This window comes from Zingiber officinale, chromosome 4B (genome assembly GCF_018446385.1).
Source record: "Zingiber officinale cultivar Zhangliang chromosome 4B, Zo_v1.1, whole genome shotgun sequence".
NCBI lineage: Eukaryota > Viridiplantae > Streptophyta > Magnoliopsida > Zingiberales > Zingiberaceae > Zingiber > Zingiber officinale.
The window spans coordinates 129,089,274-129,160,583 of record NC_055993.1 but is presented as its reverse complement, the minus strand read 5'-3'; the positions used below and the strand labels follow the sequence as shown (position 1 = coordinate 129,160,583).

Here is a 71,310-nt window from a genome sequence, read left to right as displayed (position 1 = left end):
ATCTATTTGAAATTCTTTGGCCTTCAGTTTTTCTTGTCGTTGCAATAATAAAAAGTCCTTGCCGGCCAACTTCGGAGTCAATCTAGGGGACTCAGATGAATGGGAAAGTTCTACCCTTTCTAACAGAGAAGTTTTAAGAGCTAAGTCGACAAGGACTTTATCTTTCAAAGCTCTTTCCAACTGAAGCATGGATTCACTGCCTTGTAACATCAGCTCTAGTTTCTGACTCTCAGAGCATTGAGACTCTACCAATTGTCGACATTCTTATAATGCACTTCCTGTACTTGAGAGAAGTGGGGCTTGTTCCTCCATTTTTCTTCTCAAGTCATTTGTAGTGGTAGAGGTGGACTCTAATTCCTTTACATGATCCTTCAAAATCTTGTTAGACTGCGCCAAATCTACTATCAATTGACTTATGTGCATGCTTGAAAAATGAAACTAGAAGAGATAAAAAGGAGGTTATGGTTTAGTTGGATAATTTATGAGAAAATGGATCAAAAAGTTTACCTCAGGGGCTTTATGAGCATGTTCATCAACATACCTTGATGTTGTGGCCCCTTTTATCTGCCTATAGTATTTCATCTAAGACTCTATTAAGGAGCCTTTTATTCGTAATATCTCGTATGTAGGTAAAGTCTCCTGTCCTTGTTCAGATGGTATTGTATATGCTTGCTTAAAGTGATAGTGGGAACCATGAGGAAAAGCAAGCTTTGGCCCCTGAGTGTTTGGACGTTCAGTAATTACTTGGGATGGCTTAAAGACTCGTACAGAATCAATAGAAGTTGTGGTAGTAATAACCAGTGCCTTCTAAGTGGGTAGGGCGTGAGAACGTGGGTGCTTGGCAGGTTGAGGTTGAATTCCGGAGGCCAAAGGTGCTATGAGTGTGCCAAAGGAAGCTGAAGCAGACGGGGGGAGCATAGGTAAATCCGTAACTGAAGTTTTTGGAGACGAAGGTCCAAGAATCCCCGTAATTGGTTCTAAAGAGGTCCTGGACATCTTTATATCCGGCTTAGTCAGTTCAGAAGCCTGCATTATCTTGCAAGAGGCAGAGATCACAATCTAGCTAGTTGCATCATACCAAGCTTGAGATTGTATTGACAACGTATTGGAAGTGCGAGTTCTTTCCGCTTGGCAAAAATATCCTCCGATGTACCAGGGAAGGTTTGCCCGATTGAAGGGCATATTGATAATGCTAAAGTAGAAGACTGAGGCCTTTGGTGTCTAGTGATGAGAGGAACATCTGACTTAGAAGAGCTAGAGGCGGGCTTTGGAGCAGGGGGAAGTAATCCGCTAGAGGAGGAAGCTTGTTCACATTGATGATTCCTTAGTAAATTCTCACCTATTTGATTTAGAGCTTCTCTCATTATCTTGGGGTTTTTGAAGAGGAAGGCTACGCTAATAACCTCGGCTACAAAAAATTTTATAACGGGCAAGTTAAGAGAAAGTGGAAGATTTCTTCTTACTAAACGAGGCGCTTAGCTCAAGGTCGACTGGAGTAAATCCAAAAATATACAATAGGCCCTCTATAGTTAACTTGGGTAGGCTAAATTTTAGGCTCCTCATATATTCTATGGTTGGACTTAAATTTGGGTCTATATAAAGGTTCCTTAAAGTAAGGACAGGAGGAAAGTCTTGTTGCTAAGTATTGGAGTAAGAAGAAAGAGATGGGAGACGGATAAAGAAATACTTATCTCTCAATTCCTCCTGAGCTAGCACATGGTTGAATAAAATCGCATTATGGTGAGATTGAGATTTAAACAGGTCTTTTGTTACCGGACGTAGAAGAAAGTAATAGTGAAATAGAAGGGGAGATAAAGGAATATTAAGCAAATGATAAACGATGACAAAGCCATTTAAGATCTTAAAAGATTGGGGGATAAACTAATTCAAAAGAATATTGAAATAGTGAGTGACGGTGATGAAGAAAGGAGGCAAAAGGAAGTGAAGCCCTGACTCGACTTGTTTTGTAAAAATGGTGATGCTACCCGAAGGAGGGCAGTGAGAATGGTCCGCAGGGGTAGGGATTACCACATCGAGAGGAAGACCATAGTTGACATGAAGATGATAAGTATCTTCGAGAGTGATGTGGAAAGAACATTATGTGTACCACTTGTTATTCTCTGCCCTTCTGGGAAAAAAAGATTACTCGAATTGAAGAAGAGAAGTAGTAGAAAGTCGGGAAGGAAGCGAGAAGGAAGATGATGAAAAGAAAGACTTAGGGTTTATCCGTGGAGCATTTATAAGGACTCCTTGAAAAAGGGTTCGTAATTGAGAATCGTCTAATCGTAATAGTCAGAAAAAGAGGGATCAAGTGTGAGTCGTAGGATGGGGAAGGTAAGACGGTGGAGAAAGAAAAAGTTATATACCTTTAATGAGGTATACACGTGTGTCACCAATAAAAAACCTGTAGTGGTAATCGATTGGACATGTAGTAATCTCGAAGCATTACTATTTTTACCAAGGTGGGTTTGGTTTTCTGTGTAATTTTTTAGTTATAAGTTTGAATGAACTTTACAGTTTAGACATAAAATGACCATACTCGAGCGAGAGTAGTTCTACATCCCAAACGGATTCAATAGACTGGTCTCAAATAGTTTCATTTAGGATAAAGCCGAGTCAATTTTGGTCGAGCAGATAAAATTCTGGGTACCCTAGTAAGCTTGACCGGATTAATACCGAATGAGTTTTGATCGAGTTGATAAATTGTGCGTCATAATTCACTCGGCCAACTTAAGGTTGAATGAGTTCTGATTGAATCGAAGACTTTGTGCGCTTTGTTTTGCTCAGTCGATTTAATGCTTAAGTAATCTTTGTAACCTCAACCAAAGGAGGGGGGGGGGGGGGGGAAGGAAACTTTAGTAAAATAAAAATACTCATTAAAATTAATAAAAGTTCAGTACATATCAAGTAACTGTTGGTCCCTTGGTGGTCGACAATAGGGGAGGGGTGAATTGCCCTACAAAAATAAATCAACCCTTTCTCAACTTAAAGTTTGAATAAGAACACTTGTAATTAAAAATAAAGAGACTAATAAAAAAGGAAATAGACACAAGAAGAAGGACACTTAAAAGATGACTGCCCATAACTCAAAAAGGATAAAGTCAAGATACCCAAGAAGTACAAGACTTTAAAAGCTACTTGGGACGACATCTCATCATCTGAATCCGAAATACAAGAATATGTTGGTCTAGCACTGATGGTAAACCATGAAGAGAAAAGCACATCAGAAGCCAGCATCGATGAAGGGGGAGTGACTTCAGATGAATGCAGCGAAGTAGGGGGAGAGTCAGACTTCAAGTCTGATAGGTAAGTAATGTTGGTTAGTCCTAGGAAAATGTACTGGTTCTACTGTACAAATTTTTTTTGTACAAGTGTCGAACCTTTCCTTAAATAACCTATTGTGTTCTTTAGAAGTTAAATTAGGAATCGCAGATGGAACTTAACATCATTGATTCCAAATTTAACTTATCTGTTCTTAATTGTTTAGATTTGAATCACAAGCGGAACTTAACACTATTGATTCAAATCTACCTAAGTTATTAATTTCATTAAATATTAATTTCATTAAATATTAATTTCCAAAATTGACTTCCAGGACTGCATAACGAGGCACATGGCCTTCTTGGATATGGGAGCAACCACCACCGTCTAGGCAAAGCCTTTTTAGGAAAGCTAATATTTAATTTCCTTAAATAACTCTAGGTTAACCAAAAGGAACAATCGAATCACAAATTCGAAAAAGAAGAAAACACAAACTCGAAAAATAAATTCGAAAAACTAGATCTAATTGCCTCTTGTATTTAGAATTCTTACAAAGAAAATAACTAGTATGATGTGGAAGAAAACTACTAGTTATACCTTCTCTTTGTAAGCTAATGACCTCGAGATCTTCTGCCGTATTCCTCGCCTCGCCTTGGACGTCGTGTGGGCGACGATCCTCCAAGATGAACACCACCCAAAAGCTTCCTCCTCTTCTTCTAAAATCCGGTCACCACCACAACCAAGGAGAAGAGAGCAAAGGGAAAGGGAGAAGGGAGAGGGTCGGCCACCAAGAGATCTCCAAGCAAGAGAATAAGAGTTGTGTCTCATGAAGCCCCCTCACCCCTTCTTTTATATTACTTGCCCAAGGCAAATAAGAAAAAACTTTTTACAAAAAAATAAAATCATCCAAGAGTTTTTCCTTTTTCCTTTTTATTTTTCCTTTTCTTTCCTCTTGATTGAATCAATCACCAATTTTAATTTTGTGATGATTTTAAATAATTTAATATGGCCGGCCACTTGCTTGGGCACCAAGCAAGGTGGCCGACCACCTCATCAAGGGGAAAAAGGAAATCTTTTTTTATAAAATTTTACAAGAAAAACTCTTATAAAATTTTACAAGCTCTCTTTCCTAAAATAGGAGTTAAAAAAGGAAAGTTCTAAAAAATTAAAACCATGTTTTAAAATTTAAAACTTCTTTTACAAAATTTCCTTTTTTAACATGATGATAGAAATTTTAAATTTTAAAACTTATCTCCCTTTTTTTTCTAAACCATGAGGATGGTTAAAAAAGGAAAGTTTTAAAACTTTTAAAACTCTCTATTAAAACATGTGGCCAAATTCAAATAAGGAAAGTTTTAAAAATTAAAATCTCTCTTTTAAAGCTTATAGTTTTCTACAAAGAGAAGATTTTAAAAATTCAAAACACTCATTTTATTTGAATTGATCTTGGTCGACCCCTACATGCTTGGTCACCAAGCAATAGGGTCGGCCCCTATAAAGAGGATGTGGTCGGCCCTTGCTTGGTCACCAAGCATTGGACCGGCCTACTTCTTGGACACCAAGAAGAGCCTTACATTTGGATAGACTTGAGGCAATAATGAGGATACGATAAGGACCTAGAGGAGAAATTGGTTTTGACCTTCCGATGAGCTTGAGTATCCCGTGCTCACCCCAAACATACAACTCAAGTTCATCGATAATAACTCATTCCACTAGAGAGTTATTACCGCACTACCGCATCAATCCCAAATTACATTATGGGCTCCTTCTTATTATGAGTGTGTTAGTCTCCCTGTGTTTAAGATTACGAATGTCCACTAATTAAGTAAGTTACTGACAACTCACTTAATTAATATCTAGCTCCAAGAGTAATACCACTCAACTTTATTGTCATGTCGGACTAAGTCCACCTGCAGAGTTTAACATGACAATCCTTATGAGCTTCTCTTGGGGACATTGTCAACCTAGATAACTAGAACACAGATTCCTTCTATAATCAACAACACACACTATAAGTAATATCATTTCCCAACTTATCTGGCATATTATTTATCGAGCTAAACCTCACCCTTTGATAAGTCAAAGAAATAAATATTAAATATATGTGCTTGTTATTATATTAGGATTAAGAGCACATACTTCCATAATAACTAAGGTCTAGTTCTTTTACTAAGTCAGTACAAAAAGAACTTACCTAAATGGTCATACTCAATACACTTAAAGTGTATCAGTGTAATTTATTAGTTAAGATAAACTAATACTTAATTACACTACGACTATTCTGATGGTTTGTTCCTTTCCATCTTAGTCGTGAGCAACTTGTTTATAATTTATAGATAACCGACAACATGATCTTCTAAGTGTGACACCACACTTCATGTTGTCTACTATATAAATTAATTGAATAATTATATTTAACAAATAAATACAGATATTGACCAATGTGATTCTTTTATTTCAACAAATAAATGTTTACATAAGCTAGGCTTTTAGTATACACTTCAACAAGTAAGATATGCCTCTTACCTCCTGATCAACTTTATTATGGTATTAAGTCTATGGAAAAATCTATGTACAAATTAAAAAGTAAAAAATAATAAATTAAAAAATAAAAATTTAGTAATAAAAAGAATTTTAGCAAAATCATGTTTGATAGAAGATTTTGATAAAGTAAGACTTGAAAATGATAAATTAAAAGAAGAAATAGAAAACTTAAAAAATTATGCTTGTTCAAATATTTTTGCTTTTAGAAACTATAGAGGATTAAACTGGTACTATAGGTTTCACAAAAGTCATATTAGAAAAATATCAAAAGCTTATATTCCTAGAAAATACCTGATTAACCCTATTGGAAGGAACCTGTATTGGGTTCCAAAAACTTATTTAAATTAAAAATGAAATTAGACTTAGGGCTTTCAGGTAGAAAATTGAATATTTGAATTCATTAAAAGATTTTGTCTAAAAGTGATTGATGATCCAATAACCAAGAAGGTGCCTCGCCACAGCTAGAAATCAATTTCTGAATTAATTATTTAATTGACAAACTGATAAGCATAAAACTTAATTGCCTTCAATATTTGCTAAAATTTCTTCTAAAAATTTATATATATATATATACTTCACTTAGAATATCTTTTTCAGCAATTTTTTATAGCAGACTTTATTTAAATTACTTCTGTTAATTTTTTTTTATCCGTTGCACAAAAAATTTATTTTTAACTTAGAAAATTTTTCTTGTTGAAACTTTTCTCATTTATTTTTTTTAATTTATTACAATTTTTTAAATTAACCTTATACTTATTAAGGAACCTCATTTTTTATGTGATCAAATAGGGAGAAGGATATTAAGTTCAGGGGGAGGTATAATCTAATTTTTAAATTGAAAAATCTTTTGCACTTATTTGCAAAATTAATTGTCTTTACAATGCATTTTTTTTCATTTGTTTACCCTAACTTAACTTGGGTTGCTCACATTAAAAAGTGGGAGATTGTTGGAACCCTAAGATTGTTTTGATGTGATCAAACAAGTTAAGTTAGGTCTTATTTGGTTTAACCCTTGTGTCTAAGTGTGCAGGAGCTTAGGAGCACAAGAAGTCGAGCAAAAGGCGCGGCTAGTGAGAAGGACGACACGGGGAGAGAGCTGACGGACTCGGTGCGTCCGAGGGACGAGGTGCCGCAAAAGAGTACACCGGTGGACGAAAAGAACATACACGATGTTCGAGGGACGAGAAACCGAGGAGGAAGGTTGTTCGAGGAGAATGCCGGAATTTGAGTTCGGGTGAGCCCTATTCCGGATGGCCGAGATCACCTAAGCTAGTGGAGCCGGAGAGGAAGACCCGGACCGAGACGAGCACAACCGGAGTAGAGGAACCAGACCGCAAAAAGTCAATCCTGTTGACTTTTGTGGTCCGGGCGCCCGAAACCCAAATCTTATCGGCGATGATGTGGGTGTTGACTGACGCATCGGGAATAGAATTCTATCCCACTCCAGGCGCCCGAAACAGTGCTATAAATATAGCGCTGATTTTCACAATTTATTCAACAACTTGTAATTCCATTTCTTCTGTTTTACTTTTGTTTGTGAGTTGTCAACATTGTAAAAGGCTACTCCGCCCGAAGGAGATCTTCAGAAAAGTACGCTGCATTCTCCTTGGATTAGCAATCTTTTGATTGCAAACCAAGCAATTCTTTTTGTGTCTATTTCATTTTTTATTAGTCTCTTTATTTTTAATTACAAGTGTTCTTATTCAAGTTTTAAGTCGAGAAAGGATTGATTTATTTTTGTAGGGCAATTCACCCCTTCCCTCTTACCGGCCACCAAGGGACCAATAGTAACAATACTTGTCTCAGAACATCCCTAAATTAACATATAATCTAACACATAGCAAATCATGAAAATTTAGGAAATAGATCGGGCAGAACATTGTTAGTTATCCTGTCATAATTCAAAGAGCTGGCAAGGGGGTCAGAGGTTAAATAGTCACCCTCCTTCAGTTGCTCCATTGCACCTTGTTCTCCCAATATAATCGCCTGGATAATGGAGTGAGCAATAGGCATATTGAATTCTTGAGTTGTGAAGAGTTCATTTTTCTTTGTGTTAAACCGCTCTTCTTCTCCCGCTCGATAAGTTTCTAATTCTGTCCAGAGGGTTACCAATTCCACTTGGGTTGACACCAGATCAATCTAGGCGGTTGCCAGCTCCGACGCCAAAGACTCTCGTTCAGCCTTTTGGGTCGGCATTTCTGGTGTTTTGGTGGCTAGCTCTGTAGTGTCGGCAACTTCTTGTGTTTGTAATTGACTGGACAATTGTGCATTCTTTTCAATCTGCTGCGCCAACTTTGATTGTGCTTCTGCTCGAAGACTTACCTCTGTTTGAAGTTGAGTCTCCACAGAGTTCAAGGTAGTCTTCAGTTGAGTTGCTCTTTCGAGCTCATTTTTGGCTAGCTCTTGAGCTTCCTGAAGTTGAGCTGATAATTCTTTTGTTTGACTGGAAGAACTGGCACCCATCACTGCAAAACTTTATTACTTTAACAACTCATTTTCTTGGGCTAGATCGTGGAAACGTTGAGCGACATTCATGCTAACTGCCCAGCATTGGATGACATGCATAAATATAAACAAATAAGAGAGATGAAGATTGACCAATTAAGGTTATGGTACCTTAGTTTGCTCATACGCGAATTCATTTGGCAACACTTTGGGAGGAAGTTCACCCACCATTTTTTGGGCCTCTGCCCAAGCATTTACCAAATGCCCTCCTAACAAAAGGGGAAAGGTAACAGGAGGAAGATAGTCAGGGGGAATTAAACTTGGAGTAGAGGGTAAATAGAAGAGCATAGAGGATGGGTCGAACTCTTCTGGCATGGTGTTACTAGACTTTCCTTGAGGAGAAGGTAAAGGCTGGAGACTAGAGGATCATTGGGCAATAAGGGGCCTTCCCTAGTTTGCATGGGACTAGGTAGTGGAAGGGTCGGATAAAGAGCAAACAAGGTGAGTTCTAGAGGTTGTTCTCGCCCTTCTTCAAGAGCATGATCCTCCGGGATAGCTGTTGTCTTTTAGGAGAACAAGCGAGAGTGAGTTTTCACCCCTTACGTTTCCTCTTCAGGGGCACCTCTGGTTCTGGGAAAGCATCCTCCGATGAAGGTGGTGAAGTAGGGGCAAACTCTCCTGAGGTAGTAGCGGCACTGGTTTTGGCCGCTTGACTGGAACTAGTGGTTGGGGGTAATCCCCGCTCGGTCAATAGTTCTTGTTCCTTAGCACGAAGCTCCTCCTTAGAAAGGCCAATCTTTTTAGTAACTAGAGCCCTTAAAATGGTGTCCACTGCACAAAACAGAAAATATTTCAATTAGTGATAACATAAAGATTAAATTATCAAAACTTACCAAAAGAATAGGGTAGCTTCTTTTGGACAAGACTTAAGCAAAAAAGATACAAAAAGTCATCCTGTAGCCATTGATTAATCTTTAATCGTTGGCCACTTAATTTAGAGAGATAAGAAACAAAGATGGGATCATGTTTAAGTCAGGTAGCATCTGGGAAAGGAGAAAAGGAAGACTGCCAAGTGGTGGACCAAGTGGCGGAATTGAGCATTTTCATAAAGAAAAAAAAAAGGGATTTCTAGCTTTTAATGGAAGAGGGCATGCCCTCAAAGAAGACTTCCTTTGGGCAAGATTGGAAAAGGAAGGTTTCGGGTTCTAATTTTTTGGGATAGGTGAACAGATATAGGTTATGGAGAGTAGTAGGAATGCCAAACAAGCAGAATAACATGTACATCCCGCACATATATCGGAAAGCATTCAGGATGAATTGTTGCAGAGGAATGCAAAAGTATAGGCTTACTTCGGAGAAAAATGGGTGGATAGGGAAGCGCAAGCCCGCTATCACTTGGTCAGAAAAGAATATGAGGTGATCATCAGGAGGAAGATGGAGACGTTTATCCAGAGAACGGAGGTGAATCTGACAGCTATGAGGTATGCCATATTTGGAATGGAGGGGTGAGCTCGGTCGGAAGCATCAAAGCTAGAGGCAGTATAGGCATACCACGGAGTAAAGGATTCTTGATCCATGATAGGAAACAATCCAAAAGAAAAGCAACTTGCTACTGCAGGGTGCACTAACGGTTTAACTCGAGTTTTGATGAATGACAAATAAGTTAAGTTAGGTATAATTGTGATATAACCATTTTACCAAGTGTGCAGATAGGTCGACGGGTCGATCGGATATCTGGTGAAAAGTACAGATTGGTCGACGGGCCGACCAGATATTTGGCGGGAAGTCCAGATAGGTCAATGGACCGATCGGATATCTGGCAAGAAGTCCAAATAGATCAACTGATCGACCGGATATCTGGCAAGAAGTCCAGATAAGTCGACGGACTGACCGAATATCTGGAAAGAAGTCTAGATAGGTCGACAAGCTGACCAGATATCTAGCAAACTGGTAAGTAAAGGTAATTCACTGGAGGAGAGTGACTAAGTGAGGACGCGTCCTGGTTGAGGGGACAGTAGACGTTGGTCCAATTTAGGTCTATTTCGGATCCCTAGTTTGAGATCTTGACTAGTTCCGGATCCTGAGTAGATAGGAACTAATTACTACTGCTTATTATTGTGCTAACACTTGCCTTGCAGGTCATTATTTGATTTATTGGATTAACGTTGTTTTGCAGGACAAAGGAGCAAATTTGCCTTTGGATAAACAGTGTCCAAAGGCGCCTTCAAGCAGATGAAGGCGCCTTCCATAGCCATGAAGTTTGGCGATCGATGCAGATAAGGTACAATATTTGCGGGATAAACTTTATCCCATTGGAGGCGCCTTCAATGCCTATGTAAGGCGCCTTCCATGCTCTATTTAAGGTTGCTTGCCTAAGGCTTCTATAACAACACATATACAAGCTTCTATGCGTCCGATTGAGGTTCTGATTGCTCTAGCCTATTGCTGTAACTCTGCTACAATACTGTTACATCCGACTACTGCCGAGGAATCAACCGACACTGAGCCTAAGCTAACAATCTGTGAAGGTGTTAGGTAATAAACTGTAATTTACGCACTTAATTACTTGCAATAGGACAAGTGCAGGGTGTTGTACTTGTTCCTTCTTTCTATGTACTCAATTCCCTTTTTCGGAGGTATCGGAAAAGGTATTTTACCCATTGATAAATCCGCGGCACCTGAGTCTTGTAGTAGGAGTCGCCAAAGACTTCGAACCAAGTAAAATCAAACGTGTGTTTTTTACTTGCTTTTCTATTTCAGTCTTTTCTCATAGTTTCCCGCCGCGTACTGAGTTCCTAAAAATGAAAAAGACAAGTTTTTTTTTAAACCATGTGATTCCCCCCCCCCCCCCCCTCCCCTCTCACATGCGACTCGATCCGACAAGTGGTATCAAAGCAGGTTCTGCTTTGAATTGGTGCAACCACCAATCAAGCTAGGGGGATTTATTTATTTTTAATTTCAATTTTTTTCTACTCAGATAATATTTTCTCGTTCGATTTTAACTTGAAGCTGGTGCAACACCACTCAAGTTTTTCGAAATTTTTTTTCTTCTCAAACTCTGCTAATCCATGATCAAGTCTTGGTATCTCTCTTTAGTTTTGTTTTACAGATGTAAAATGGCACAAAACAAAGGATACAACCCTGTTTGTCCCCCACTCTTCAACGGGGATGACTTCTCATACTGGAAGAAGCGTATAGAGATGTACCTGAAGACCGATTTCAACCAATGGTTCAACGTCACCAAAGGATACATGACGTCCGTCGACAACTTTGGAATTCCAATGGACCCAGAAAATTGGAATCCAGAAATGAAGAAGAAGGTCCAAATTGACTTCAAAGCTCTCAACACAATTAGTGTGGGCTAATAAAGGAAGAGCTGAACCACGTTAGCACACACAAAAACGTAAAGGAACTATGAGACAAGTTTATAGAACTGCACGAGGGAACTAATAACGCAAAGGTAATGAAGAGGGATTTGTTTTTAAATAAATTATTTAATGTTAAGATGCAGGAAGGTGAGACTGTCAGTCAGCTGCACGCGAGGATAAAGGATATCTCCTCAACGAGCTTCACACAATCAGCCATCAGATAGAAAATCGAGACTTGATCAGGTATGCCTTAAATGTCTTTCCTCAAAATGCATCGTGGGCATCCATCGTGGATGCCTATAAATTTCAAGGAATTTATCTAAATCGAAACTAGATGAACTTTTCTATGAATTAGAGTTACACGAGTAGACTAACGCCAAAATCGAGAAAGATATTGCTCTTGTTGTAGAACATCAAAAGGAAAATTCAAAACTAAATCGAAACCAGAAGTCAAGTCCGACCTAGACTCAGATGATGAAGAATACCTGATAAACATGGTAAGAAAATGTTCACCAAGAGACAGAAGAACTTTACCAACAAGGACTTGTAGATGCAACTCTACCTCCAACTCTAACAACAAGAATGTGACATGCTTTAGATGCAACAAGAAGGAGCACTACAAGAACGACTACCCGAGTCTGAAGAAGAAGAAAGCCCTTAAGGCGACTTAGGACGAATCGTCCGCGGAGGAATCAGACGGCGAAGAACCAAAGCACACCAACTACCTCACATTGATGGCTTACGGACTAGAATCGGAGAGCGAATCAAAAGATGGGTCCGAACTCGAGTCGAGCCACGAGTCCGCACTCGTTTCCGAAGGTTCTAATGAGGTACATTTTAATTTGAGGAAAAAGTTGTTTAAGATCATTACATGCTTAAATAGGAAATTAACTAACTCTGAAAATAAAATAAATGAATTAACAAAAAAAATAAAATGATTAATGAACTATTAAAATTAAATTCAACAATTGAGTCGATTCAACATGAAATCCCGACTCAAGTTGCAAAACTTGAGGGGGGCAATTTTAGATTGAAAGCCGAAAAAGTCGAACTAAAATAATTACTAGAGAAATTCACAACTAGATCCAAGTTCCTTGACATGATACTTGGATCACAAAGAGCTATGTACAACAAGTCCGGACTTGGATACAAGTTCAATTCAACTAACAAAACATTTATATCCTTAGTTAACCAAAGTAAAAATCAAATTAAACCTTGGGTTCCAAAAGCGTGTCTAACCACGCAAGTAGGACTTAATCAATACTACGTACATAAAGATAAATACATTATCTAAAACCGAATAAACCAAATAACTTAAATTTAACTACTCCCTCTAAAATAAATCTAATAAAGCCACATAAAATAAATCGAACTAAGCCTAGATCAAGTAAAAACAAAATTAATCCAAACTGGAACTATAATCAAGTCTATTATAACTATAAAACAAAACGACACAACCCAAAACTTAAAATCTAAACCCAATCATTCAGGGGGAGACTCCAAAATAGTTGGCACCTCCAAAAGTAACAATTTTCCTAGATGGTAATTAGGACTAGTCTAAAAAAGGGACAAAAGTTTAACTTGACCTACAGTGCTGGTAAAGTTTTGGATGATTGTAAGTTAGGAAAACTCTGTCTATGCATGTTTAGGAAGATATGGTTTCGACCTGGTGCATTTGGCTTAGTGGAACTAACCGAAACTATCCCTTATAGATCCTAACTAGTTTGACCAAGATTTTGTACTAAGTTCAGTGGATAGGACTATTTGGAAAATCTCAAAGGCATGGTTACTCTAATGATGTCCAGACGACTCACCATAACTCAGAAGTTTATCTAAAGAATGTCTATTTGTTGAGCCCAAAACTAAACTTAAATCTAGCACAAAGTTAAACTCAACCCTGAAATTGAACTTAATTCATCTCACAAAATCATAGATTCCTTGATTGAAAATATAAATCGGGTGAGATGACTAAGACATATTAAATTAAATTAAAATTAAAATTAAAATTAAATTAAATTAAATTAAAATTAATATTAATATTAAATTTAAATTTAAATTTAAATTAATATTAAAGTTAAATTAATTTAAAATTAAATTAAAATTAAGTTAACTTAAGATAACTTAAACAATAAGTTAAAACTTAAAATTAAAATCTAAACATTAAAACTCAAATTTAACTTAATCTACCCAATTTCTACCTTTTTGTAAGAAATAAAGTGGATATTAGACAATGGATATTCTAGACACATGACTGGAGATCACACCAAATTCACTCAACTAACATACAAAAGCCTAGGAACAGTTGTCTTAGGGAACAATGGCAAACTCAAGCTAATTAGAATAGGTAATATCGAACTGAAGACTGATTTTATTATTAAAAAAATATTATTAGTTGATAACTTCAAATATAATCTATTTAGCATTAGTCAACTGTGTGATTCTGGATATAAGGTTAGGTTCTTATCGTCTGAATGCTTAATCAAGCACTTAGATAACCTTAAGATAAACCTAAAAGAGTTTAGGAAGGACAACATCTATGTAATCAATCTGACTATTTCTTCACTCAAGTGTCACCTGATACAAAAAGAAGAAACTTGGTTATAGTATAGAAGAATGCCCCACACAAATTTTAGAAACTTAATAACATTAAATGGTATAGTTAGAGGCTTATCAAAGCTACTCAACTTAGATGCAACAATCTGTAATGCTTGTCAACAAGGAAAGCAAACTAAATCTACCCACAAATCAACTAATCAAGCTCAAACTAACTCAATACTAGAATTATTGCACTTAGACCTATTTGACTCCCATGGAATCAAATCCATAAATGGGAGTCTATACTGTCTAGTAATAATAAATGATTACTCAAGATTTACATGGGTAAAATTTCTAAAAAGTAAAGATGAAACATTGGAAGTATTTAGTAAATTCTGCAAACAAATCGAAATGAAAAAGATCAAAAAAATTGAAAGCAATGATGGAGGTGAATTTAAAAATCATAACTTTAGTCAAATTTATCTTGAAAATGGTTATCACCATGAATTTTCATGTCCTAAAACACCCCAACAAAATGGAATAGTAGAAAGAAAGAATAGAACTCTCCTTGAAGCTTCTAGAACAATGTTAAATGAATATAAGTTTTCAAAATATTTTTGGGCAGAAGTTGTTAGCACAACCTCCTATATACAAAATAGAACCACAATAAATAAAACTTATAATAAAACCTTATTTGAAATCTATTATAATAAACAACCTAATATTAAATACTTTAAAATATTTGGATGCCCAACCTACATACTAAACACTAGAGAATACTTAGGAAAATTTACCTCAAAAGTAGAAGATGGAATCTTTGTAGGCTACTAATTAAACAGTAGAGGTTACAGAGTATATAATAAAATTACACTAAGAATTGAAGAAACCACTAATGTAAAGTTTGAAGAATCTACCTTAAACTTAGAGCCAACTTAGATTCAACCAATTAACTTTATAAGAGGTAGTACAAGTCAAGAAGGAGAAAGTTAAAAACTAAATCAAGAATATGCAGAGGAACATCAACCACAAGAAAATGAACCTAGTAGAACAATGAGGGTTACTCCAAATCATCCACTTGAACAAATAATTGGTGACACAAACCAAAGAGTTCAAACTAGATCAGCCTTCAGAAACCAAAGTCAAATATCTCTAATCCCTAAAATTGAATCCAAAACAATAGAAGAATCCCTACTCGACCCAGACTGGATCATAGCCATGCAGGAAGAATTGGCCCAATTTAAGAGAAATGAAGTCTAGGACTTAGTACCACTATCTGAAAATAAAAAGGTAATAAAAACAAAATGGTATTCAGAAATAAACTGAGTGAAACTGAGAAAATTGTTAGAAACAAGGCTAGACTAGTGGCTAAAGAGTTCAGTCAAGTAGAGAGACTTAACTATGATGAAACATATGCCCCAGTAGCCAGACTTGAGTCCATTAGAATGCTACTTAGCTATGCAACCCATAAAGGATTTAAGCTTTATCAAATGGATGTTAAATCCGCCTTCTTAAATGGGCTAATAAAAGAAGATGTTTATGTAGGTCAATCATCCGGGTTTAAGAGTCTAGATCATCCTGGTCATGTCTTTAAACTTAAGAAAGCTTTGTATGATCTTAAACAAACACCTAGGGCCTGATATGAGAAGTTGACCTCCTACCTAATTTCCAAAGGATTCAACCAAGGAAAAATTGATCCAACACTATTTGTAAAATCAATCAAACAAGATATCTTTATAGCCCAAGTATATGTAGATGATATAATCTTTGGTTCAACAATTCAAAATTTTTACAAGAATTTATAACCCTAATGGAACAAGAATTTGAAATGAGCCTAGTAGATAAATTAACTTACTTTTTAGGGCTACAGATTAAACAAGCTAGTGAAGGAAATTATGTTTATCAACAAAAATATATCAAAGAATTACTTAAAAAATTTAGAATGAAAAATGTCAAAGAAATAAAAACACCAATGGTAATTAACACAACCTTAGATAATGATCCAAATGGAAAACTAGTAGACCTAAAAGACTATAGGAGTGTCATAGGCAGCCTCATATACGTAACTGTAAGTCAACCTGATATTTTATTTATAGTTAGTATGTGTACTAGATACCAAACCTGTGTTAAGGAATCCCACTTAACTAATGTAAAAAAAGAATTAGATATCTAAAAGGAACACCAAATGTAGGAATTTGGTATCCAAGAACAACTAATTTTGAACTAACAGGCTACTCTGACTCAAACTATGATGGCTACAAACTAGATAAAAAGAGTACAAGTGGTGGATGTCAATTACTTAGCCCACCACTTGTCAGCTGATTTAGTAGAAGCAACACTGTGTTACTATATCTACTACTGAGGCAGAGTATATAACAATAGGAGAATGTGTTGCACAATTGTTATGGATGATACACACCCTAAAAGATTTTAACTTAAACTTTAAAAATACAAAAGTACTAATTGACAATATTAGCTCAATTAATTTAACAAAAAATCCAGTGCATCATTCAAGAACCAAACACATTGAAATTAGATACCACTTTATCAGGGATCATGTAGCTAAAGGCGACATTAAACTCAATTACATTGAGTCCAAGTCCAATTTAGCTGACATATTTACCAAACCTCTCCCTGAAAGTGAATTTAGTAATTTACGTTGATAACTAGGAATGTGTTCTATAGAATAGGACTATTGTCTTCAAAAATAGTTCTCAAATGATTTACAAATTCTAAGGAAAAATCCTTACCTATATTTTTCTAAAAAATTTTATTTTCTTAGCATTTCAAAATCAATTTTAGCCTTAGTCTAGATCAGATCCATAGAAAGCATGCTCCTATATATTTAGGACTTGAGCATCTTACAAACACAATAGGTCTACCTTGATTATGTATTTCTAAACTTAGAATGGCGTGAGATGCGTAGGCCCTTTGCATGGACTTAAGATGCTTATATTAGTGTATCATCATAAGTCTGGGCGTAAAATACCAAACCGAACAGTGATCAGGTTAAGTAATCCACTTTTAGTCAAATACTAACTGGATACAATCACTTAACTTGATTAACCAAGTAAACACTACTAATTTGAGAATTGGTAGATCTTAAAAATTAGTTTAGAAGTTTTTAACAGCCAGTTGAAGTTAATTTCAAAATCTAGTATAAAACTTTTAAAAACTTTCATTGAAAATTCTAATAATTTTTTAAATAAGTGTTTTCTAAATTTTTTTAAATTCCCCTGATAATTTTGAAATATTTTTTATTGCCAAAATTTCACTAATGCCTCTCATTACTTTACTTGGCATTGTTTTACTTACTTGGCATTTGGGTACTTACTTTGCATATTTTTTTTAACTTAACTCAGGTTGTCATTGCATCAAAAAGGGGGGAGATTGTTGGTGCAGGTTGCACTAGTGACCTAACTCATATTTTGATGAATGACAAATAAGTTAAGTTATGTATAATTATGATCTAACCATTTTACAAGTGTGCAGAGAGGTCGACGGGCTGACCGAATATCTGGTGAGAAGTCCAGATAGGTCGACGGGCAGACTGGAAATCTGGCAGGAAGTCCAGATAGGTCTACGGGCTGACCGGATATCTGGCGAAAAGTCCAGATAACTTGACGGGCTGACCAGATATCTGGCAGGAAGTCCAGATAGGTCAACATGCTGACTGAATATTTGGCAAACTAGTAAGTAAAGGTAAGTCACTAGAGGAGAGTGACTAAGTGGGGATGCATCCCGGTTGAGGGGACAATAGGCGTCGGTCCAGTTTATGTCCATTTCGAATTCCTAATCTGAGACCTTGACTAGTTTCGGGTCCTGAGTGGATAGGAACTAATTACTACTGCTTATTATTATGCTAACACTTGTCTTGCAGGTCATTATTTGGTTTATTAGATTAACATTATTTTGCAGAACAAATGAGCAAATTTGCCTTCGGATAAACAGTGCCCAAAGGCGCCTTCAAGCAGATGAAGGCACCTTCATACTGTTCATGAAAGGTGCCTTCCATAGCCATGAAGTTTGGCGATCGAAGCAGATAAGGCACAACATTTGCGAGATAAACTTTATCCCATTGGAGGTGCCTTCAATGCTTATAGAAGGCGCCTTCCATGCTCTATTTAAGGTTGCTCACTCAAGGATTCTATAACAACACATATACAAGCTTCTGTGCGTTTGATTGAGGTTCTGACTACTCCGGCCTACTGCTGTGACTCTGCTACGATACTGTTGCGCCCGACTACTGCCGAGGAATCAACCGACACCGAGACTAAGTTGACAATCTTCAAAGGTGTTGGGTAACGAACTATAATTTGAACACTTAATTACTTGCAATAGGACAAGTGCAGGATGTTGCACTTGTTCCTTCTTTCTGTGTACTCGATTTCCTTTTTTAGAGGTACCGAAAAAGGTATTTTAGTGGATTGCCCATCGATAGATCCGCGTGACCTGGGTCTTGGAGTAGGAGTCGCCAAAGGCTCTGAACCAAGTAAAATCGAATGAGTGTTCTTTTACTTGTTTTTCTATTTCAGTCTTTTCTCGAAGTTTTCCGTTGTGTACTGAGTTCTTAAAAATGAAAAAGATAAGTTTTTTTTAAACCACATGATTCACTCCCCCCCTTCTCACGTACGACTCAATCCAACACAACTTACTAGGTCCGCTGGACGTCAGGAAAGAGGAAGTGTAAAGGAAGAGAGGTCGCCGGAAAGAACAGATGGAAGAGGATGAGAAGCGATAGGTGAAGAGTCGGTGTTTTTTAAGGTTTTATAAGGGGTATTTTAAGCATCACTGTTAGATTGAATGGGTACCTATAAGGAGGGTTGTTGATTTGCAAGGTTAAACGAATGTGTTATTGTTCTTTACAAGGAGGGAGATGTCAGCATGCGTCATAAAGAATAAGTGAAAGGGACACGTGGCAATCAATCAAAAATAGACATTTATGAAGGATGTGACAAGTGAGACCTTTTAGCAGCTAAAAATACCTTTTTGCACATTCTTGGTACTCAACCTAGCAAAATGAAGACTGTTTTTCGAAAAAGTCACTAAGTGCCTAAGGCACAAATTGCTAGGTGCCTAATGTACGATCGAGAACATGAATCGTAAAAGAACCCTAAGATCAAGGAAAAATAGGTAAGTGGGAATCAAACAGGAAAGCGGTTAAATTTGAAATTCAATGATTAACTCACTGAAGTACAGTTGATTGTCCCTCAAAATTTTTCCTCATCTATGATTAGGAGAAATATAAAAGTTTTGGGGATGAGTGAGCTTCTTTTCTAATTCCCGCCATAAGCTCGACACTTAGGACAAAGATGTTCTACATGCTTCATTTTTTCCTTTTCTTTCGTAATCGTGATCCGAGCTTGCGCCAATTCATCTTAGATTAACTTCGGGTTTCGTTGTTGTTGCACGATCAACTGATCCCTAGTTTTTGCTTCTTCGATTACGAGGGATAGGGAAGATTCATATTTTCCTTTTAAAAAAAGATCATTGCTTGGGTTTGACTCTCTAGATCCAAATAGGTTTTTATTCTCAATGATGTCTCAGCGCGGACCCGAGACTTAGCGGTCAACCAATGTTCTTCAATTTTCCTTCGAAAAGAACATTGAAAGTCCTTTTCCTGTAGCTCCTCTGCATGGACTACGTCCTTTTAAGTAAGCAGTCGAGCCATATGATCCAACTGCTAACGAGGTTGTTATAGCTCATCAACCTTAAAATTGGGTCATCCTCTTTGAAAGAGAGAATGGAAAGTTAGCTCTTATAAAATAATTAAGTCATAAATGAGGAGTAAATGAGACTAGAACTTGAGTCTAGTTAGTCGGCTACACCTCCTTCGACTAGACTTGAGGGGAAGGCTAGTGATACGGTTATGACGAGCGGATTTAGGAAATGACAGGGATATTAAAGTCAAGGTGAGACGACGATCAAGGTTGGTACATGGTGATGTTTGTTACCTGATTCTGTTGATCACCTTGCATCAAAGCCCCAAAAGTGTGCCTAAGCATTTCTTGAGCAGGATGCTCAAATAGGGTCGACCGGTTATAAACTCGATCTAACATAAGATTACTTGTGTGCGCTCAACCGAGCGAAGCCTGAGCGAGCTTAAAGGTACTCAACCTTATAATGCTCTTAAGCATATGATCGTTCGAGCAAAGGCCGAACAAACATAAGGTTGTTGGAGGATCGGTGGCCGGCTTGAAGGGGGGTTGGATAGCTAGGCCACCCCCAAATCGATTTCTTCTCTACAGTACGTTAGTTTGCGCAAGCGGAAATATAGAAACTAAAACAATGAACCACAAACGAGAATACAAACGCTAACACGCTCGATGTAACGTGGTTCGGAGATTGCTTGCTCCTACTCCACGACGTGTCCTTGAGGTGGACGAGCCCTTGATCCTTTGGTGGATCAGTCCCCGGCAATCTCCGGCTAAAGCTTCTCCTTCTCGGTGGAGCAAACCTCTCACAAAGTTCTCTTCCTCTTTACAAGATGAAACTTAGGGTTAGAAGGAAGAGAGTTGGCTTGGAAGCTTTGGGCAAGATTCAGAAGGTTTACAATGAGTATCAGTAACCCCTTCAATGCCCCAAAGCTCCCCTTAAATAAGAGGAAAGAGTTGATCACCAATCAACTCAAACCCTGACACCAGTCGACTGGTCCATGCACCAGTCGACTGGTGCTAGCCGTTAGGCAACGCCAACGGCTCTCTTTAGAGCCCGTTTTCTGCCAACGGTCATGTACCAGTCGACTGGTCTTAGGACCAGTCGACTGGTCCCCTTAGTCGACAAGCACAGAATGCTTCTGTGCATTCTGTGAAGCTGGATCAGTCGACTGGTCCCAGTACATTTACTCCTCTCATCCTTTCCGGAGTCGCCTTTGAAGTCCTCTTCCTCGGCCTTCGTCCCTCAGATGCACCCGAGCCCGCGGCTCCTCTCCGTGCCATCCTTTACGCTGCCTTGAAGTCCACTTCCCTCGGCTCCACTCCATTACTCCTCGTCTTGCGGTCCTTCGGATGTCTTCCACACCACCCTTCACCGACTCAACGATCCGAGCCCTTGGATGAGCTTCCCACACTTGGCCGCACCAAGTTCTCATGTGTTCCACAAAGTCCTGCAAGACTCAAACACATATCAAATACATATGAAAGCCTAACTTAAACTCTTTGACACACACATCAAAACCTAGGTCGATTGCACCAACAATCTCCCCCTTTTTGATGTGTGGCAATATGTTTAAGTTAGGCATAAATAACAACTTTGAAAATTTTGAAGCAATATGTAAACATGAAGCATAAAACCCAAGCTCCCCCTTAACACATGCTCTCAACCTTAATTTTCAAAGATTTGTACACAAGTAAACCAAGTAGGTTACTAACTTAACTTAACCTTCCCTTTTCTCCCCCTTTGACACCATCAAAAATATTGTACCAGACACGTACACATACTATGGTATCAATTCTAATCAATGTTGGACCAAAAACTTAATTTCAGAAACCCTCAGAGTGCTGTAAGGCTGGTACCAGTCGACTGGTACCTGTCACAGTCGACTGATACATGCTGAATTCGAATTTCAGCCTTTTGAGGCCAACTTCAGAAATGCATAAAAAATTCCAGAAAATTCAAAAAATCATGAAATTTTGAAAACATATTTCTTGACATGTTCTTCAACAAGGAAAAATATGTTTTCATGAAAAGTCAAAGCATTTTTGAAATTTTGACCAAATCTCAAAAATCTCAAAACCATGCAAGTTTGTATCAATTTAAAACCCAGTTTTGAACTCATATGTTTCAATATAGCTATACCATAGTAAATAAAACATAGGATTGTTTTCAAAAACATTTAAAATATCCAACTATGATCTATGGGCAAGATGTCCATTAATTAAACATTTGCTTTCCCCATAGTTGGCCTATGATCACTAAACATTGATACACTTCATAACTCATCAAAATGCCATAAGCATAAGTGAATTATTTGTATCATCCTAATATCTCACATTCATGGTTAGAAAATAATAAAAATCATTGTGAGATAAAGGTAATCTCTACTTAGCCCTCTTGATCATAAATCTCTATCAAGGCTAAGCCCTCCCCCTTAAGGTCTCAAGTCAACCATATAGGAAAAATTTGAATTATTGACTTCCATGGTTGACTTGCCATAAAATCCTCTAACCCTTGAGGATTGATTTTGGTACCCAATAGAAATTCTTTCTAATTGGGTTGACCAAGTACTCTTTGGGGATCCATTTCCTATCTATGGTCTTTGTTTTGGATTGCCCCCTAGCAAGTAGACAATGATAGGTCTTTTCATTATTTTGTTCATTGTATCATATCCCATTTTTCTTAAAACTTGCCCTTTGGCTCCCAATGATCATATTTAGGGTTTTAGAGCCAATTTCAAATTTCCTAAGGGCATTGGTAAGGTATTCTATCTTTTCCCTTAATTCCCTATTTTCTTCTTCTAAACATGATACATTTGAACTTGAGGAAGAAAAAACATGCTTATTGTAGTCCTTAGAGCACATGGATTCTAATTTTTCTTCAAGCATGCTAATATCATGTTTCAAAGACTTGTTTTTCCTTTTTACCTTGAACAAGTCATCATTTGTGCTTGAAATAATTTTAATTAAAATATGAGGAGGAAGATTATGTACCTCACTTACCAAGAAGTCCGAATCCGATGATTGACCTCCCCCTTCACTTGAGCTCCCCTCTTCATCTTCACTTGAGCTCCTTCCTTCTTCTTGTTCGGATGAGGTGGAGGCTACATCATCAATCCCCATGAGAGCAAAATTGACTATGTGATGTTCTTCTTCCTCTGATGATGATGAAGGATCATCCCATGTTGCTTTTAGGTTTTGAGCCTTCTTCCCCTTTTCTTTTGTCTTCTCCTTCTTCTTCTTCCCTTCCTTCTTTTTCAAGAGAGGACAATCATCTCTTATGTGTCATTCTCTTTGGCAATTGTAGCAAATTATCTTCCTTGTCCTACTTTTGCTTCTTGAGCTTTTCCTAGCATGAGATTTGTTAGATGAAAATTTTCTAAAAGCTCTTCTCATTTTCCTTACCATATACGCCTCTTGATCACTATCCATTGAGGCGCATGATTCTTCGGAGTCGGAGGATGGTGGGGATGAAGACTTCTTCTTCTTACCCTTTCCCTTGTTTGCCACAAGGGCTACTCCTCTTGATCTATTTGCTTCTCCCTCTAATCCTTCAACCCTTGTTTCGTGAAGCTCCATGGTTGAGAAGAATTCATCTAGAGAGCTCTTTTCAAGATCCTTTGAGATATAGAATGAATCTACAATGGAGCTCCATGTTGAGGATCTTGGGAAGGCATTGATAGCCTTCATTATGATGTCCCGGTTGGAGAGTTTCTCACCTACACTTGTTAGTCCACTTAAAATTTCTTTAATTTTAGCATGAAGTGTAGATACCTTATCTCCCTTCTCAAGCTTTACATTGTTTAGTTGAGTTCGAAGGAGGTCCCTTCTTGCCAATTTAGCCTCCGATGTGCCTTCATGAAGCTCCACTAGCTTCTCCCATAACTCCTTGGCACTTGAGTAGGTTCCAACTCTTGTTACTTCTTGTTGGGGAAGAACATGTAGTAGATGATGGATGGCTTTCGAATTTGCTAGATGTTCTTCCCTTTGTTTCTTGCTCCACCTTGTTTTCTCAAGTATCTTGTTGTCCCGGTTGGAGAGTTTCTCACCTACACTTGTTAGTCCACTTAAAATTTCTTTAATTTTAGCATGAAGTGTAGATACCTTATCTCCCTTCTCAAGCTTTACATTGTTTAGTTGAGTTCGAAGGAGGTCCCTTCTTGCCAATTTAGCCTCCGATGTGCCTTCATGAAGCTCCACTAGCTTCTCCCATAACTCCTTGGCACTTGAGTAGGTTCCAACTCTTGTTACTTCTTGTTGGGGAAGAACATGTAGTAGATGATGGATGGCTTTCGAATTTGCTAGATGTTCTTCCCTTTGTTTCTTGCTCCACCTTGTTTTCTCAAGTATCTTGTTGTCTTGATCCCTAGGCACTTCGAAACCATTTTCCATGATTAGCATAATATCAAAATCGGTTTCGAAGAATACCTCCATTCTCTTCTTCCACCAAGAGAAGTCCCCTTCGAATTTGGGTGGATGAATGTTTGAGCCGGCCATTGATGATGTTGTTCTTCTTGGCGATTAGTCCGTTGAAGAGCGTCCTTGCTCTGATACCAATTGTTGGAGGATCGGTGGCCGGCTTGAAGGGGGGTTGGATAGCTAGGCCACCCCCAAATCGATTTCTTCTCTACAGTACGTTAGTTTGCGCAAGCGGAAATATAGAAACTAAAACAATGAACCACAAACGAGAATACAAACGCTAACACGCTCGATGTAACGTGGTTCGGAGATTGCTTGCTCCTACTCCACGACGTGTCCTTGAGGTGGACGAGCCCTTGATCCTTTGGTGGATCAGTCCCCGGCAATCTCCGGCTAAAGCTTCTCCTTCTCGGTGGAGCAAACCTCTCACAAAGTTCTCTTCCTCTTTACAAGATGAAACTTAGGGTTAGAAGGAAGAGAGTTGGCTTGGAAGCTTTGGGCAAGATTCAGAAGGTTTACAATGAGTATCAGTAGTCCCTTCAATGCCCCAAAGCTCCCCTTAAATAAGAGGAAAGAGTTGATCACCAATCAACTCAAACCCTGACACCAGTCGACTGGTCCATGCACCAGTCGACTGGTGCTAGCCGTTAGGCAACACCAACGGCTCTCTTTAGAGCCCGTTTTCTGCCAACGGTCATGTACCAGTCGACTGGTCCCCTTAGTCGACAAGCACAGAATGCTTCTGTGCATTCTGTGAAGCTGGATCAGTCGACTGGTCCTAAGACCAGTCGACTGGTCCCAGTACATTTGCTCCTCTCATCCTTTCCGGAGTCGCCTTTGAAGTCCTCTTCCTCGGCCTTCGTCCCTCAGATGCACCCGAGCCCGCGGCTCCTCTCCGTGCCATCCTTCACGCTGCCTTGAAGTCCACTTCCCTCGGCTCCACTCCATTACTCCTCGTCTTGCGGTCCTTCGGATGTCTTCCACACCACCCTTCACCGACTCAACGATCCGAGCCCTTGGATGAGCTTCCCATACTTGGCCGCACCAAGTTCTCATGTGTTCCACAAAGTCCTGCAAGACTCAAACACATATCAAATACATATGAAAGCCTAACTTAAACTCTTTGACACACACATCAAAACCTAGGTCGATTGCACCAACAAAGGTTACTTGTGTGTGCTCGACCGACCAAAGCCTAAGCGATGTTAAAGGTACTCATCCTTATAAAGCTCTTAAGTCTTAAGCATGTGATCGACCGAGTGAAGGCCGAATGAACATAAGGTTGCTTGTGTACGCTTGACCGAGCAAAGCCCGAGTGAGCTTAAAGGTACTCAGTTTTATAAAGTTCTTAGCATACGATCGACCAAGCGAACGCCGAACGAACATAAGGTTGTTTGTGTGCGCTCAACCGGGTAAAGCCTGAATGAGCTTAAAGGTATTCAACCTTATAAAACTCTAAGCATACGATCGGCCAAGCGAAGGTCGAACGAACATAAGATTGCTTGTGTATGCTCGACCGGGCAAGGCCCAAGTAAGCTTAAAGGTACTCGGCCTTATAAGAATATCAATATACTGTTGGTACCCAAAGGTAGCTTTTGTTGGGGTTGCAAGGTTGCAAACATAGTCCCATATTGAAAACACATGGAAAAGATCATGGGTTTATAAGAGAAAGATATCTCCATTGACATGAGGCCTTTTGGGTAGAGCCCAAGAGCAAAACCATGAGGGCTTAGGCCCAAAGTGGACAATATCATGTCATTGTGGAGATATCTAAATTCTTTTCGATCCTACAATTGGTATCAGAGCCCGGACTGCCAGAAGGTTTAACCACCGACTGTGCACAAGAGCTATGGTCTAATTGAACCATGTGAGTACAATATTGACCTCGAACAAAGAAAGTGGGGGCTCCTATGTTCGGATCAAGAGGACCAGACACCAGGCAGGAAGTCCTAGTAGGTCGGGTGGACCGAGGGGCAGGAAGTCCTAGTTGCGGCTAGGCAAGGAAGTCCTAGTAGGTCGGGTAGACCGAGGGGCAGGAAGTCCTAGTAGGTCGGGTAGACCGAGAGGCAGGAAGACCTGGTGGGTCAAGGATCGGACGTGGGAAGCCCATGGTCCTTTGTTTGAGGGGGGGATTGTTGGGGTTGCAAGGTTGCAAACATAGTCCCATATTGAAAACACATGGAAAAGATCATGAGTTTATAAGAGAAAGATATCTCCATTGACATGAAGCCTTTTGGGTAGAGCCCAAGAGCAAAACCATGAGGGCTTAGGCCCAAATTGGACAATATCATGTCATTGTGGAGATATCTAAATTCTTTTCGATCCTACAGCTTTGATGTGATCAAACAAGTTAAGTTAGGTCTTGTTGTGTTTAACCTTGTGTCTAAGTGTACAGGAACTTAGGAGCATAGGATGTCGAGCAAAAGACACAGCTAGCGAGAAGGATGGCAAGGGAGAGAGCCGACAGGCTTAGTGCGTCTGAGGAACGAGGTGCTGCGGAAGAGTATGCGGGCGGACTAGAAGGAGGAGCGTAGTGTTTTTGAGGGACGAGAAGCCGGAGCGGAAGCTTGCTTGAGAAGGCCAGAAGTTGGGTTCGGGTGAGTCCTATTCCGGATGGTCGAAATCACCCAAGCGAGCGAAGCTGGAGTGGAAGACTTAGACTAAGGCAAGTGGAACTGAAGAAGGAGACAGGGACCAAAAATTAGCAAAGGGCTAATTTTTGGCCCTAGGGCGCCCGGAACCCTTCCGGGCGCCCGGAACCTGGCTCTTAGCCATTTCGACATGGCGTTTTTAACGTTGCATCGAGGATAGAATTCTATCCCATTTCAGGAGCCTGGAACCCTTTCAAACGCCCCAAGTAGGGCTATATAAGCAGTCATGCTCCTAGAAGCTAAGAAGAACAAAGAAACTGTGAAACAATACTTGTACGCCTTTAGTTTTCTGTTTAGCTTTCTGATTTTGTGCGTTCATTGTTGTAAGAGGCTTCTCTGCCCAGAGGAGATTTTTAGTACACTTTTTCATCTGTCTTGGATTAACAACCTCCCCAGTTGTAACCAAGAAAATTCGCTGATCCTGTCCGAGCGCTGAGTCGACGGACGCTGGGGACGTAGCGCTCTCCTCTATCTCCGACCAGCTGAACGGATCTCCGGCGAACCTGCAAGGAAGTCGAGCCGGGAAGGGGTTCCCGGCGACGACTCTCCGACGCTCAAGTCAGGCAAGAGGAAAATGATGAAGTGGCTCCAAAGATGAGAGATTGCATACCTCCGATGAAGTTTATGGGCTCTTATATAGAGTTCTAGGGAGGCTTGTGCACACCTGTTGAGGCGTACACGTGTCCTTTACCATACCTCAGTATGGGCTTACTAGAGGAGCATGCCTGACACCATACTGCTATAGTCCGAGCACCTCTCTGATGGGACAGCAGAACCTTCCGTCGTAGGATTCTGCGTATGACCTGGTCGTCGAACATGCCTGTTGTCAGAAGATGATGTTCCCCAATGTCCCCTTGTCCTTGTCTCTTTTTTTCCCCGAGCCGAGTGTCCAGCCGCTCGGCAGGCACATCACTTCCGATCGGGCGTAGGTATCGGTCCGACCGGGAAGATTCCCGGTCGCGTGCTCGGCTGAGATTGTTCCTTCACAGCATTGTTGCTTTACGCCTCGGCCGAGCGGGCTACCCGCTCGGCCCGGCGACCCTGTTCACCATGAGCGTCGGAGGGTCATCGCCGGGAACCCCTTCCCGGCTCAACTTCCTTGCAGGTTCGCTGGAGATCCGTTCAGCTGGTCGGAGATAGAGGAGAGCGCCACGTCCCCAACGTTCGTCGACTCAGCGCTCGGACAGGATCATCCGCTAAGCCTCAACTTTATGATTCATTATTTCTTTCTATGTTTATGCAAATGTTTTAATTAAGTTATAAGTTTGAGAAAAGTATTTTGTCCTGATTTGTGCAGGAGCTATTCACCCCCTCTCTAGTCGGCCGCTAAGGGTTCTAATAAGTGATATCAGAGTCAGGACGCTTTAAAAGGACTAACCATCAAACGAAGCACACGAGATGGTCGGACCAAACATCTACCCACCGAAGTTTAAGGGGGAGTTCACGAGCTGGAAAAAGAGAATGGGGGTATTTTTCAAAACATACTTCGATTTATTATTAATAATGGAATTTGGTTTTGAAGCACCCGAGGGCAAGGAAAAGTATCAATGGACGAAGAAGGAACAAGCCGACTTCATGGCAAACGGCAAAGTAGAGTTTCATCTGCTGAGCGTCGTACTGCCACAACAAGTCAACTAGATCAGAGCTTACGAGTCCGCTAAGGAGCTCTGGGAAAAATTCTTGAAACTTCACAAAGGAACCTCGGAGGTAAAACTTGCGAGACGGAACTTACTTCGCAACCAGATCAGCAACCTCCGATTAGAAGAAGATGAAACTATAGCACATCTTCAGTCGAGGATCAAGGAGCTCATCACCGGACATTCGAATCTCAGAGAAAAGGTAAGCAACCGAGATTCGCTAAGGTACGCTCTTAATGCATTCCCTAGAAATACAAAATGAGCATCATTAGTAGATGCTTACTATATCTCTAATGATTTAGAATTTGTTACCTTAGAAGAGTTATTTAAACTTTTGAAATTCGTGAAACGAGATATATAGATTAGAAGAAGGAGCTAAAGAACAACATTACCTTTAAGGCAAGGGTGGGCGAACGAGATTCAGAATCCTCTCTCAATGACAATGAAACACCGTTGATGATAAAACAATTTAAAAAATTATTCAAATATAGAAAATCTAACCATCTGCAGGGTAGACAAAAAAGAACGATCAGATGTTACCACTGCAATGAAGAAAGGTACGTTAAAGACAACTGTCCTAAGTTAAAGATCAAGGATAAGGACAAAGGAAAGAATAAGAAGACTGCCTAATCTAACAAGTACAAGTCGCTAAGGCTGCGTTTGGTAGCCTGTAATCTATCTTGTAATGTAATCCAGATTACATTACAAAGTCGATTATTTTGTTTGGTTTGATTTAAAACTTGTAATGTAATGTAATCTGGATTACAAAAGGTAGTGAAGATTTGTAATCTGGATTACAAAGCAAATGCTATGTAATCCGATTACATTACGAGGTCATTGTTTCACCAAAGTTTAAATGCCGAATATACCCCTAGTCTGTTGTCGACCGCCGCCCGTCGCCCGCCACCGGTCGCCGACCTTCGTCGTCGGTCGCCGCCGGTCGCCGGCCGTCAGCCGGCCTTCGGTCGTCGGCCGTCGCCGACCGGCGCCCGGCGCCCGGCGACGGGCGGCGGCCGGCGACCGCCGGTCGCCGGTCGTCGCTGGTTGCCGCCGGCAATCGGCCACCACTGTCGCTACCAATCGTCGGCCGCCGATCGCCGTCCGCCACCGTTGCCCGCTGGTCGTCTCCCGCCGTCGCCCGCTTGTCGTCGCCCATCGCCGCTGATTGGCGAAGACGGTGGCCTGCTGCGGCGACCGACGGTGGCGGCGGTAGCTGGTTGCCGATGGCTGCCGTAAACTCCGACAGAGGTGTGGCGACCGCCGATAGAGGTCACAGGATATTTTTGTCATTTTATAATAATATGAATTACATTCCTTATAAAAAATAATGGATACCAAACAAAAGAATGTAATCACCTTTGTAATCAAAGATTACATACATTACATTACCAAACGTAGTAATGTAATCAAGATTACATTACATTACATTACAAATTTGATTACGTTACAAGCTAGATTACATTACACCCAACCAAACGTAGCCTAAAAGCGATGTGGGATGAAACGTCATCCGAATCAGAGATTAAGGCTTTCTCCGGACTTGCGTTAATGACAAGTTATCAGGACGACGAAAACGAAGCGAGCTCGTCCGAAATGAGCATCGAGAGCATTGATGAATGAGCGACATCGGAAGAAAGCAGCACTTCAGGGGGAGCTACGGATAACGGGATCAACAAGGTAAGTCAGGTACGATCTCTTCCTCCTGATAAGTCATTCCAGTTTATAAAGTATTTATCAAAGAATTGTTGCAAACTAGAAAAAGAAAATAAAGAGTTAAAATTGATTCTAGCGAAATCTTGTCCATTAAAAGAATTTGATAAAATAAAATTAGAAAATGATAATTTATAAAAAGAAATAAAAAACTTAAAAATCATACATGTTCATATAATAAAGGTATTAGAAAATTCAATTGTCTAAATTGGTACCTAAATTACCACAAGGGATAAATTAGAAATTTTCAAAGAAATATGTTCCTAAAAAATTCTTAATTAATCTAGTAGGCTGGAACCTATATTGGGTTCCAAAATCTTATCTAAATTAAAATTTAATTAGACTTAGAGCTTTCAGAGAGTAAATTAAATGTTTAATTTCCTTAAAAGACTTTGTCTAGAAAGTGGTTGTTGCTCCAAAAATTAAGAAGGTCTAGTGTCTCGCCAAAGCCTGGAAGCCAATTAATGAAATAAAATATTTAATTGACTAACTGATAAAATATTTAATTATATTTAATGCTTTAAATAAGTTACTCAAACATTTTTTTTAATTGCAAAACTTAAAGTTTTTAAAATTATTTACCTTGCAATTTTTTGTGATATCAAAATTATTTTTAAATTTTTTTTCAAAGTTTTCAAAAAACTTGATAAGTTTTTCAAAATTGTTGGAAAATTGGAGTCTCTTTTAAAACTAAAAATTCTCTTATTTTTGAAAAGTTACCCTTAGACTTTTGAAGTACCTCATTTTTTATGTGATCAAAGGGGGAGAAGGGAAGACTAAGTCTAGGGGAAGGTAGGTAGCTTAATTTTTTTTTTCTTCACTTTTTTCACTTTATTACAAAATTTATTGCTTTTACTTTATGTTAGTTTATCCCAACTTAACTTGGGTTGCTCATATCAAAAAGGGGGAGATTGTTGATACCTTAAAGTAGTTTTGATGTGATCAAACAAATTAAGTTAGGTCCTGTTGTGTTTAACCTTGTGTCTAAGTATACAGGAACTTAGGAGCATAGGATGTCGAGCAAAAGACGCAGCTAGCAAGAAAGACGACACGGTAGAGAGCCGACGGGTTTGGTGCGTCTGAGGGATGAGGTGCTGCGAAAGACTACGCGGGCGGACGAGAAGGAGGCGCGCAACATTTTCGAGGGATGAGAAGCCAGAGCGGAAGCTTGCTCGAGCAGAAGTTGGGTTCGGGTGAGCCCTATTCCGGATGGTCGAGATCACCCAAGCGAGCAGAGCCAGAGTGGAAGACCCGGGCCGAGGCGAGCGGAACCGAAGAAGGAGACTAGGACCAAAAATCAGTAAAGTGCTGATTTTTGGCCCCGGGGTGCTCGGACAAGTCCGGGGCACCTGGAACCCTTCCGAGCGCTTGGAATCCAATTCTTATCCATTTCGACGTGACATTTTTAACGTTGCATTGATGATAGAATTCTATCCCATTCCAGATGTCTAAACCATTTCAGGTGTCCCGAGCAGGACTATACAAGCAGCCCTGCTATGTCTTTAGTTTTCTGATTCTATGCGTTCATTGCTGTAAGAGACTTCTCTGCCTAGAGGAAATTTTTCGTGCGCTTTTTCATCTGTCTTGGATTAACAACCTCCTCGGTTGTAACCAAGTAAATCCGCTGAGCCTCAACTTTCTGATTTATTATTTCCTTTTATGTTTATGCAAGTGTTTTAATTACGTTATAAATTCGAAAAAGGTCTTTTGTCTTGATTTGTGAAGGGGCTATTCACCCCCCCCCCCCTCCTTCCTCTAGCCGGCCGCCAAGGGTCCTAACATATACGATCGGCTTAATGACCGATCGGGATATATTCAACAGAAGACATTCTCAATATACGACCGGCATAATGACCGGCCGAGATATATCCAACAAAAGGTATTCTCAATATACAACCGGCTTAATGGTCGGCCTGGACATATTCAACAGAAGGTATTCTCAATATACGATCGGCTTAATGATCGGTCGAGATATATTTAGTAGACAAGTAGTCGACAACCTTATGATAGTTTGGCAAACTTGCTGGGAAATATTCCCTCAAAGATTATTCATTAATTAATTAGTTACAGCTGATCCTGTCCGAATCGCTGAATCAACGGACGCTGGGCACGTGGCGCTCTCCTTGTCGCTGACGTAGATCTCCGACCGGTCGTACGGACCTCCGATGAACCTGCAAAGAAGTCGGGCCGGGAAGGGGTTCCCGGCGACAACCCTCCGACGCTCAAGTCAGGCAAGCAGACAACAAAGAAGTGGCTCCAAAAATCATAGCATGCGTACCTCCGGTGAAGGGTGAGGCCCTTTATATAGGGCTGGAAAGGGACTCACGCACACAAATCGAGGCGAATACGTGTCCTCAGCCCATACCTCAATATGGGCTTATCAGAAAAGCTTACCTGACCCCTTACTGCTACAGTCCGAGCACGTTTTTGATGGGACAGCGGACCCCCGTCATAAGATCCTGCGTATGTCCTGCTCCTCGAACATGCCCGCTATCAGAGGATGTTTCCTTGTCCTATTCTCTTCTTACTACATGCCAAGTGTCAGGCCGGTCGGTAGTCCCCTTGCGTCCGGCCGGTCATACGTGCTGGTCCACTTAGGATATTCCCGGTAGTGTGCTCTGTGGAGACTGATCACAGTATTGCTACCTTATGCCTTCGGCCGAATGGGCCACCCGCTCGGCCGTACGATCCTGTTCAACGAGCGTCTGAACCCTGACTCCTCGATGGGTGCCTTTGACTCCGATGGGACCCCGTTTGGCCGACCGGTCTCCTTTTCTCCGGTCGGTCGTTCGACCCTTTGACTTCCACGTGACGTTGACTTCCCTCAGAGGGGGGTCCCTGTTCTTATCGCCGGATCAACAGCGATACAATCTTTTGAGTATTTCATCAAGGGCTAAAGTTATAAAGGACAAAGGAGGTACATCTGGGGTAGAAAAAACATTCCTCGAAAGATTATTCCACAATGTATTGGTTATACTTCTCTAATCTTCTAACAAACTCTAACAGGTCGAGGACTACCTCACGATTGCGGAGGTTATGTAAGATAGTATAAAAAGTGGAATCCTCTCCGCTAGCAAGGGACACAACACAAACATCTGCATCTGAAACCCTACCTTCCTGCATTTTTCCGTTGTTGTTCTTCTTCCACCTTTGGGTGAGGAAATTGACTTATCCTGGAGGAGGCGGTCGGCTGGAAATCGGCCTCAAGTAGTAGTAGTAGTCCTGAGTATTGTGCGTCGTCGATTGATAGATTGAGCAAAGCAACAACGTCTAAGTCTTGTCTTTCGCCGCTTTGGGTTGACCTGCTGCTACATGCTGGATGACATGTGTTCTTGGCTTCTGGTGTGGCTGTGCTACCCCCGATCGGGGGGCTTTTTGGTGGTTGATGCCTGGTGATTGGCCGATGTTCCGGGGCAGCAGTATGCTCGGCATGCACTTCCTTTCTTCTTATCGCTTGGGCTTCTTCCACATTTATGTATTCGATGGCACACTTGAGCAAGTGGTCAAAGTCTTTTGGTAACCTTCGTAGGACAGAGCGGAAGAATTCCCCTTCGGTAAGCTCTTAGGTGAAGTCACTTACCAATATCTCCGAGGAGACCGATGGAATATTGATGACCACCTAATTGAATCGCTTGATGCAGGCCCTCAGTGCCTCCTTGGGCCCCTGCTTTACCGCGAGCAGATTAACACTTGTCTTTTGGTAGCGGCGACTGCTGGTGAAGTGGTGCAAGAATGTTATTCGGAAATCTTTGAAGCTGTGAATTGATTTGATCAACAATCATCTAAATCAGCGTTACGCTGATCCTAAAAGGGTGGTGAGGAAGACCCAGCACTTCGCTCCATCAGTGTACTGATGGAGTGTAGCCGCATTATCAATTTTGGCCAAGTGGTCATCTGGATCGATCATTCCATTGTATTCCCCAATCGTCAATGGAGTGTAATGTCGGGGTAGTGGATCATCCGGAATCCCTTGAGAGAATCGTTGGTTGATCCATTCGGGCAAATCATCATTTCTTGGTGCTTTTCCTTTCCACGCATCCCCAACGGGCACGTCGCCCGAGGAGGATCTTGGTTCCCTATCCGCTCTGCACTGTTCCTTTGATAGAGTCTGGAACAACGCGCGATGAAAGGGGATCGACGCATTGGGAGTGTTCCCATATATGTCGGTCGGCTTCTTATTCTTCCCACGAACGGATACATGTTCCGCTCGATCTCTATATCCAGCCTGCTGTTGATGCCGCGGGCTCATGTACCTGGCGCTCGGCCAGCGCCTGCTGCTGTTGTCGCTCTACCTTTTTTGCTGCTTGGGCTTGTATCAGCATATCTAATTCCTCCTTTGTCAATGTCACCGTTGTGTCGACCAACATCTTCCATCTCCGCATTTCGGATACAAGCTATGTTCCCACAGACGACGCCAATATGATTCTGTTTGAAAATCGTAAAAAAGGTTAACTGGGGATGTGACTTCTGAGTTGAACGTGTGTAGACCTCGCTCTGCTCTACAACACAAGAAACGTCAATGCCGGGCTAGGAAAGGTCCCTGGCATTGGCCCTCCGACGCTCAAGTCAGTCACCGGAATAATGGAAGAAAGTGGTGCAATAGCAGGCACAGGCGTGAATACTGAATAACGCATATCTCCGTCGGTGCATGGACCCCCCTTTATATAGCGCCTCAGTGGGCGACGTGCACATGCCTCAAGGCACGGGCACACTTTCCTAACCGTCCTATGAAAGGACCTGTCAGGAACGTGTCTCTGACACTATACCTTAGTAGGACATGCAAATCCCTCATGAGACAGTAGAAACTTCCGTCATACGATTTACCTATTGACCATGCCTCATTGTCAGCGGCATTATCTCCTAAAAGGATATTAAGAGATATGAGAGGGGTCCCACTGTTTGGCTGAGAGGGGGGGGGGGCTCGCTCGACCGGGGATCCCCACCCGGTCGACCTTTGCTGCTTTCCCTGTAGTGACTTGATTCGGTAGTTTGTTTCCACCCGACTGGACAAGCGCTCCGGTTGTCTTAACGTTCCTTCACTCCGTGATGAGCATATGATGTTCTTGTTGTTGTGCTCTTGGTTGTACATGTGTTCGACTTGAACTAGCCATTTGCCGATCAGACACTTCATCCCCGATCGAGAACTGTAGTAGACCTCCACCTGCTCCACATTTGGTAAACCCGTTGGTTTTCTGATGTTGACCGCATTGACTTTAATATTCACGTTGGCTGCTATCTCTGCCCTTGACTCGCATTTGATGGACCTTCCTTTATTACTGCTGATCCTGTCCGAACCAGGAGTCAACGGACACTGGGCACGTGACGCTCCCTGCTGGATCCTCGAGTGCTCCGGCGAACCTGCAGCAAAACCGAGCCGGGAGGGGTGTCCCGGCGACGGCCCTCCGACGCTCAAGTCAGGCGAGGAATAACAAAAAGGTGGCCTCAAGATGAAGACTTGCATACCTCCGGTGAAGAAATGGAGACCTTATATAGACCTCTCGAAGAAGCCTGGGCGCGCCAATCAAAGCAACCACCTGCTTTTGACCATGCCCAGGTATGAGTCTGTCAGAAGGACCATGCCCAGATATGGGTCTGTAAGAAAGACGTCCATGAGGCCATACTGCTACTGTATCAACCTTTCCATGATGTGACGGCAAGATCCTCCATCGTGCACTCTTGTGTATGGCGTAATCATCAGACATGCCGTTATTGACATCCCATATCCTGAGCCAAACGAATAGGCCGCTCGGCTAACCTTCGTACCCTCGCCCTTATCCTGGCCGAACGGACCACCCGCTCGGCCCTTCGGTCCCAGCCGGGCAGACACCCCGCTCGACCACCCCAGCCCATGACTGGGTTATCTTTGGTTCCGCTCGGACCTACTCAGCTGCTCGGCGCGGCCATTAACCGCTTAGTCAGCCCTCCATCTGTCCTCAAGCTGAGACCCTTCAGGAAGTGGATCCCCCATTCTTACCGCCGGATCACTTGCCTTCCCTTCAAGTCTAGTCGAAGGAGGCAGTGAGTCCGACTGACTGGACTATGTGTCCGAGCGGGCGGTCGCCGCCTTTCCGTAGCTTATAATATCCCTGGGGCCGTTCGGCCCTTCTTTCAAATTCAGCCGCTCGGCTCTTCGTTTTGGTTGTCTTGTCGCTCAACGTGGATGTTTGCTTGTCTAAATCTTCTCGAAAATCACGCAAATCCTCTTCATTAAGCCGAAGCATGCGCGGTATGGGCGCCTTAATTGCACCTGGTGACAGAGCGCCACGTGACTCCTCTTGCGTGGCGATGATGATCCGTACGATGGGACGCCGATTGCTTTGAAATGGACGGTTAGATGATGACCTTGTCTCCCGTGACCTGCATCCGACGGCGGAGGCCGACCGACCTCAGCCGTATAAAGCCTCCGTCTCCTTCCTTCGCCGCATATTCGCTTGCGCGTTGTCCTTCTGCCTCTTCCTCTGCCGTGACCTCCGACGATCCAGTTCCTGTTTTTCGGCGGCTACCATCTCACCGGTGATCCTTTCCGTCCGTTTCCTTCTCAGTGAGTCTTCTCCCTTCGTTTACAAGGTCTTCCCAACTTGTTTTGCCTCTTTTGTTCCCATTCCTTCGATTTCTTGCTATCTTTTTGCTTCTTCGAGATGGCAAGCTCCTCCGAACCCGCTGTTGGTGTTCATGGCCCTTGGTACCTGACCATGGAGAGTCGATTTGATGAGGAGGGTGCTCGGCGCCTTGTTCGGACGTATGGGATTCCTGATAACCATGAAATAGTTATAGCCGACCCGACTGACCGGCCCCATGACCCCCCGATCGGCACCATTTGTTTTTTTCTAGACCAATTCCAGGGCGGCCTTAGATTTCCTACCCATCCCTTTATTTTAGAGGTTTGTAATTATTTTCGCATCCCGCTCGGCCAACTTGTGCCGAATTCCTTTAGGCTGCTGAGCGGGGTGGTCGTCCTCTTTAAGCTGCACAGTATCCCACTCGACCCCAAGATATTCCACTATTTCTTCTATCCCAAACAATCCGAGTTGGACACTTTTATTTTCCAAAGTAGAATAGGCTTCAAATTTTTTGATAATATGCCGACCTCCAACAAACACTGGAAGGAGTTCTTCTTCTACATACGACTTCCCGAGCGGCCAGCGTTTAGAACCAAATGGCAGACCGCTGTGCCGACCCAGCCAGAGCTCGGCAAATTCAGAAGCAGTCCAGCCTACCTTCATGCGGCAAACTGGTTGTCCGGTCAACGGTACAAAATCGACCAGTTGCTTCTCAAGGGAGTGTTGTATATTTTTGGATTATCTCCCGTTCGGGCCAACCTCCCCTACCGCATGGGTAAGGACTCTTTACTTCTTTCACCTTTTTTGTCTAACTGATTTTAATTTCTTCTGCTGCAGCTGAAGTCATGTGGCGCTCCAAGGCTACCGACCATCTGAAATTGAAGGTCGTGGAAATTGAGGCGGCCACCAAAAAAGAGCTCGCCGAGCGGGGTCTCATACCCAGCCGCCCGGCAGATGCAGGAGAGGGGGGGGCGCAGTTACCCCATCCGCTTCAACGGAGGTTGAGGCGGATCCTGTTTCCTCGGCCCCCGCCGAGCTGGGAGTCCCTCAGGTCGGGGATCCACCACTGGAAGTTCGGCGAAAACGTCGAAGAGACTCCAGCCTTCCGCCGACCCAGGAGGGCGAGCCACAGGCACCGATCGGGGTCGCTTCGCCAGATCACACGCCGTCGCGGATCGGGACCCCAGTGACCTCACCTACCGCACAGCCCTCTGGCTCTCCTCCACGGACTCGTCGTCGCTTACGACGGTTGGGCGAAACTTCCACCATAGGGGAGTCCTCGTGTCAGGCGACCGCGGCTGAAGAAGCGCCGGCCGGCCACCCGACCATCAAGACCACCCTCCGATTCCCATCGGAGGAATATCTATTGTCCGCCGATCGGCCATCGAGCCCCGTTCACGAAGTAACCCTGACGGGTCCGCTTGCCAAGCTCTTCGAGGACGCCCAGATTCAGGTGGCCCTCATGACGCCCAAGCAGCTGGGCGATAACAACATGCAGCAGGCCACTCAGGTACGCTCATTTTTCTCCCCGTGCCATGTTACCGTTTGGCTCCTGATTTTATTATTTCCCTTATAGCGTTGGGCTGAGCAAATCGCCACTAGCCATCGGCTAGCCGAGTTGGGGGATCTCCTGGAAAAACTCCAAGTGTCGGGAGGTCCCACGGCCGAGCGAGAGAAACAAGCCCTCGAGGCCGAACAGAAGAAGGCCGCCGATCTGGCTGCAGAGGTAGCCCGACTCGAAGACTTGGTGAAGAAGCGTGACGGGGACGTGAAGCGCGCCAGTGGCCGGAAGAGGCGAGCGATTGCTGATCTGGATAAGATGAAAGTTGAAGTCCGGGCTCTAGATCAGCAATCTAAAAAGCTGGAGTCCCAACTGGCTGCCGAACGGGATGGGCGCTCTGCTGAACGCACCAAAGCGGAGGTGGACCAGAAAGTTCTTCAAGATTCATTGATTGCCTCCCGAGCGGCGCTCAGACAATATAAGGAGGGAGAGTCGAGTCGCCTAGCAGCAGCGCGCCAAGAATACCTCCGCTCGGAACGGTTCGGCGCAAAGTTCGGCGGCAACGTTTCCTCAACTTTCGCCGAGGCGGTCAAGGTCACCATGGCGTACTTGAAGAAGGGTGGCCACCTTCCCGCGGGGATGCACATTCCCGCTTCCGACCTGGCGGCCATGATAGATGATATCCCGGACGCCTTTTTTAATTTTGAGGACCCGAAGTGAGGCGAGCTCTTCTAAGTACTTTCTGTATTTCATCCGCTTTTCGAATGTAAAACTTTTGTACATGCCGTTCGGCATAATTGCGTTCCTTTACTTGTATTTTTGGTTTGCCCTTCATTGCCCCTTTTTATTCTGTTTGATGCTCATTCGTAGAATCAATTAGGCTCCACATGTTTCTCACTAGACGACCGACCAGGTTAATCAATTGTCTCGTTTTCCTCAAAATCGTTTAGCGATTGGCTGTACTGTTTGCATTCAGTGAATGCAAAGTATTGGTAAACCGATGGCCGTTCGGATCTAATTAATTTAGTACTTGCGAACGCTCGTTATTTGGCGTCCTTAGTTCCGTCCAAGTTCACAGTCGCGAGTTCGGCACTCGATCTTTGACGGAGCTCGTCGGCCTTCCGCTCGGACGTTTATAGACGTCGGCTCGTCTCTCGATCTTTAACGTCGGAGCTCGACGGCGCGGATATTTATAGCCGATCGGCGCGGCTCTCGATCTTTAACGACGGTGCTCGTCGGCGCGGATGTTTATAGCCGATCGGCGCGGTTTTCGATCTTTAACGACGGTGCTCGTCGGTGCGGATGTTTATAGCCGATCGGCGCGGCTCTCGATTTTTAACGACGGTGCTCGTCGGCGCGGATGTTTATAGCCGATCGGCGCGGCTTTCGATCTTTAACGACGGTGCTCGTCGGCACGGATGTTTATAGCCGATCGGCGCGGCTCTCGATTTTTAACGACGGTGCTCGTCGGCCTTCCGCTCGGACGTTTATAGACGCCGGCTCGTCTCTCGATCTTTAACGTCGGAGCTCAACGGTGCGGATATTTATAGCCGATCGGCGCGGCTTTCGATCTTTAACGACGGTGCTCGTCGACGCGGATGTTTATAGCCGATCGGCGCGGCTCTCGATTTTTAACGACGGTGTTCGTCGGCGCGGATGTTTATAGCCGATCGGCGCGGCTCTCGATTTTTAACGACGGTGCTCGTCGGCCTTCCGCTCGGACGTTTATAGACGCCGGCTCGTCTCTCGATCTTTAACGTCGGAGCTCGACGGCGCGGATATTTATAGTCGATCGGCGCGACTTTCGATTTTTAACGACGGGGCTCGTCGACCTTCCGCTCGGACGTTTATAGACGCCGGCTCGTCTCTCGATCTTTAACGTCGGAGCTCGACGGCGCGGATATTTATAGCCGATCGGCGCGGCTCTCGATCTTTAACGACGGTGCTCGTCGGCCTTCCGCTCGGACGTTTATAGACGCCGGCTCGTCTCTCGATCTTTAACGTCGGAGCTCGACGGCGCGGATATTTATAGCCGATCGGCGCGGCTTTCGATCTTTAACGACGGTGCTCGTCGGCGCGGATGTTTATAGCCGATCGGCGCGGCTCTCGATTTTTAACGACGGTGTTCGTCGGCGCGGATGTTTATAGCCGATCGGCGCGGCTCTCGATTTTTAACGACGGTGCTCGTCGGCGCGGCTGTTTATAGCCGATCGGCTCGTCTCTCGATCTTTAACGTCGGAGCTCGACGGCGCGGATATTTATAGCCGATCGGCGCGGCTTTCGATTTTTAACGACGGGGCTCGTCGACCTTCCGCTCGGACGTTTATAGACGCCGGCTCGTCTCTCAATCTTTAACGTCGGAGCTCGACGGCGCAGATATTTATAGCCGATCGGCGCGGCTCTCGATCTTTAACGACGGTGCTCGTCGGCGCGGATGTTTATAGCCGATCGGCGCGGCTCTCGATCTTTAACGACGGTGCTCGTCGGCGCGGATGTTTATAGCCGATCGGCGCGGCTCTACGGTTTAACGTCTGGGCTAGACGGCTCTGGCTAATTTTGACGCTTCCGTTCGGCGAAGCTTTTTGCCCTCCTTTTTATCACTTTTGGTTCCTTTCACCCAGCTTGGATAACGTACTCTTGGCCGAATAGCTCAGGGTATGCTTCGTCGAGCATTTTGGCTAGGATAATATACCTCCGTCTGAATGGTACGGGGCCTTCAATTTTAGAGCGCTTGGCCCGACCCATTTAACTCCGGCCGAGCGGCTCAGGGCCTTCGTTCTTTTGTTGGCGATGCCTTATTTGTTCTCTTGATTTTTCGTTTCTGCATTTCAAGTATTCAGTCGAAAAAAGTACACAAGATGATTTACATAGGCACACCTTTCACCCTGCCCGGTAAGGCTGGAGGTGGTTCGCGCTCCACGGCCTATCTAGATGCCGACCTTCCTCATCCTCCAAATAATACGCTCCCGAGCGGAGCTTCTCGATGATTTTGAAGGGACCTGCCCACGGAGCTTCAAGCTTGCCGACTTCGCCGACCGGTTTGACTTTCTTCCAGACAAGATCGCCAACCTGGAATGACCTGGGAATGACGCGCCGGTTGTAGTTTTGCTTCATCCGCTGACGGTATGACATCAGCCGAACGGACGCCTTTGCTCTCTCCTCTTCTACCAAATCCAGCTCCATGTTTCTCCGTTCGGCGTTGTCATCATCGTAGCTCTGGATCCGGGCGGACTCAACGCCGACTTCAACCGGAATGACGGCCTCGCCGCCATATACCAAATGGAACGGTGTGACTCCTGTCCCTTCTTTTGGCGTCGTTCGGATGGCCCACAAGACGCTCGGCACTTCATCCGGCCAACTTCCTCCCAAATGGTCGAGCCGAGCGCGCAGAATACGGAGAATTTCCCGGTTGGCCACTTCAGCTTGACCATTGCTCTGAGGATAGGCCATGGACGTGAAATGTTGCTCAATGCCGTAGCTTTTGCACCAATCCTCTAACATCTTCCCTGTGAACTGCCGCCCGTTGTCGGACACTAGTCGGCGAGGGATGCCGAACCGACAAATGATGTGTTGCCAGATGAATTTTTTAACCATTTGTTCAGTGATCTTTGCTAGCGGCTCGGCCTCCACCCACTTGGAGAAATAGTCTACCGCCACTAGTAAGAATTTCCTCTGCCCGGCCGCCATCGGAAATGGAACGACAATATCCATTCCCCATTGGTCGAACGGGCATGAAACGCTTGACGCCTTCATTTCTTCGGCCGGTCGGTGGGAGAAGTTGTGATACTTCTGGCATGAAAGGCAGGTAGATACTGTCCGAGCGGCATCTGTTTGTAAAGTTGGCCAAAAGTATCCGGCCAAGAGGATCTTCTTGGCCAACGAGCGCCCGCCCGCCCGGATGATGGCATTCTGCTCGACACTGAAATCCCTTTTTCTCTGCTTCACTGGCCGAGCGTCCGGTCGGACATGCAATTCATGTTGCGCTAGGCTCGGCGAAATTCCGGGTAACTCATGTGTCGACCAGACGAAGACATCATGATTTCGTTGGAGGCATTGGATCAGTTCCTCCTTCTGCTCCTCCTCCAGATCAGAGGCGATAAAAGTTGTAGCCTCCGATCGGGTCGGGTGAATCTGTACTTCCTCTTTTTCTTCATAAATTAAAGAGGGCGGCTTTTCAGTGATGGCATTTACCTCGATTCGAGGTGCCTTCCGAGCAGAGTTGGATTCTGCTCGGACCATCTCGATATAGCATCGCCGAGCTGCTAACTGATCTCCCCGTACTTCTCCCACTTTGTCTTCGACGGGGAACTTCATCTTCTGGTGGAAGGTTGAGACGACCGCTCGGAATTCGCCGAGCGCCGGTCGTCCCAAAATGACGTTGTAGGACGAGGGAGAGTCGACCACCACGAAATTTATTGTCCTGGTCCTCCTGAGCGGCTCCTCTCCCAGCGAGGTAGCCAGCCGGATCTGGCTGAACTTCGTTGCCCGTAAACCCGTAGAGGGGGGTCGTCATGGGCTGCAGCTCGGCTCGATCAATTTGCAGCTGATCGAACGCCTTCTTGAATATGATGTTGACCGAGCTCCCTGTGTCAACAAATACGCGGTGAATAGTGTAATTTGCTATTACCGCTTTAATGAGCAGAGCGTCGTCGTGGGGCACTTCAACTCCTTGTAAGTCCCCGGGCCCGAAAGTGATTTCCGGTCCACTTGCCCGCTCTTGGCTACAACCGACCGCGTGGATCTGGAGCTGCCGGACGCCCGCCTTTCTGGCTCGGTTGGAGTCTCCTCCGGTCGGCCCACCAGCAATAACGTTGATCTCGCCTCGGGAAGTATTGCTTCTATTTTCCTCTTCCCGCGCGGACGGCCGGGATCGTTCTCTTGACGCTCGGCGATTCTCCTGCCTTGGAGATCGGTGCCGATCGGGCGTCTGTTGATGTCGCCTCTCGGTACGAGTCCGGTCGGCTTCATGGGTCCTTTGTCTCCTGTCGCTGGGAGGAGACCGTCATTCGGCATTCCTAGGAACGGGATTAGCCACGAAGGGAAGACTTCGACAATCCCTCGTGTTGTGCGTATCTGTCCGGTGAAAGGAGCAGAACATAGGGGTCCACCTCTTCTTCGGCTTGGGCCGAGCAGCAGCTACCTCTTGTACTTGGGACCTCACCCGAGGGGAGCGGATTGCTTCGGCCCTTGGTCCTCTCGGCGGTTGATGAATGGCGTGCTGTTTCCGTTCGGCATGAATAGGTGCCCGCTCGGTTGGAGTTTCCTTTTTCCGGGCGGCTTGTGCTTCTTCCACGTTTATGTATTCATTGGCTCGATGTAGCATGTGATCATAATCTCGGGGCGGCTTTCGAATGAGCGCCCGGAAGAAGTCCCCATCCACAAGGCCTTGTGTGAAGGCATTCATTATCGTCTCCGCTGTGGCCGTTGGAATATCCATCGCCGCTTGATTGAATCGCTGGATGTAAGCTCGCAGCGACTCTCTCGGCTCTTGCTTGATGGCAAACAAGCTGACACTTGTCTTCTGATAACATCGACTGCTGGCGAAGTGGTGGAGGAAGGCCGTTCGGAAGTCCTTGAAGCTAGTGATGGATCCGTCCGGCAGCCTCCGAAACCACCTTTGAGCCGATCCCGAGAGAGTTGTAAGGAAGACGCGGCACTTTACTCCATCTGTATATTGATGGAGTGTAGTTGTGTTATCAAACTTACCCAGATGATCATCCGGGTCCGTTGTACTCGCCGATCGTCGGAGGCACGTAGTGCTTGGGTAGAGGGTCTCGTAGAATAGCCTCCGAGAATTGGCGATTGATCCGCTCGGGAGATGAGTCTGCCTGGGGAGCTTTTCCTTTTCTGTCATCCCGCCTTTGCATTTCGTCTGAAGAAGATCCTCTATCTCTTCGAGCTGGTGCGGCTTCAGGGGTGCGAAATAAGGCCCGATGGAATGCGACGGTGGCCTGAGGTGCTTCCGCTCGGCCACCCGACGCAGATGTTGCTTGTTGCTCCGGCCGCTCGGCCGCTGCTTTCTGTTTTTGCTCCACAAGTTTGGCGGCCCTCATCTCGACCAGAGCGTCGAGTTCTTCTGTTGAAAGCGCCACCGTGTATTGTCGTCCAGCCTCGTCTATCGTTCCCGTTCGGATGCAGGAGCGTTCCCACAGACGGCGCCAATTTGATCCTGTCCGAACCAGGAGTCAACGGACACTGGGCACGTGGCGCTCCCTGCTGGATCCTCGAGTGCTCCGGTGAACCTGCAGCAAAACCGAGCCGGGAGGGGTGTCCCGGCGACGGCCCTCCGACGCTCAAGTCAGGCGAGGAATAACAAAAAGGTGGCCTCAAGATTAAGACTTGCATACCTCCGGTGAAGAAATGAAGACCTTATATAGACCTCTGGAAGAAGCCTGGGCGCGCCAATCAAAGCAACCACCTGCTTTTGACCATGCCCAGGTATGGGTCTGTCAGAAGGACCATGCCCAGATATGGGTCTGTCAGAAAGACGTCCATGAGGCCATACTGCTACTGTATCAACCTTTCCATGATGTGACGGCAAGATCCTCCATCGTGCACTCTTGTGTATGGCGTAATCATCAGACATGCCGTTATTGACATTCCATATCCTGAGCCAAACGAATAGGCTGCTCGGCTAACCTTCGTACCCTCGCCCTTATCCTGGCCGAACGGACCACCCGCTCGGCCCTTCGGTCCCAGCCGGGCAGACGCCCCGCTCGGCCATTCGGTTCTCCCGCCTTAGCGTCGGAAACCCCAGCCCATGACTGGGTTATCTTTGGTTCTGCTCGGACCTACTCAGCTGCTCGGCGCGGCCATTAACCGCTTAGTCAGCCCTCCATCTGTCCTCAAGCTGAGACCCTTCAGGAAGTGAATCCCCCATTTTTACCGTCGGATCAACTGCATTAGTCGCTATCTTCTTTTTCAGACTGGATTATACTATAATAACTATTTTGATAATTATGATAATAATACTGAAATTTAAATATTTTTTTAAGATAAAAATATAAAATATGATAACCGTGGGTGGCTTTTTAATTTTTAGCCAAACCCCCCCCCCCCCCCCCCCCTAGCTTTTATAGAATTTTATTCTAAAAATTAAAAGTGCACAATTAAATTAGTTTTTTTTTAATCCGTTCGATATTTTTTTTTTTTGATAATATTCGGATCTTCTAATTTTGAAAGTGACCCGGCTCAAAATTTTCCGTCGACGTATGATTCGAACATCACACCACGCCAGTAAAAATTGATTTCTTATCAGTAAATATCATCCGTCGTCCTCTAATCAATCAGGTATTATAATAATCCTGTCATCCGCTAATCAATTTTGATTAAGCATCCGTAGGCACAAATCCGTTAATTTAATGATTTGATACGATAATGATTTCAAACCCACATGAAGGCGACCGGACTCGATACGACGTGCTTTCCGTCCGACCACTCGAGCCGTCCGAACCCCGACGATCCCTGAGGCTGCGCCAATGACGAGAAGCTCGCCGTGTAGTTTCTCTTCTCCCCCGGAACACCGAAGATAAGCTCCTCCGGAACCACCTCCACCTTCACTCCCTCCGCCGCCGTCACCGTGACCTTGTACGTGCCCGGTTCGCCGACGTTCGTCAGCGTCCTCCTGTGTTTCGATACCGAAGCTTCCCCGCCGCTGGACGGGAACGTGACCGCGAAGGATGGGTAGTTGAGCTCCTCCACCGCGTAGGCCCGCGCGGCGTCGCACGCGAAGTCGCTTCTCCTGGCGAGGATCGCCAGCCGGAAGGCCGAGTAGTTCAAGGCGCAGAGGAAGTCGAGGTAGTCTTCGGCGGTGAGGTCGTAGACGAGCCCTGGGTCCATCGCCCGTCGGGGTTCCACGTGGCCAGCTCCAAGGTCGAACGGTGTGGCGGCGCGGCCCGAGGCCGCGTCGAGGAGGGCGTCGCCTCCGGCGTAGGCGGAGTAGGCGGTGGTCATGAGGGCGGACCTGATGACGGCGGGGCTCCACTCCGGGTGCGCTCCCTTGAGGAACGCGGCCAGTCCGCTCACGTGCGGGCACGACATCGACGTCCCGGAGACGATGTTGAACTCCACTCGCCGGGAGTCCACCGCGATCCCTGTCGGACCGACCGCGTCCGTCCACGCAGCGAGGATGTTAACCCCTGGCGCGATGATGTCGGGCTTGAGGACGCCTCTCGTGACCGAATTCGGTCCGCGGGAGGAGAAAGCAGCCACCACCGGCGAAGGCTGGACCCCGACCTTGGTCCCGCCGAAAACTACGGTCGCCGTCGGGTTCGGGTCCGATAAAATGTAGGCCTTAATGGCGTTTCCGGCCTTTTCTCCTGTTCCTGCGGCGGGAAGGAGGTGCGCGTCGGCGACGAGTTCCTCCCCCTTGCCCGGCGAGTTGGCGAGGACCATGCCGGCTCCACCAGCCTCGTGAACCACGTATCCCTTTTGGACCCTGGGGTTGATCCCTCGGTCGCAAACTACGATTTTCCCAGCTACTTTCTCCGGCAAGAGTGTCCCCGGCAAACAGAGGTTTCCGTTACTGATATCCTCGCTGGCGTTAGCGGCGTAGATCAATGACAGGGTCGGCGACGGCGGCAGGGGAGGTCCTCTGTATAGAGTGACTCCGGTGTAATTCTCCCCGTTTCCCAGCATGACATACGCCGGGAAGTCGCGGTCGAGAGTCCCGGCGCCGACGGTGGTCATCCAAGGGGCTACGTTGGAGAGGCTGGACGGCACGGGGCCTGCGTTCCCGGCGGAGCACGAGACGAAGACGCCCTTCTCCATGGCTCCAAAGGCACCAATGGCAGCGGTATCTCGGAAATAGTCCACCATCTTCCCACCCAAGGACAGCGAGAGGACGCCGCAACCGTCCTCCACCGCCTTGTCTATGCCGGCGAGTATGTCGGAGCCGAAACACCCACCGAGCCAACAGACCTTGTACACGGCGACGCGAGCGCGGGGCGACATTCCACGGGCGGTGCCGGCGGCGAAGCCCAACAAGCTAGCGTCCGGCACGGCAGCGCCTGCGACGGTGGAGGCGGTGTGGGTGCCGTGGCCGTCACGGTCTCTCGGGGACCTGGTCTCCTTGGATTCCTCCATCGTGCCCACGCTTGCCTTGTAACCCCAAAAGAACGACCGGGCGCCGACGAGCTTGCGGTTGCAGTTGACGGCCGCGAAATCCTCACTGTCCTCGCACTCGCCCTTCCAGCTCGCCGGGACCGGCCCGAGCTCGGCATCATCGAAGCTCCGCCTCTCGGGCCACACCCCCGTGTCGAGCACGCCCACCACAACGTCGTCGCCGATCGGGCTATCGACGTCGAGGAACCCGTTCGCTCCGCGATCTACGAGGCCGAGGAACTCGGGGGTCCGCGTGGTGTGGAGCTCGTACCGGGTCTCGGGGGTGACGGAGAGCACGCCGTGGCGGCGGGAGAGGGCGCGGGCCTCGGCAGGGGTGAGGCGGGCGGCGAAGCCGTGGGCGACGGTGTCGTAGTAGTAAATGGCGTCGGCGGAGTCGGAGACGGAGCGCAAGGAGGCGTCGTACCAGTGGCGGTGGGCGGCGAAGCCGGGGGGTAACTGGGACTTGGCCATGTGCACGATGTAGGTCCCTTTCTCGCCGGCGACGGCGCTGCAACAGAACATGACGAGCCATAAGATTAACCTCAAGAGATCCCTCTGTCTCCCCATCTCTCTACGAACCAGTGATTGGCTGAGGAGGAGGAGGAACAAGAAAGAAGATAGGCATAGAGATCGGAAGAAGAGTCACATGCATTTCGTCGTCTTCAGCGTTTGGAGCTTGGCCACTCTGTTTCGTCTCTATGTTCGACAATAATCGAACCGAGTACGTGAGCGTGTTGGAGGTAGCCAGTCTTTGGCGGGGTCTTTGTGGAGAAGGAAAACAGGGGGCTCTTGTCGTGTTCTCTATCACGTTGCAAAAAGGCAGGTCCCGCCACCCAGCGGCCCCCCTCACCCCTGCCCCACGAGTATGAGAGGGAGTAAATAAAACAAAAACAAAACCCGTGTTCTCTCATCACGGGCATCCAAAGAGAGGCGTGTCTTGTCAGTTACTTAGCTCGTCCGCGACTCTGCCCGGAAGAAGGTCGATCTGTTCCGACCGGCGGCGGCGGTGATAACGACCGGTGCTATTCCAGGCAACTTTATTGCGGCGGCGGCGGCGACGGTGATCACGACCGGTGCTGTTCCAGGCAGTGTAGTTGACATGGCTGCAAGTGAAGGATTTTGAGGTCGATGGAGAAATGATAAATGCAATGGATTTCACTCGAGCCGAAGCAAAACCACCCTATAGAATAGGGCGTATTTTACAAATCATAAATCATAAATCATGAAAATACATATACAGCTAAGCCTTAAATCTTAAAATGTTAAAAGCCAAATCTTAAATCTATTTTGAAATTAGCTACTCCAGCAGCACATATATTTTTAAACTAAATCACTGATAATACTCCCTTTTGAATTTTTTTTTAAACACATATTTGATCCGACTTTTTTGGGTTCATATTTAGATTTTCTAAAAGTAATAATAAGTACTTATCACGAATTTTGGACCCAATTCATCTCTAGCTTAAAGGTGTCAAGAAGTCAACAATAAATATTTTTAATTATTGTCAGGGGAAATTTGTAAAAAAAAAGAAGAAAAAACCCCTCAGTTTTATCACATACCGAAGAATATTATAACGTCAATCTTTCATGCTTAACAATCAACAATGTAGCAATTTTGGTGAATCTCTACATAATTCTCATGGAATTTATGTTGCAGAAATAGCAAATAACTCAGGCAAAATAGAAACACTGTCAAGGATAATATTTACAGTCTCAAGATAAAATCAAATGCGGAGGAAAAGGTCTTATGATCTGTGATTCTAAGATTTTCATAGTACCCAAGGTTCTCCTATCATCTATGCTTTTCACTTGACTTATTGAATCCCAGTAAATATTTTTCAGGCTCCTAGTTGAGAAAAATATCCGGTTGATGTGGTGCCACAGGCACGGCTTGTCGCCTCTGGCGTTCTCGGAGATAAAGTACAGCCAGGAGACAAGCAAAAAGAGTTAGTATTGTTGCATTTCCTTCATCCATGAGCACCTCCTCCACCCATAACTCTAATTTTGGGTACAATTCTGGGAGTGAATCAATCACCTTAACCTGAAACTTAGAAATAAGTAATCATAAGGAAGAGAGTTACCATCAACAGAAAAAAAAATATATCATAAAAATTAAACTATGAAGATGAAGACAGAATGCAATAAAAAAAAATACACTTTGTAGATTCTTTACTTCTTGGATGCCAAATAAAAAACTTAGAATACTCCTTCCAACGTTTCTAACAAAGGTTTGCTATATCTTATTTCAATATACAAGCCTAGGAACATTTAACTCAACTTTTGCTAGCCACCAATTTGGTCCTCCTCTTTAATCCCTCAAATAGTCAAGAGGGCAATTATTTCAGGACCTCAATGGGAATTTAAAAAAAAAGAAGGTAGATTTAAATGAGCCATTTTACTCTCCGGGAAGAATTCAAATGCATGTGCAAGTGCTTATATCACAGACATAAGAACATTGTGAAGAAAGCAACATGAACAAATCACAAAATGTGGAAATAAGTTCAACAATTATTTATGAACCACGATCTATGTTTTACTTATTAAATTTCAGGTAATGCTTCCAAAATTCTGACTACAATGCCAAGTCAATGAAAAGAAAAGGCTCAAGTAACAGAATCAGAAAAGGCCTTTCAGTTTCAGCAAAAAAATATGAACATAAAGATAATCTTCATAGAGAAACGAGCAACCTACAAACTAGAAGCAACACATATTTGTGATCACTTCATAGATTGATAGTTGATTAAGAAAATAGAGGAACCTCACCATGAAACTGTCAGCATAGTTCATCCTTATCCATAAGCTCATAAGTGCTAGTTTAACAGGCATCGCAGCAGCTGCATCACGCTCAAGGGCCTGATCGTAGTACCTTTTAGCTAGATGAAGATCAAGAGGAAGTCCCTGACCATGCTCATGCATGTATCCTAGATTGAACATGGCTTGCGCATTGGATTGTGACCGAGCATGCATGTATGCCTCAGCAGCACGTTCAAAGTCTCTATTTGTCCCCTGAAACAGAAAATTCACTAGGAATGAGAGATTGTTTTCCATGGTCAAAGTTGATGGCGCAACTATACCCAAAAAAAAATCAAATTGCAAGTTTAATTGTAATTAATTTCCTATATAAAATATACTACACAGAAAACAAATGTTTCAATACAAAAATGTCTTGTTATATGAAAAGATGGATAATGAACATGAGAAATAGCGATTCAAGATCACCTCAGGATTAATATCTGTAATCTGAGGCGAAATACCATAATAGGTATATGCAAAATCAAAAAATAACATGCAGAAAAAATCAGGCAAAAGTCTCACTCTCTACCAAGCCTATTTAGATAAAAGAAACAAATTAAAATGATCCAATATCAAAATTCACCGTCAAATTCCATAATTCTAATGCATTCAATTGCGGATATTGCATGTGCCTAATTGTGTAGACTGTAAACGAATACCATCTGACAAAGATGGGCAATAAACGAAATAAGAATTTGAGAGCCTAAATACATTATAAAAAATATAGAATAGGACAATGAATTGACTAGGATAAAAACAAGTTATGCCATAATAGTAGGATCAATTTTCATATATCAATATTCTAATTTGATTTGCTAAAGTAATAAATTTATCAATCTCTATATATACAATAGAATTTTAAGTCTACTATCAAGGGAAGACAATTTATTGTGTCCTATGAAGGCCTGCCATTGAATTTGCCTCACCTCATAATGTAAACAGGAAAGGGATAGGACAAATAAATAATTACATATGCAGTGTGGAGGCAGGTATCGAATAGAAATTTTATGTCTCACCCTACCCCACTTGAATTTATTTTTAAATATATAATTTGATAATAATAATAATTTGTATTTTAATTAATATTTTATTGTCACACCTCAAAACCAGCTCACATAAGAGTGATATGGTCTAATAAAAAAAAAAAAGACAGCCCGATGTACAAAGCTCCCGCTAGCCTTACCTTGCTTTTTGCAAGAGGCTGTTTCCAGGATTCAAACACCTTTTGGTCACAATGCAACAACTTTACCGTTGCGCCAAAGCTCCCCTTCTGATACGGTCTAATAATCTAAAATATTATTTCATTGAGCCCAATGGCGTAGAAGGATTTATATAGCCGACGTCACAAGATTTGCGGGTTGTTGTAGTATTCTTATATTATTAAATAATATTTTAAATTTTATACCTTTTATTTTTTATATTTTTAATATTTTGTGTTAAAATAATATTACATAAATGTTAAATTATTGAATATCTTATGTTCTGTTATATCAATATTCAATATTATTACTTTTTATATTAATTCTTTCAAGAGTCAAAATTACAGATTTAGAAAATTTACTTTGGGAATACAATGGTTTAAGTAAAAGCTCTTTGGACATGAATTAGTCAATCATCTTAATTAACTCCCAATGTGCTTTGGCCCTAAAAAAGTGGTTTGGAAAAGCGCACCCAACCAATCTTATGTAATTTTACCCACAATTAGTTCAGAATTTTTTTTTAACATTTGTACGAATTAACCAAATACTCTTAAACTCTTTTATGTCATCATGATAAGGTGATTACCCGGCCATAGTAGTATGCGTCGCCAACCAACAAAGCTGCATGTTCGTTCCCCTGCTCTGATGCCTGCCACCACAATGAGTGTGCACGGGTATGCCTTTCTGCATCTGAACAAAAGCCAGATTCACCCATGCAAATACTTTGTTCCCTGAATTTGTCGAGGATCCAAGCTGCATTGCTTTGAGCCACTTCATATCCTAGCTCTGCCATTCTTGAATACAACAAAAGTGATTTCCCTACATCACCTTTAAGATATGACTCGAGAGCCCATCTTAACAGGGAGCCCCAAGGTCCCCTTTCTGCCACTGCCTTGTAGAGAAGTGTGGCCTGCATCAAGAGTTCAAAACAATAAAATGATTGATAGATATTTTCAAGAAGACCACAATGTCATTGAAAAAACATACAGAGCTGCTATAAGCTAACTTGTCACTTAAATTTCTGCCTTTACTTGGTCAAGGGTCATGATGTCAAGTTGAAAGCAATTTAATTCTGTTAAGTTCCTTAAGATGAGTCACCCTATCTAAAAGTCACTCCATTTCTAGTGAGTTTCCGCTCCTAGTTTAAGTTAGGATAAAACAAGATGAATGAGTCATGTCCTTAGTCCAGTAACCATCTTTTTATGACTAAATCTAATAAATAATGGACAAGTATAACGCAAACAGATATGGGATCAGAATTTCATAGCAATAAACAACAGTGTGTTAATTACTAACACCATTTATCTAGAAGAAAATATCTCTATTCATTTTTTAACTTGGGGAAATAATGGCAAAAGAAGTTCTGCTGTTCTGCATGGAGGTTAAGTGAAATTGAGGGGGAGGAAAAGAATTAGGAAGCTGATCCTACATGCTTCTTCTGATCTACTAGGAGATGAGTAAATTTAGATGCTTAAAAAACTCTACTAAGAGTATATTTTAATTGCTGATTGAAGCAAAGGAGCTCAACTTGCATGCTGAAGTTGACGATAAAATTCCTTTTATGCTTTATCACCTCTATGATAGCATTGAATAGAATTACAGAAGGATAATGTAAAATAAAAAATAGATAAATAGAGTAGCTCATTAGACAACCAGCAAACAGCAGAAGTCATCACCAAGTTTGTAAGTGTCAGCTGGAATGTTTGAGAACAACCTCTCATAGCTTGTAACCATTCTGTTAGCAAGTGAATTTTTCTCATTTTTAATCAAGCATTAGGACAAGGATAATATAGTAAGGAGATGTGGATTATAAAAGTTACAATATAACCTAGCCTCAGCATAGCAAATAGATCTATTGAAGAATTACCGTGCCAAACTAGATATTAGACACCAAGGGGATGCAACAAAACCTCTACACAACAGACAATCAGGATAAGGGTAATATCCCTTGCTTTTCTTGTCATTCATGGTATATAACCATTTACTTTCACTCAAACATAGGATAACTGCTGCTGTGGCTTATATTAGAGTTCCAAGAGAAAGGCATTAGAGTGCATGGGCATTTAAAGATCTAGAGTCAAGTTCAGGACTCATGTAACTAATACACTTTTGCCCGTGTTCTGAAAACTGAATTCAAATATCAGCAAAATAAGCCTAGAATGGCTTATGCTACCGTTCATGGGAATGGTTCAAGTTTAATTTATATTACACGATAAGATAACTAAACTACACTATTGCCTTAGTTAATATAGCTCCATGAGTCTTTGATCTTCATGGTCTTGCTCTCCTTAGCTGTCCTGCGAGTCTGCTTGAATCTCTGTTGGTAGTTATCATGAGTTCCCCAATAGGGATAGAAGAGACTGAAGGAGAAAAGCAAAGAGCCGAACACAAGAAAATGAATAAACGTTGAGTGGCCTTTCAACCTTCATTCAATGAAGTAGTGGCGGACAACCTATTTGAAATATAAAAAGAAACACGGCTAAATAAAAATAGCAAAAAAAAAAGAATCTAAAAGAATACCATATGGAGATCCTTCTTAAAGCCTATGCCTTTATGAGATAACCTTGCAACTCGGTAGATGGCCTTTGGTTGACCAGTTTCAGCTGCAATAAGAAGTAATTTGCATGCTTTTGTTATATTCCTCTTCACACCAATTCCCTTGAGATACAGCACACCTAGGTTATAGAATCCACCAGGCACCTTATTTTCAGCAGCTTTTTCAAAATATTCTCTTGCCTGGAGGTGAAAATTAAAATTTGAATCATGACCGTAGAATTGATTAATAAATAATTTGCACATAACAAAAATCTCAATATATTAAAGGTTTATAATTTACTAAAGACTTGGGGTTAAACTGACTCAAGGTAGCAGACAAGAACTGACCCCACTGAGCTTAGGGTCTTGGCTCCGCTAGTGACAGAAGGAAACTGATCTCAAATATGAATAATCAATTTCATATGCTAAGGATGTTAATGTTTTAAATATATGCTGATGGTTCTCTTATAGTTAATCTATCATACTTGAACCTTCTTTTTTTTTGGCAAGATATGTGAAAAGACAAAAGGATTCCAAACCAAGATCTTGGCAAAAATTTCAATGCCTTTGCATGCAGGAAATCTTTTTGCAATGACTAATCTGAAACAATAGAAAATGAATATCATCCATCCATTCTTCTATAAGCTGCCTGATATTCAATTTAATGTTGACAAAAGAATAATGAGACTGCACAGAAAACTAATGTTGTATTTATTTTTGTTAGATTATCAGATTGTTCACCATATTTGTCATTCTTAATTCCAAATTTCTAGTAAGAAAATTACTTTGTTTCATGTAATCTCAAACCCCTGTTCGTCATATGGAAACTATGAGAAGTCAAGCAAAATAAATCATGCTACACTAGCAACAAAGTCGGATGTCAAGGACTCAGAGGTCAAGAGTTCCAACAGGAAATAGAACCTATCTGAATGGGAATTCCAGAAAGTGACTGCTTGAAACAGTTAGACTTATATCACGGAGGCATAAACTTTAGAGATCTCTACGACCAGTAAACCTTAATATAGATACAATATACACCCAGAAGGATGTTCACAATGTCAAATAACTTGAATATCAATTTTTGGTTCAGTATATGTTCATGATATTTCAGTTCCAAAATTAAAGTATTGTGACAATCTCAACTCCCGAATTAAGTAATGAAATGGAAGGTAGGAACTGATGCAAGTTAAAATATGAAGGATCAGGCTTCACCTTAGTGTAGTTCTTTTTCTCTACACCGTAACCTTTAACGTAGAGGTATCCCAAGCCATTATATGCTGAGTAATACTTATGTTTGGATGCAAGAGAGAGCCATCTGAAGGCCTTAGTATAATTCCTCTCCACTCCAGCTCCTCTGGCATACATCTCTCCAAGCAATTCCATTGCTTTTGGATTTTGCTTCTCCACGGCCTTTGAAAACCAATCCAAAGCCCTAGTGAGGTCTCTCTTCACTCCCCTCAACCCATAGTAATACAACAAGCCAATCTGGTACATGGCAGCAGAATCACCCTTCAATGCTTGATACTCCGTGATTTGGAAATTCTCATCCGCTTCCCCTCTTGATTTCCTTAAATCCTCCTGGTTCTCCTCGGTACCGCTGTGGATCCGGATGTGTTCTATCACAGGCGACTCCTCCAATATCAGGAAGCTCGTGATCGCTGCCTCTGCAAGTTCGGAATAAAGCTCCAGCGCTTTCTCATGCACCTGCATACAAAGGAACAATTCAACAGAGATGGAATCAGACTAGTCAGAGAGTGGTGAAAGAGGAAAAAAAGGTAATCAGATTAGGGTTCACCTCTTGCCGTAAATAGTTGTAGGCGAGAACCATCTTGGACTGCAGATTGCCGCCCTCGGCGGCAAAATGGTGGTAGAGCAAGGACTTGGAGCGGCTGTGGGCACGCATGAGACCGGTGCCATATAGAAAACCGAGGGCGGATTGCGCGTGCGGGTAGCCTCGGGAGGCAGAGGCTTCGATTTCGGCGGCGGCAGACTCCATGTCGGAAGAGTCACCAGAGGAAGCGGCGGAGATCAAGTGACGGACTCCGGATGCATATTGGACTTCACGGGCATCAGACGAGGGGTCATCCAGAAGAGACGGCGACTCGAGGAAAGGGAGCCACGATCCTTGGTCGTAATCGACGTCCGGGAGGGACTCCGAGTCGCCGAACTCATCCCACTCGTCGGATCCCTCGGTTCCCTCTGATCCTTCGCCGGCGGCCGACGAGGCGGAAGACGATTCGGATAAGTGTTCGTTGGCGAAGACGTAAACGAACTGGCGAGGGCGGAGAGATGAAGCGAGGAGAGCGTGACAAAGGAGGAGGACGGCGACGCAGCTAATTGCAGCGCGCCGCATCGCGAATTGTGCTTCTTCCCCAGCGTCGAATCGATGTGGAGTTTGACTTCGCCGGCCGTGTTCTTGTAAGGCAAAACTCGGGATGCAAGGACATGCGTGTTCGTATCGACGGCGAATAGAAGAGAGAAGACAAGATCCGACGGTTCTCGTGAATCGTGACACGTGGCAGCGCCGCTAGTCGCCTGTAGTAAGATATAACAATAAATATAAAAATAAATATTTTAAATAATAATAATAATAAAAATAAAAATAATCTTACTTGTTCATTATTCATTATAAAATAAAAATATTAATTATCATATAATAAAAATTAAAATCTCTGTATCAATCTTCTTTTTTTTTTTTTTTTTTTTTTTTTTTGTATTTTTACAATTCATCACGGATAAGTTAATTCGAAATTTATCTTCCATTTATTTTGCATTATGAATTTATTTTAAATTAATTTAATCAGAAAAAAAAATTAATTTTATTAAACTAGCAAATAGAATGGGTATCATATTTCCTGGCCCGGTCCGGCCCGGAACACCCCATTTGTGGTTCATGAAGATTGCCTTTTTCAGCGAACTGATTGCCGAATAAAGACAAATAGAAAATAAAATCATATTTCCGAAGCAAGATTGTGCGCTCTCTTCCAAATCAAAAAGAAAGATTAAGAAGGAACAGAGACGACGATCCCTCATCCTTCTCGCCGGATCCCTTAGTCTCCGCTCATCTTCCGGCGGACAACATAACCCTCGCTTCTTCCTCGTCGCTCTCTATCTCGTATGGGTACTGGCAAGGATAGCAGCGAGGCCACCGACGATCTCGACGACATGCCGCTCGCGGAGCGGCGCAGCTTGATTCGCCTCCGGAAGGCGGTTTCGCCTTTGTCTCGTGTCCCTGAGCCTCCAAAGTGCTTTCGCTCTGCTTTTTCCGCCTATGCTTTGTTCTACTATTTTCTCGGGAGGGTAACAACATTTTTTAGTTATGACCTGCAGGTGTTCGATTGACGAGCCTGGAGCGCGCGTATCTTCTGAAACTTCCAAGGTGAGTTCTGATACGAGGTTTTATTTAGCCTTTAACAGCATGCACAATGGGAGCTTGAGACTAGACTTAGCTGAAGATTGTGTTAATCTTTAGACCTAGATGACCTAATGGTGACCTGTTTTGTTTTTGAAATGGTATTCTCTGGGAAAAAAAATTAAATGTTCAGTGCAAAATCTACAAGAAGCTGGATATCTAGTATTAAGACGTTTTATTGTGATCTTGCAGCATAACATGTACTACTGCGTGCCTCCTTATTTTGGGAAAAAAGGGCAAAAGAAAGAAATAAGAAATTTTATTACCATCTTAGTTTATAATTTTTTTACCATTGCGCTGCAATTGAAGAGCTTAATTGAATTCCCCACCTTTTTTATCTTTTTATGCTTAGTTTCTTTCTCATCGAATTGAGCTTCTTTATGCAAAAAATAGTTTTTTAAGCTAAAATCGGATAATCTAGCTGCAACATTGATGACATGGTTGAAATCATCAGGAAAGTAAATCTAAGCATGACTTTGTTTGCTACTGATAAATATGGAACTAACAAATTTTGTACTTTGGACCAGTGCAAGTATCCAAAGTGGACCTAAGGAAGTATGCAACTCAATTTACCACTTCATGTACTTAAATCACTATGTTATTTAAATTAATCTGTTTACCTTCAGCTATAGTTAACATGGGATTGCTTTATTGGATGAGAAGATTTCCTGTTGAAAGGTTATTTTTCTTTTTAATGTTTGTGGTAAATTCTGTTTATATCAAAATGAATTTTGATCTGTACCACCATTCAATTTGGAAGTTTTTTTGCATATCACAATTGGACAAATTTCAAGAAATTTTGAAGATAGTAACATTCTAATTGTTCTTATTATGTAATAAGTTCTTCTATTGTTGCATAAATTGTTATTTGCAGGAGTGGCCGGGGTTACCAAGAGGTGTAAAATTTCAACCCTCTGATACTGATCTACTCTGGCACTTGCTTGCAAAAGTAGGCAAGGCTACCGCTGATCCACATCCATTCATACACGAGTTCATTACTTGCCTAGATGATTTTGATAGATTTGGTCATACCCACCCTCAGAATCTTCCTGGTAACTGAGAATAAGGCTTTCGCTCATGATGGCTATATCTGCATATCTAAAAGATTATTTGACAGGTATAAAAGATGGGACCACTACTTATTTCTTTCACAAATCTTTTAAGACTCATAATACCGAAGCTGAACAACATGATGATTGTGGGGGCGTGTGTTGGAAGAAGAATGGCAGCATCAAGCCTTTGATCATTGATAATAAACACCGTGGATATAAGTCAATAATGACTCTTCATGCACACATGAACAGATCCGAGAATCTCAGTTGGATAATGCATCAGTTTCAACTTGGCTCTGACAATGATGATATAGGGGAGCTTGTTGTTTCCAAGATATTCTCCCGAAGGACTAGTCAAACCAATGAAATTTCAGAAGAGAAAACAATGAACATAGCCGTAGCTATTCCTAGTAATGCAGAATTAGCAATATGTTCCACATCACATAAAACTGAAGTCCATCAAGCTGATCAACATCTTGATGTCACTGCGACAGACTCAACTTCACAGGTCTTCAAAATTCATAAACTAACTTTGTATTCTGGCTGCAATGTTCAATCATAATGTTTAAGAGGATATCACACTAACAAAGTCACAGAGAAGTAGTAAAGGAAAATCCCGAAGTTTGAATAGTTTAGAATATCTGTTTGTTGTTGTTAACATGTATTGAATATTTCACTATCTTGTGGAGTTTCTATTGTTAAATAGCATACAGGATGCTTTATATCATCTACAACTATTTCTTTCTTGTACATCATGCACAATATATTCTGTGTAGGGACACCCTGGGTTTCTGTTCTTTCCTTCAACATAGGGGTTGCTCACCTGTGTTTTTGTTTGTGTTCTTGTGTATAAGACTATAAGTCAATGATTTTGTTGAGACCCTTTTAGAAACACAAGTCCCCGGATGGAAACACAAGTCATGGAGACTAAATTGACTGAAGCTAATTTTATCCTTTTAGTTCTTTATTTCTTCCATCTTCAGACTGCTTGGTTATTCTTGTAATGAGGTAGCAAATCATTTGAAACTTAAAATCTTGTTTGGTCCTTCATTCAAACACGGTTACTTATGCTTTGATGTGCCTTTTTCTTGAGCTTATTCAAAATTGTTGAAACTACTCTACTTACATCATTCCTCCTCCTCACCGCACTGTTACACAGGAAATTTTGATGGATGACCATTACATGAAGGAATCAGAGCCTTTGCAAGGTTGTTGAAATTTTCCTTTTAAGCGTTCAATATAACAAGTTTTTTGTTATGAAGCTAAAGCAATTCTGAATTGAACTTTTTTCTTTATCCCTCGACAGATTCTAAAGTTAAAGGTTATATTGCTTATATAAGCAAATATTAATGATTTTTTACTGTAAGACAGGTCCAAATATCAAGTGTTTGGATGGTATCTCTGCTACAAATACAATCGACGAGCTTTATCATTTTGATCAGCTTATGATGCATGAATATTCGTCCATGTTATTGGCTAACACAAGTTCTGGATATGTTGATTCCAATTGTTCTATTGGTCAAAGCAAATGTGATATGAATTGCACTTCAGGAAATCTATTAGATGCTGTTAATGATGGTTCTATTCCACTAAATGACATGATGTATGCTCCAGTTCTGAAGTTTCCTTTGCACTTTTGCATATCTGAGGTTAGCTAATGCTGCTGTGTGTTTGAAAATAACTCCAGGAGTAACAGGGAATCAGTTTCTAGAAAAGGTTTTTTTGACACTGCAAAGGTATTCAATCTTTTTCCTTCTGAAATATTTCATTAGATTTGAGTGGCATTCTTTTGAAACTTTATCTGTGCTGATCATGTCTTAAAAATCACTGCAAAAGTTTATTTATCTCATCACTCATCTAACCTTGCATGAAGAATTTTGTTAGTGGAATGTGATCGCACTTGTATAAATTATTTACCTCCAACTGGATCTTCCATCACACACTAGAGCATACCGTTGGGACACAATAGTGTTTCATAAAAATATGTAACAATTAAATCATCAAACTCTACATAAAAGTATTATTTTAAGAATCTAGGCCACTATAAATAGGGCTGTAAATGAGTCGAGCCGTGCCGAGTCGAGTTTTGGGGTGTTCAAGCTTGTTTGATAAGGTAACTGAGCCGAACCGAGCTTAAAATGAATCAAGCTTTTGAAATTATTGTTCAAGCTTGGCTTGGTTTATTTTTTATGAGCTTGAGCTTGTTTGAAGCTTGACATGAGTTTGACTCATTTAGGTGTTATCGAGCTCTCAATTCAAGCTTGGCTTGAGCTTGGTTCAAATTTGGTTCGTTTAAATGTTATCGAGCTTTCAATTCAAGCATGTTTGATTGTTTGAAATTTTTAGTTGTTTAATTGGTTATGGAGCTTGATATTTTAAACTTATTTGCTTATTTTATTTTATTATTTATTTAGTATATTGAAAAGAGTTTTATTAATGAATATTGCTCGTGAACATTGTTCACGAACATTAACGAGCTGAACACATATGTATTCAAGTTTGTTTGTTTAATTAATTTTTTGTATATTGAACGAACATAAAAAAGCTCTTACCAAGCCGAATACCAAGCTTGTTCACGAATGCTTGGTTCATTTACAGCCCTAACAATAAATTTGATAAAAGGGGTTTTAGCCTACTAAGTTGGTAAAGGCTTTTCTAGTTATTGACTTCCAAAATGGGGGTTTTTATTTGTATATACATTATAAAAAAAATTAAAAAATAAATTTGATAAAAAATCTGAAAATTACATTCCAATTCCACTCACAGATCCAATTTGAAGAAACTAGGATTGCCCCATCATTTTTTGTATATTTAATATTAGTTACAAAACTCAAATAAGCTATAAACCAAAGAACATTGGATTCTCCATTTTCAGTTTCCTAACAAATTAGAGTTTCAAGAAAATTAGATCAGGTTGACCAAATTATTATTTTATTTTTTGGTTTAAATTTGAAAATTTTATCCAGTCCGAACTCATTAATGATGAAGAATATATCTGATTATTAAAGATGATGGAGTTTCACATATATGTTCATAGGGTTTTTTTTGGTGTAAATACAATTGCTATATTTTAGTTTTCCATTTTTCAGTTGGTTTCAACTATATGCATTATCTGCACTCAAGTTTTTTTTCCTTAGAAGTTTTAATATATTTTTTTTTGATGATGCCAAATGATGTCAAAAGGGGTAACAAGAACAATGTATATTATCTTTATTATGAATGTGTGATATTAATACATTTCTGATTTTTGGATGGCTTTTTACTTGCTTTGAGGTGAAATGCAATGAGCTTTATTGATTGACATGAATGTGATCTTGACTGTATTAGTTTGCATTGGGTCCTTGATTGATGGATTTGCTAGTGCTAGTTCGTCCTTGTCCTTATCTGTTGTATTTGCTTTACTTCCGGCCTTTCATATTTGTTAGTTTTTAAAAAACATGCTTGCTAATCTTCTTTCTGTTTCTTGTTAGATTGCAAATATCCCATGTGATCATAGTCCTCCTAAACCTTCTTCAAACATTGCGAGAAATGTAATTTTTGAGTCTTCCGGAAGTGTCACTGAAACAAATTGTTGCACAGTTTGTTCAGCATCAGTGCCTATCTTTCAAAACAATGATTCACTTGTAGCTGCCTCTAGAGATAACGATGGTAACTGTTGCTTATCCTCATATATCTTGTTCGAAAGTTGTCACCTGCTTCAGGAGAACTTGTTAATAATTTATGTCATTCCTGTCTTTTAGGTGTATCTGCCCAGTTGGATTATGTGAAAATGGAACCTACAGAGGAAGACCATTTTGAGATTACCACAACTCAGGAACAAATGACATCCAACTGCACACAAGAGGCAGCACAGTCTAAAGTCACAGGTATCTATATGTTCTTTCTTGTTGATATATTTAGTTCCAGCAAATTTTGAATCTATTTATGGTGATTTTTCTCATGCAAGAATCATCTTCATCTTCCAGAGTCTCATGCCTCAAGAGAAAAACTCAAGGAAGAACCTATTGATGATGATCTCTTCAGGAACATGCTAAACAATATAACATCTGTAGAACATGATGTAGGGATCTCTGAATCTGTTTCTAACCCAAATCTTTCTGAAAAGGCAAATTTTTCCGAACAGTTTTTCCCCAAGAATCAACATTTTGAACGAGACAACACTGCAAGTGTTGTATCTGTTCGTAGGAAAAGAAAGAAGACTGCAACGTAAATGCTGATCCCTTATCTTATTTGCTTATATAGTTATATATGATTGTTAATGACATCTTGGTGAAATTTGATCCTATAAACACAGGAGTTCAGTAAGGCAAGCACTTGAAGAAGATGCACCTGGGCTTCTGCAGGTAAATTATGAATGAACAGCTTTAGATTTTTCATGTTTTTGTCTCACATTGTATTCCAATTGTTTGTTTGTTTGATAGATTTTGCTGGACAGAGATATATCAATTGAGGATATCAAGCTTTATGAGACTATGGAAGATGATGAGGCTCTAGAGGTCTCTGAAGAAGATGATGATTTCAAAGAGCTTGAAACTGTGATCAATAAGGTTTGTCAGGTTAATGAACTTGTAAGAGGGCTTAAATTAAGTTTTCCGAAAGTGTCCACTGGCGTTATGTAATCCATCCACTACAGAATGCATGTCTGGTTAATAGTGAAATTTTTTTAGTAGAATAAGTTATGATAAGAGTTTATTTGTATAGTTAATTTGTATTCTAGATTGACTCATAGTTGGGCCTTTAAGAGTATCTCAACACTCTGTTGTTGAATAATCTTCTCATTAATGAAACTTTGATTTTCTATGAGATTCACCCGCTGAGGAACATGGATTTATGATCTTCTCATTCATTCTACATTAGTAACTTAGAATTTTAAGTCAATGCGATTTAAATAAACCAATAGGAGTTATTTGATGCGCATGCCAATTGCATATGCTATATACTATCATATAAAATTATTGCGTGGGCTTTCTCAATATTCACTTGCTTAGGCAAATACATATAGGCTATATATAGCTTTTGCTGATATTGTACTTGATTTAAGTATCATTTAATGTCAGAGTTCTAGTTCTGGCCAGACGATGTAGTTTGGACGCCATGCTGTGTCAACATTTGGCACTTAAACACACGTAGAAGTGTGCTGAGATAAATTCGGTTACTTCTTTAATATTATTTTTTAGTTTATTTATTTTAAAAAAATAAGACTGGCAATTGGATAGTCAATAAAGCTATTTTTTTTACTATATTGTTTCAATACTTTACATGCTTCAATATGTGCTAAAGTTGACTAAGATGAATTTATGTGGCTTTTACTATTTAATCCTCGTTCACTTATTTATTAATTGGATAGGTCAATTAAAAATGATTTTGTTTCATTGCAGGCAAGATGTATTTATGTAACTTTTGCTCCTACAATCCTCTTCACTTCACTTTTTCACTTGTTTACTTTTAAAAATAAGACTGAAATTTAAAATAATCAAATAAATTAGTATTTTTGGAGAAGCAAACTACAGAATAATAATAAATGTTACTTAGATTCATCTTGATGTGAAGCATGCTGAAAGATGATGTGGCACGATACTAATCGGTACTATTTGTATGGGCGGCACTATCAATATGGGTGGTACTGGAGAGATTATACCAATTAATATAAGGTTTTGGCAAATATCGGGATGGTACGTTTCAACTTGTACTGTTTGATTTTGTTGCATAATCATGTCAGAATATCTGTAATAAAAAGTAATTATTTACCTAGTATAGTCTTTCCCACCTTGTATTTAGCTTACTTGATCATAATGTAAAATCCTTTTTTTTTAAATCATATTCAAGTATTTTTTTTGTGAGACAATCGGGCAAATGAAGTTTTTTTTTCCCTTTGTTGCTGGTTTGAAGTTGTATTTCAGCAATTACTGATAGTTGGGCATTTTACATCAGTTATTTTCTGCACGAGCTTCCATGTTCAAGTTTTCAGTAGCACGCCACATGAAGGGATCAAAGCCTTATTATGTAAATTGTTTAATTTCCCTGATTAACCAGGTTCAAAGCTTCTCTTTGCTCATTAGTTGAACATTTTTACATCACAATATTTTTCCTTAAATTCTCTTCCATTTCCTATTTTGTTTAAACTACAATTTTCTTCCTCAGGCAAAATATCTGCGGTTTAGTAAAAATTCAGTCCAATGGGGGTGGTGCAGGGATCTTCAATCATTCATTTTCATATTTTATTTGCATAACAGGTAATTAACTTCTTGCTCAAGTGTGTGGTATTTTGAAATATCTTATTTTGCTAGCTCGTCAAATGCCATCAAGTATTACCTCTTAAGCATATCCCTTACAGAATAGTGTTGGAACGTCCAGAATATGGCTATGCCACCTATTTCTTTGAGCTTGTGCATGATTTACCAATTGACTGGCAGATCAAGAGGTTGGTGACTGCAATGAAGCTCACTAGCTGTGGCCGGACCACTCTTATCGAGAACAAACCTTTAGTGGTAAGTTGTCTTTTATTTATTTATTTATTTTTCTGATCATGTTCTTTTGACTTGTTCCAAAGCTCATATTTTTGTACGGAAGCATCTGTGTTCAGGTTTTGTTCTAATTTTTTTTCCCGTTGCAATAAAAGATGGATTTCCAGTTAAGCATGAATGCGTACAATTATTGATAGTGATCTTGTGACCTTATTAATTATGATGCTTCGAGTAGTGGTCTTGGTTTGCCGGTCGTCTAATGATGATAATTAGAACTCTGAAGAACAAAGAATCTGAAGATTTGGTATTTACATCAGCCATTGAGTTTTGACAACTAATTATCGTGTTGGATATTAAAGGCCTAAGATTTAAACTTCTAAAAGCATTGCATTGTATCTGGTGTGAGCCGTAACTGTCCTTCATGATGTAAAGTAAGATCACCATTTTTATATTGTGACTTGAGATGAATAGCTAGCATTTGTCTGTGTTCAGATTGGCGAAGATTTGACGGAGGGAGAAGCGCGTGTTTTGGAAGAGTATGGCTGGACTTCCAACTGTGGGCTGGGGTCAATGCTGAACTTTTGCGATAGGGTTGTGCATGACGCCAGAACTGAAAGCAACGAATGGTGGAACAAAATTGGTAAAATGCTGATGGCCGGCTATGAATCAGGGCGTATTGTCCTAGACCATCTCCCGAAGAAGGCCCAAAAGTACGCCAGGAACAAGAATTTGCCAAAACAAGAGGAAGAACTGATTTTGTAATTTATTTTTTTTAGTTTTTGTGTAACCAAACTCTTGAATTGATCTAAACCAATATTACATTTTGTTTGTGTAGCAGTCGTTTGGGTCCAGTTCCTCAACATCCATTTTTCTTAAAATGTAAATTACATACTCCATAACTCTCTTATATTGGGGCAAAATGTGAAATAGTCATCTGAGCGGTAGGACGGTCGCAAGGACGGATCCTTTGGTCCGTAAATTACAGATCAGGAGATGATCCACTTTTTTATATCGTTGATCTAGATGGACCCTATCTATTTAAAGGTGGGGTCCATCCAAATCAATGGTCCTCATACAATGAACTATCTTCTGATTCATAATTTGCGGACCAGAGGATCCCTAGGACAGTCGCATATATTTTAGGAGTAAATTATAAATGTTATTCTACTCTAATGGGGAGGCTCTTTGTCTTTGAGGGATTACACAAGATATTTTCACACTCATTAAGAATTGACTCCAATAACTCTAGTATATTTTTTATATCCTTCTCTAACTCTTGGGATTATTGCCTCACTGGATATTTAGTGTACATTTTGAAATAATCCAAAGATACAAAATAACAATGTTCAAAATATTTTAAGGTTGTTTGTATTTTTTTCCCCCTCACATCTTATGCTACATTCATTTTGATGAAAGTGAGAACGAAAATAAAACTTGTGAAATATAATAATTCCTCTCTATTTAGTCGAAAGGAAATAAATGTTAAGACAGAGAGGAGATGCACATAGGATAATATCCAAAAGGAATGATTTATCGATTTCTTTTATCTTTTAGAAAATACGATTTATTTATGCTAATGAAGTATTTAAACTCAATTTCTCTCTAGCTGACGGAGTTAAAATAAAGTAACGTTCCTTCTACTTCTCTTCATTTGTTTCAACTAAACAAGAAACATCTCCTCGTCGTTTATTCTCCCTTTCCCACTACGTTGGGAAGGCCATTATTCTTGTCCAATTTAAATGGTTGGGTATAACAAAATAAACATTTTGTGGTGTAATAAATAATCATCTTGGAAGATCGACCCTTAAATATTACATCAGAATTATCATACGTCCATCGTCTGTGCTATACCCTGAGGACTTACTAAGATAGGATATATTTTTTATAATGACTGGACACACCGTTTGACGACCCCATATTCTAAAAATCCTCAAAAAGATATTTTAGGAAGCTTCAGTATCACTATATTAATAGGAACGTGCGCAAGACACCTCAGTCAATAATAATTCAATAGATAAAATTTGTAAATAAAAGTGTTCTCTATATTAATTTTTTTTGATTGAGTTAAATCAATTTATTTTTTTATATCATAGAAACTACTGTTACAACCATATTAAAATAAAAATATTTTTAAAATAAACTTTTATTTTATACCTTTTGGCAAAAAGAACATCATACCGAACTCTTCTCCTAAATTTCGTCCGGTAGCATTAGTATTTCCTTAATATATATATATATATATATGCTGCGCGTCGCACAGTGCGCACAGTTGCACTGTGCGACGCGCAGCATATCACAATTCTATATATATACTTTGTATGATATATCCCTTTAATATCACAATTCTATATATATATATATATATATCCCTTTAATATCCTATTAAAAAATATAGTTTGTATCCTTAATATTAATAACCGCTACACGCAGGAGCTCGAGAGGTCCAGAGGTCAGTAGCTTGGCAAGTTGGGAAGTCAAAGAATCAGCAACTAGGAAGAGGAGACCGGCTCTGAAGGTCAAATATTAGCACATAACTCTCATGTGGACTAAGTCCTGGATAATAACACCCGGACTCCCTATTAACTAGGTTAAGAATCTTAAACCCTGGCCTTACCATCCGCATCAAACTCCAAACAAATAACAATTCTACTTCTCTGTGAACTACAACTAGTTTTAGACTCTCTAATACTGCTGCATCTGATTTCTCAATGCATTTGGCCTATATATTGTAAAACCCCTTTCGCCTCCCCCAAGCAGATTGCCACCATCAGCGCCGCCCAATCTGGCGGCACCCCCTCCGGAAGCAGCGGGAAGTGTCCCTGGTGCAGCTCCAGCACTGCCAGCCCCAGGCTCCACACGTCCGCCGCATACGAATCGTAGTCCGCCCCGTAGGTGACCGAGTCTAACCGTTCCGGGCTCATGTACGCGCACGTGCCGACGTACGAGTCGCACGGGTCGAGGGATCGCAGCAGCACCTTGCTCACCCCGAAGTCGGCGATCTTGACCTCGCCGGCGGAGTTGACGAGGAGGTTCGCAGGCTTGATGTCGCGGTGCACGATCTGGCGGGAGTGCAGCTCCGGGAGGCTGAGGAGAGCCTGGCGAGCGACGGCCGCCAGAGCGAGCTCCGGAAAGGGGCGGCGACCGCGGCGGCGGAGAAGTGCGTCGGTGGATCCCCGGTCCATGTTCTCGAGGAGGAGTGCGACGTCGGCGGAGGGAGTTCGGACGAGGGAGTGGAATCGGACGACGTGGCAGCATCCAACCGTGCGGCGGAGGATGTCGACCTCGCGCTGCACCTGGTGGCGTAGCGAGACGTCGGCGCGGACCATCTTGAGCGCGAACACGGCTGCGCTCTGGCGGTGGCGAACCTCGTAGACGGTACCTCCGTTGCCGTGGCCGAGGGCCCGAAGCGTGTTGAAGTCCGAGAGCAGGAAATCGGGATGATCGTTGGAGAAACCAACGGAGAGAGAGCGAGCCGGCGGCGACGGCAGCGGCAGGGGAGGGAGAAGGAAGCGGCGGCCGTGGAAGTCGCGGGAAGGAAGCTCGAGCGCGAGATCCGCATTCGGGAGCCTCCGATGGCGGACGATGGACGTGGCCAAGGGCGGAGAGGGAAAATAAGTTTCGGCGTTTACTTCCATTGCCGAGTGAGTGGATAGACGAGGGGAATTGGTATGAAGGAGCTTTGCCGTATGCAACAGTTGGATAGAAATATCTCGCGACTTGCGAACTTAATTAAACGAGCGGAAATAAAATAACTTATTTGTGGTTTAAGCAAGAAATGTGCGTATGATATCTCTGGCGTAATGGTCAGGGGTCGATTCTTAGGAAGTGACGACCTGGGGTTTACCCCGCCAGCCGGTACTAGGGGGGCCGCTAAGGTAGCGGATTTAGAAGAAATGTGTATTAGTTGCCCCTACGGGTACTCTCCATTTACTTCGAAGAAGGGATTTAGAAAGAAAATGAATTTAAGATTAAAAAATCTCAAAAAAAAAAACAAGGAAAGGAAATAAAAAAACTCTAAGAAAAAAAAATTATAGTGCAAAGAATGGTTCCTTGAATGAAATTCATCTATTCATTATATAAATAAAAGAAAAAAATAATTTATTTTTTATAAAATAAATAGACAAAACATTTTTATTATGGACATTTGTCCCTCAGTAATTTTTATTTTTGTCTTCCCAAGTAAACAGGATTAGAGGAGTAAATAAAAAAAAATAGAGTTTGAATTTTAATTGAGAAAGTGTATATAAATTGTGTTTTGAATTTATTTGATAAATAAATTAGGTTTATCTTTAAAATTGATCGGGTAAAATCTGAACACTAAAAAAATGAATTAATTACCCTATTAAAATAATCAAATTGTAAACTATATAAACGGAGTTCGGAGAGAAATAACTTGAAACGCGCGTGATTTCTTTAGATTTATCCATGGAATTCTTCCATAAAATATTCAGCAGTAGTTGACTTTCATCATCTATTTAAACGTATTAATCGGCTCAAGTTTCGTCGCATAGATAGAAAGTTCTGCGTACGTGACACGTCCGTTATCAATTCAAATATTAAAAATGCTATTTCCAGGTTTTTTTTGGATTCGCTAAAGGGATTACTAATTAAAAAATATGCGTAGAAAATGTGGTTGTTTGAAGAGCAAGCATCTTTCGTCTAGAGAGCTAATCTAAAATTCCAAGTAGCAGCGCAGAAGGATAGTTGTTTGAGCGTGAAATCAAGTTATCTCCTCCGTATTAATCTTGAAATGTTGGGGATAAATATATTTATCTTTTGTCACTTGAGCATGAAGCCAATGATGACACAAGCTGACCTGTATTTTTAATCAAATTAAATAATTTTATTTTAACACATTATAGTCATTACATTAGGTCAAAATTAAAAGAGCGTCTTTATTTGAACGAGAAATTTTAGCATACACATCTAATGATGTATACATTATGAGCACCCGTGTATTTTTATTAGAGTTTAGGATTTAGATTTAGATTATATTATTTAAGCTATTTTAAAAAAAAATAAAAAAATACACATAGTACTTACAAGATATGCATCATAATATTGGATGCGTACGAATCACAAAATAGTGTGATACTTTGATTTTTTTTTCCAAAATATTGAGCACGGTCCCATCTCTAAAGATAATTATCTAAAATTAAGATATCTTCGTAATAGTATAATATTATATATTTTCAACCTATGCACTTATAATTTTTTTTTTTTATTTTACCTAAAAGAACTCATACTAATAGAGATATTTTTTTCCTTATAAGTTCATGATTATTTTTATATGTTTTTTAATATTGAATTTTGTTTGTAACTATTACAATCTAACAAACTCCCCCTCAAATAAAAGCCTCCTAATCCTACTCGCTTGATGTCATATGATCCTTGACCCATTAAGATTTTCCTATCCCTCGGTCTAACTGACGTATTAGGATTTTCATGACTCTCAATCTAATTAACTTATTAGAATTTTCTTGCCCTTCGATCCATCTGATTTACTGGGACTTTCTTATCTAATTATAATTAAGATTTTTTCATCTAATGTCTGGTCATCTTGTTGATCTAAAAGGAAGCTGTTTATTTCATTAATTACATACTATGTTATACAATTTGATCTTCCATGTTTTTTAAGTGCAAGCTCAAAATATGTAAGGTCTGATGGAATAATTTTGAACAACTCTGGACAATTACTATATATGTGTCAGTTCATAAGGTAGAGAATCTAATCTTAGTTTAATTCAACAAAGTTGATGTTACTTCCCCTTTTAGGCCTATGTGATATGTTATTTTAGATTATTAGTTATTATTTAATATAAGATTCTTCAGGATCAAAGGGAACCCTGAATATTATGTTGATTTGCATTACTTTCAATTACATGTTAAATATTATTACAATATTCACATGGATTGATTTTGACTTGCAACCTTTTCAATTTTTAACTTCAAAATTTTGAGGATAAAGGATGCTGCCGTGCTGCTTTGAGGCCCGAACTCACCCCCTCTCATGCACGGCTAGTAATCAAGCAAGGGTAATGGGTTACATGAGACATTTGAAGACATCCAAATTTCCCATTGCACATGCATGAACTCTGCTTTACTTATGAAGTTTTTGCAATTATTCACAGCTTGAGTAGTTTATAGTACTTGCAGTATCTTTTGTAGAGATTGAAGCTTAGGGAAAAAAACAAGTAGCTGTTTGATTTGATAAATCCAGAATTTAGTTTAGAAATAAAGAGTATAAAATTTTATATAGTTAATTAAAAAAATAAATTTTAAATTAAAAAGATTAAAGTTTAAATTGTCCTAAAAACTATAAATAAATAATTCTAATAAATTTATATAATCTAAAATCCCCTCAAACTCATGATGCTATACTCAAAAGTATTGAGAGTTTGTTAGATAAAAAATGGAAGTGTGAAACTGAATAAGTCTTAGTAAACATATCAACTATATGCAGTGAAGAAG

General features: G+C 41.7%; 4 protein-coding genes across 6 annotated transcripts; 1 reads left to right on the top strand and 3 right to left on the bottom strand.

Annotated features, from left to right (window-relative positions):
- Positions 1–45,575: 45,575 nt before the first annotated feature.
- LOC121976675 (subtilisin-like protease SBT1.7) lies at positions 45,576–48,414 on the bottom strand. 2 transcript variants are annotated; one of them, XM_042528949.1, is made up of 2 exons: positions 48,031–48,414; positions 45,576–47,892 (listed from the first exon to the last, which is right to left on the bottom strand). In XM_042528949.1, exon 2 carries the CDS (start codon positions 47,853–47,855, stop codon positions 45,666–45,668), a length of 2,190 nt encoding a protein of 729 aa, XP_042384883.1. In that variant the 5' UTR covers positions 47,856–47,892; positions 48,031–48,414; the 3' UTR covers positions 45,576–45,665. The 2 variants fall into 2 exon arrangements, with proteins under 2 accessions (XP_042384883.1, XP_042384882.1); XM_042528948.1 differs by having other exon boundaries at positions 45,576–48,346.
- A 615-nt stretch (positions 48,415–49,029) lies between these two features.
- Positions 49,030–56,329, bottom strand: LOC121976676 (ERAD-associated E3 ubiquitin-protein ligase component HRD3A-like). The gene is made up of 6 exons (XM_042528950.1): positions 55,707–56,329; positions 55,124–55,615; positions 53,897–54,112; positions 51,963–52,286; positions 50,148–50,390; positions 49,030–49,425 (listed from the first exon to the last, which is right to left on the bottom strand). Exons 1-6 carry the CDS (start codon positions 56,262–56,264, stop codon positions 49,231–49,233), a joined length of 2,028 nt encoding a protein of 675 aa, XP_042384884.1. The 5' UTR covers positions 56,265–56,329; the 3' UTR covers positions 49,030–49,230.
- A 527-nt stretch (positions 56,330–56,856) lies between these two features.
- Positions 56,857–65,676, top strand: LOC121976674. 2 transcript variants are annotated; one of them, XR_006110674.1, is made up of 16 exons: positions 56,857–57,156; positions 57,242–57,290; positions 58,198–58,375; positions 58,441–58,883; positions 59,535–59,583; positions 59,747–59,978; positions 60,063–60,111; positions 61,846–62,023; positions 62,116–62,241; positions 62,341–62,581; positions 62,670–62,718; positions 62,797–62,922; positions 64,307–64,408; positions 64,517–64,608; positions 64,789–64,863; positions 65,332–65,455. XR_006110674.1 is itself a non-coding variant. In XM_042528947.1 (16 exons), exons 1-16 carry the CDS (start codon positions 57,029–57,031, stop codon positions 65,599–65,601), a joined length of 2,466 nt encoding a protein of 821 aa, XP_042384881.1. In that variant the 5' UTR covers positions 56,859–57,028; the 3' UTR covers positions 65,602–65,676. The 2 variants fall into 2 exon arrangements, 1 of the variants encoding a protein (XP_042384881.1); XM_042528947.1 differs by having other exon boundaries at positions 56,859–57,156; positions 64,710–64,863; positions 65,332–65,676.
- A 1,772-nt stretch (positions 65,677–67,448) lies between these two features.
- On the bottom strand, positions 67,449–68,490 carry LOC121977959 (mitogen-activated protein kinase kinase 9-like). Its single transcript, XM_042530357.1, has one exon. It carries the CDS (start codon positions 68,472–68,474, stop codon positions 67,545–67,547), a length of 930 nt encoding a protein of 309 aa, XP_042386291.1. The 5' UTR covers positions 68,475–68,490; the 3' UTR covers positions 67,449–67,544.
- Between the last annotated feature and the right edge of the window lie 2,820 nt (positions 68,491–71,310).

Excerpts from the sequence above, each read along its gene's own strand:
- LOC121976675 (XM_042528948.1), bottom strand. The coding sequence starts at position 47,951 with ATGGGGAGACAGAGGGATCTCTTGAGGTTAATCTTATGGCTCGTCATG.
- LOC121976674 (XM_042528947.1), top strand. The coding sequence starts at position 57,029 with ATGGGTACTGGCAAGGATAGCAGCGAGGCCACCGACGATCTCGACGAC. Across the intron at positions 57,157-57,241 it reads CGTGTCCCTGAGCCTCCAAA|GTGTTCGATTGACGAGCCTG; the intron begins GTGCTTTCGCTC and ends TATGACCTGCAG. Across the intron at positions 64,409-64,516 it reads TAATTTCCCTGATTAACCAG|GCAAAATATCTGCGGTTTAG; the intron begins GTTCAAAGCTTC and ends TTTCTTCCTCAG.
- LOC121977959 (XM_042530357.1), bottom strand. The coding sequence starts at position 68,474 with ATGGAAGTAAACGCCGAAACTTATTTTCCCTCTCCGCCCTTGGCCACG.
- LOC121976676 (XM_042528950.1), bottom strand. The coding sequence starts at position 56,264 with ATGCGGCGCGCTGCAATTAGCTGCGTCGCCGTCCTCCTCCTTTGTCAC. Across the intron at positions 55,616-55,706 it reads ACAACTATTTACGGCAAGAG|GTGCATGAGAAAGCGCTGGA; the intron begins GTGAACCCTAAT and ends CTTTGTATGCAG. Across the intron at positions 49,426-50,147 it reads ACTATGCTGACAGTTTCATG|GTTAAGGTGATTGATTCACT; the intron begins GTGAGGTTCCTC and ends TCTAAGTTTCAG.